Source organism: Diospyros lotus, chromosome 15, assembly GCF_014633365.1.
Source record: "Diospyros lotus cultivar Yz01 chromosome 15, ASM1463336v1, whole genome shotgun sequence".
NCBI lineage: Eukaryota > Viridiplantae > Streptophyta > Magnoliopsida > Ericales > Ebenaceae > Diospyros > Diospyros lotus.
The window spans coordinates 16,613,177-16,663,785 of record NC_068352.1 but is presented as its reverse complement, the minus strand read 5'-3'; the positions used below and the strand labels follow the sequence as shown (position 1 = coordinate 16,663,785).

At 38.8% G+C, this 50,609-nt stretch overlaps 2 protein-coding genes across 2 annotated transcripts; one reads left to right on the top strand and one right to left on the bottom strand.

The window, feature by feature from the left end:
- Positions 1-40,694: 40,694 nt before the first annotated feature.
- Positions 40,695-42,465, bottom strand: LOC127791410 (protodermal factor 1). The gene is made up of 3 exons (XM_052321277.1): positions 42,190-42,465; positions 41,365-41,794; positions 40,695-41,258 (listed from the first exon to the last, which is right to left on the bottom strand). The coding sequence occupies exons 1-3, from the start codon at positions 42,350-42,352 to the stop codon at positions 40,928-40,930; spliced, it is 924 nt and encodes a 307-aa protein (XP_052177237.1). The 5' UTR covers positions 42,353-42,465; the 3' UTR covers positions 40,695-40,927.
- Positions 42,466-46,187: 3,722 nt separating this feature from the next.
- LOC127791602 (uncharacterized) lies at positions 46,188-48,872 on the top strand. Its single transcript, XM_052321586.1, has 2 exons — positions 46,188-46,337; positions 47,928-48,872. The coding sequence occupies exons 1-2, from the start codon at positions 46,188-46,190 to the stop codon at positions 48,870-48,872; spliced, it is 1,095 nt and encodes a 364-aa protein (XP_052177546.1).
- The last annotated feature ends 1,737 nt before the right edge of the window (positions 48,873-50,609 follow it).

Here is a 50,609-nt window from a genome sequence, read left to right as displayed (position 1 = left end):
AATCCTTCCACTAACTAACATCGTGATCGAGTAAGAATTATGGACTAATTAAACTCGCGGGACTCAATAACTATGATAGATCCAACATGGTGTGTGATATAGGTAGCATGTCAGATCCAATTTGACATTAGAACTCTTTCCAATCTCATGCTTATCTTGGTAAGGAGATTCCCAATGGTCGCCCCTAACAAATGGAGGTCAATGGATCACATCAATGAACATCTGTCTCCATACACCACTGCACAGATAACATTCTCACCTCTTACACCAAACAGTTCCGCTTAACGAAAAATCCCTAACACCAGTGCATAAGACACTATGTCGCCTCTAGTTAAAGGACAAAATACACAATCGAGAGCTAGTGACTAATCATTAATCCCAAAGCCATGTGATCGTTGCAGGTGTCACATTCAATGAATGTTCTCCAACACCCACACAGATGTCTACTATATGCACTGATTAGCAATTAATTTTGCAAAATTTTGTTATAATTATAACCCCTGTTTTGATTTTAAATTGGGTTAATTGAATAGTTATCTATAATATATATAATATTACTTAATTGAATTCCATGCATGAAGCATATATATATAATATATAACATATAATATACTAATAACTTATTCTCCTGAATGTGTGCATGGAGTAGAGAAACACAATAGCAATTGGAAGCTTAGCAAATTAAAGCCAACCACATGTGCAATTAAATGCTAATTAAATTGGACCCAACCACTGATCTTTGAAGGCCCATTAAATTAGAATACCAACCCAGCCCACGGAACAGGTCCAAGGCAACTTCCGCACGCGGTCTCAGCCTTGTAATTAGATTGAAATTGAAGAGGCATTTCAGTTGGGGCATGAGATATATATATGGAAAATTCTATTCACAATCACGTTTTTACTCTTCGCAGTCATAAGTAAATTAAATTTAATAATTACTTTTCACAGCCATTGTTATTACTCTTCTGCAGCCATTTACATTCCAAAATTGCACTCTTCATATATCCCATCCCATACATCACGTAGCAACAACCCCATACACTCGCCGCCATCCCCTTTTCTATTGTCGTCCCTTTTCTACTCTGCGCCTAGTCTTAGAGTTACCTCATCTCACTCCTCATCTCACCAAGTAGTTTACAGGTAATTTGTTAATCATATTTTACTTTTGCCTCTAAGGTTTGAACTTAGCGGAGGCGGAGAGTACACCTCTGAGGCGGTGACCGCCTGGGTTCGAGGGTGGTGGCGGCTTTCGAACCCTAGGTTCGGATTGGTCACCACCACCGAACTTGGAGGCAGCATCTCGGTGGCGCTAACCGCCTTCGAACTAGAGTTTTGAGGCGTTAGTTGCCTCCAAAACCTAGGGTTTGGAAGAGCCCAGTGCCACCGAACCCTGGTGTTTGGTGGCGCTATTCGGAGGCGATGGCTCATGCCACGAAGCCTTGGGTCCAAAATGGGGTTCGAACCCTGGTTCGGTGGCAAAGTTTATGGGCCGTGGCGGAGACGTCCTGTTAATAATTTTCTTTAATTGTAATTATAGTGTTAATAATTTTCTTTAATTATAATTGTAGTGTTTTGTGTTATTTTATAGCTATGGTACATGCTAGAAGAGGTGAAGCTTCTTCATCTTGGCAACCTTCTTCATCTTGACAGCGTCCCATTGCATCGATGAGAAGAAGAAGGCTCAAGGGTGCTAATCAACCACCCATTTCAGAAGCAGTAGAGGCAGCCTCACCATCTAGTATTGTTCAGGAGCATCCTGACAGTGATCAACCATCTCATCACCCATCTACTTTTGAGCAGGATGATCTTTCTGAACCATTACCTGGGGGCCCTCAAGATCCATCCATTCTAAAAAGTTTTAAAAATCATGTTACTTTTGCAATATGGGCGGGAAACGTAAGTTATATTAATTTTTTTTTGTAAATTTATTTTTATAATTTAAATAATTACGTATTTTAATTTTTTAACAGGAAAGAGGTATATTAAAATGTAGAAGTCATGGCCTTAAAATTCCTGAATAGCCATTGGATAATCAGTCATGTGTTCGTGATATAGTTTTAGGGTCTAGTTTGGCACCCTTGATAGAGTGTACTTATCGATATACAAATCCTACTACAGTCTCAGCATTTACAGAGAGATAGCAGCCTAAGACTACTATATTTCATTTACCATTTGGAGAGATCAATATAACATTATATGATGTGGCTGCTATTTTGAAGATTCCAATAATTGGAAGGTCTGTATCTGTGCCTCATCATTTGATAGCTGGTGAAGCTAGTGACTTATTATGTAGGTTACTTGGGATTTCAGTAGATGCAGCAACATAACAGATTAGAGAAAATCGAGGACCATTAGTGAAATTAGATTGGTTGAAAAGAACATTTATGCATTTATCAAATTCAATTTAGAATGAAGAGATTAAACATATCAGTAGAGTGTATCTTTTATTTTTATTAGGTTATACCTTATTTATAGACAAGAGTGGTACATTAGTTCCAGTGGCATATTTGACATTATTTGATAATTTAAGTATGATTGGTAATTATGCATGGGGAGTTGCTTGTCTCATATATTTATATAGACAGCTTGGCATTGCGACTAGATGAGGGATGAAGGGCATTGCGACTAGATGAGGGATGAAGGGCATCGCTGGATATCTTTCATTATTTGAGGTAATTATTTTAATTTCATAATTTTATATCATATATTTATATATATTTAACATATATTAATAATTGTGTAAATCAAATGTACAAGCATGGGTATACGAACATTTTTCATTTACTAGAAATAGATGTAACTTGTTATATAATGGCAAGCAACCACGGGCTCTTCGTTGGATCCCTGTTCGTGACACTGATTTTTTACAATCTGTTCGGGAGCAAATTAATACTTTATCACCAGATGAGGTATTTATCCTATATACTATGATTTGCAAGTTAATTAATATAATCTAAAATTAAATTTTAAAATAAATAATATTTATAAGTGATTTGGACGTCGTACTAGAGGGTTCGTGCACATCACCCATTACCAGAGATTATATTTTTCTCAGGTTATCTGAAATGTGGAAGTGTTATAGAACCATATCATCCTGAGAGGGTTTTACGGCAGTTTGGGTATGTGTAGACTATTCCTCCACCCCCATTATCGCTTGTTGAAGTTAAGCAGGGTGCATGTACGACATCATATCGGGTAATTTATACTTTTATTGATAATATTTGAAATCTGTGGTATATTCATTTATTGCCACCACATCGACGTGGTAGACCTTCTGCATCTCCATGGCATTTTACACCTGATTATTTGACATGGTATGGACCTAGTACACATGCATTTGTACAAAATCCTATACATCGATTAAGATTTGATACAGGTGGAAAAGATATACTCAGTCTTGCTGAAACACTAAGTTTTTAAGTTATATTTAAGTTATTATTGAATTTAGTATATTTAAATTAAAAAAAGTTGATATAATTTTTTTTTTAGTGTAATCGACTAGCGTTATATACTCTCGACTAGACGATATCAAGTGCAGAACCTGTATCTGCTGATGCATGGAGAGAGATGTGTCTTGGGGTAAATACTATTCTATCTTCTCGGTATGGCTTCAATCTTGATAATGTTGGAGCGTCAACATTTGGTACATCTCCCCCAAGATAATTAAGTTCAAATTCACTTCGACATCAAGACTAGTTCTACCACTGAGTATCGATAATTGCTTATTGTTGTTGCTTTACTTGTTATTCGATGTATTCGTAAATTATAATTTTGGATTGTGTATAACTTGTAATAATATTTTATTTTAATATTTACTATTAAACTTTATTATGATCTATATAATTTTATTACGATTTACACTAAAATTAAAGAAATAAATTAATGAAACAAAGAAATATAGCTTTTGATTATGGAATGTTCTGGCTTTTAACAAAGAAATATTACAAACAAATAATGTAAAACATACACATTTATAAATTTTGATCATTCATCAGTTAAATCAAAAATATCTTTTGTAATAACATTTTTGTCAATAAGAGATAGAAAAGCTTGAATTCGAGTTATATATGGTATTTCCCATTCATGTGTAATATTATATCGATATCTATGCTAGTTACATGCAACGAGAGGAATTGGTGAGCCCGATCTAAAAAACACCTGACAAAATCATAAGGCAAAATTGTCAATAGCAAACTTATATTAACATAATTATATAAATATATAAATAAATTATTAAATAATAATACATGCACAAAATGACAATCATCCACAAAATCAATAGTAATAATCCTATGTTGTATCACCGAAGGGGCGACTGATCTCAATGGAAGGTAGGTAAGACACTGCATTCGAGATAAATGAACCAAGACAACATTATATTTTGAAGCAATCAAATGGCCCATGTCAGGTAAAGTCATCCAATGTTGGCGAGGTGCAACACACTCAAAGCAAGAAAGTGTGTGCATTAACTCATCTACACGCATAGCAGATTCGTATAACTCTATATACTCATCACGAAAAGTATGCAACTCTCCAATCAGATTCATACGAATATCCCTCTAGTTGTGCTCGCTCATTCCAAGTAACGCAGCAATAGCACGGAACCCACAATGTCCATTCGACTCCACATTAACAATATTGTGTATAAAATGTTGTATATTTGATGGGAATGAAGCATCATAACCTAGCAATTTGTATTTGACATTGGTATGATAAAGTTTACCTTCATTCGGTGTCTTAACTGAGCTTCGTGTTGTTGGAGATGTACCGTCATGAATAGATTGTACCATTTCAAAATATAATGGATCACATCGAGTGGATGTATCAACTTGAATTTTATTCTTTGATAATGGCTTTCCTTTTATCCTAACTTTCATGCTTGGTGGCATCAATGAAGTTGTAGCTGGATCTATTAATTCTCTCAACTTCTATTTCATTACGATTTTACCCGTTGCTGGTTTTAACTGAAATATATTATATATACTTTCTACCTCTAGATCAATAGTTAGCACATATGACAAATCATCAACAGTCTGCACCAAATTTAATTTTGTCCAATAAGGGTGCACAAATGATAAAAGAATTGGTCATCCTTGCATCATCAATTCTACAATTTCATGTGCACAAGGTAAACCAAGTGTGCTTCTTATCACACATCCACATGCAACCTTATCCACCCCAATTTTTTGAGCTATCTATGTTTACTTTAACACCATATTTATTGCATTTCTTGATATAATACTTCTCAATTCTCTAAAAATTTTTGACCTGAAATTATGCTGTACCAACATTAAACTCTTCTCAAAAGACCTTTGATCTCGGTATGATGCAACTCAATAAAAGAGTTGATAATTTTCCATGATGACTCAAAGTCACCTTGAGATGATCCCAGATATCTCTTCAGTTTCGCATGTGCACTCTCAGCCCTTGAACAAAAGCATATTGATGTATTAGATTAATTAGAGATATTACAATAAAAACAATAAGAATAACATTTGAGTTTACTAAAGAATACCTATCAGTAGTAACATTTCCAAAATGTAATACTTTATTTGTCTACGCTACAATAAATTTTTCTTTATAATCATTTAGCCATGTCTTTCTCACATAATCAAGTGCGTCCTCATATGCATGGTACTCAACCGTTAAGTCACAAAGCAAACGTTCATACTCAATCTTAGTGGAGGCAAAAACAAAAAGATTCCAACCTAACATAAACTTCTCCCATGTCTCATTTCTATCAAAAAATTTCTTACACTTAACAAGCACATTTTTTGATATATGCCACCTACATAATAAGGTGGTCGTAGTTTGAAATACTTTATGTATTGCATTCATCAATGCTAATTCTCTATCAGTGACAACTACTCCTGGAAATGTATTAGGTCCCATCAGATTCTTTAATCTCTCCATAGCCCATGTGTAGTTATCCTCGTATTCATGATTCATAAATGCAAATGCAACAAGAAAAGTTAACTTAGTGGATGTCACACCAACAATCTCAAGGAGTGGATACCTATACCTGTTAGTTTTGTATGTACATTCCATTATTAAGACATGTGGAAAGACTTTTAATAAATCTATAGACATCAGATAAGCCTAAAATAAGTCTGCAATACAATCTGTTGATCCATCGCTTCTATGCCACTCCACATAATTACATTCTCTTAATTTCTTCATCAACTGTTATATTTGTGATCTACCACCTTTCTTTATAAGTTTGTATCTTTGATGCACATTATATATAGTTTTGATAATAGTCGCGTTATCCTCATCCTCTGCCTTTAGGGTCATCAAAATATTTCTAGGTTTCACGAGATTTCCAGACATTGTTTTCAAAATTACTTTCTCTTTTTCTGTAAGCCTCCCTGCATATGAATGACCCTCCAGTTAAGCTGATGGTGCATGATTGTGCAGTCCACATACAACTTTTAACTCCCACTGCTCAAATTTCATACCAAGTAATTCAAATGGACAATCACACTTTTTTGAACCTGTGTACTTGCGTTTTAATTCTCCTATTGTTTCTTTTTTCTTTTTGGATGGTCTATACTTCCCACTACGTTCACAAGCAAGACGAATTATAGATTTTTTTTTAGGACTCCCACATTCTGAACTCTTGATCACAATCACAATTCAATTTTCTTAGCCCATCTAATGAGTGCTTCTTTAGTATCAAATAGCTAATACAAGAAAAAATATTTAGATATATTGTCTCTAATTAAAATAATTATTTCAAAAAAATTATTAAAAATCTATTATACCTGATTAGTACTAAACTGTTGAATAACATCAAATTGTTGAATTGCACAATTGGATTCCTATAAGAAAAAATTAATAAAATAAAACACCATGCGTCCCAATGGCGAGGGTTCGAGAAAAACCATGCTTCTCGAACTTGGAGATTCGGGAATCATGGTATTCCCGAATCGAATAGTTCGGGAAGCTTTCTTGAATCATGGGATTCGGGAAGCACCAGCTTTCCCGAACCTTAGCATTCGGGAAAGCTTGCCTTCCTCGAATCACACGATTCGGGAAAGCTGGTGCTTCCTGAATCCCAAGATTCAGGAAGGCTGGCCTTTCCCGAATCTTGAGATTCGGGGAAGGTAAGCTTTCCCGAATTGCAAGATTCGGGAAAGGCTAGGCTTCTCGAAGCTTCCCGAATCCTACGATTCGAGAATACCTCCATTTCCCGAAGTATGAGACTGGGGAAACCTAGACAATTCCAGTCTCAATCCCACAACACTGTTAAAAACACATATTTACTTACTTGTGCGTGATATTATTTTTCTGAATAGTTGTTCTGTTCTTCCTCAAACTCTTCCCAGTTTGTTGTTAACATTTGAGTGTAGTAATCCATAACTAACTTCGATCGATCGTAAAATGGCTGAGTCATTGATATTTTGAGAGAAAATGGATGAGTATGGGTGTAGGTGTGAAATAAGAGGGATGAGATATTTCAGGAGAAAATAACTTCTCTTGGGATATGAAATAATAAGTAATTGCTAATAAGTAATTGTGACGGCGGGTGAGAAGAAATTACAGACTTTCGTCGGTGGAAAATAGTGCGATGTCAGGTGGGTGGTTAAGTATTGAAGATGAAGGGTAAAATTGAATTTTTGTTCGAGGGAATTTTAGGTATATTGGAAAGTGGCTATAGAGAGTAAAAACGTGGCTGCGAATAGAATTTTCCTATATATATATATATATATATATGCGCTGCAATATAGAAACCTTAGGCCCCTACTCTCCATTTTCGAAACAACAATAAGGGGGAGAGCTCTCAGACAACACAGAGGGATACTGAGGCGCTGGATTTCTGGCCACAGTGAACGCAACAAGACTGGAGAAGAACAGGACAACAACTGGGATTCTCGCACAATGAAAGTGCACTGGAGCAAGGCTGTGCATTGGAGAAGAAATGGAAACAGTGGCTGGAGATTGGGACGCATAGTAATCTTTGTCCAATGCACAACCTTGCTCTAACACATTCTCACTGTACGAGAATCCCAACTGTCGTCTTCTCCAGCCTTGCTGGATTCACTATGGCCGAAAATCTAGCGCCTCAACATCCCTCTGTGTTGTCCGAGAGCTCTCCCCCTTATTGCTGTTTCGAAAATGGAGAATGGGGGCCTAGGGTTTATGTATTGCAGCGTATATTTATATATATCTCACGCCCCAAGTACTGAAATGCCCCTTCAATTTCAATCTAATTACAAGGCTGGGATCACGTGCGGAAGCTGCTGTGCACTTGTTCTGTGAGCTGGGCTAGTATTCCAATTTAATGGGCCCTTGAAGATCAGTAGCTGAGTCCAATTTAATTGGCATTTAATTGCATATGTGGCTGGCTTTAATTTGTTGGGCTTCCAATTGCTATTGTGCTTCCTTGCTTCACACATGGCCTTCAATTAAGTAATATGTTATATATTATATATATTACATATAACTATTCAATTAAACCAATTTAAAATCAAAATAGGGGTTATAATTATAACAAAATTTTACAAAATTGACCACTAATCATTCACCCCATGCAATATGACCTGTGACTCACCACCCATTCTCATTAGCATTCCATGCTAACAATGGTAATAGCTCATGTGTTAGTCCACTAATCGAGAAATCATAGTCCTCTTTTGATAAGTCTAAGAATTGGAAATAACATTAAGAAATCTTGAATTAGAGATCCATGTCACATAGTCTCAACACTTTGAGAGTAGGAACCCTACCAGGAAGTCTAGGGACTTATTCATAAAAGTGAGAGAAGGATATATGAATGAAGATATGACCTTATATTAATATCAAGAACAATCAATAATGTCATTCACATACATCCCTTGTAATGTAAATATACCATCTAGGGCACTATCACTAACAAACTCCCACTTACACTAATGCTAATTTACAATCAACAACTACCAAATCATTGCATGGTATCCAATGCCCACCTTCTGAAGATGGCGATCTAGTTGATCATGTGTTAAAGCCTTAGTTAGTGGGTCAGCAACATTCTCCAATGATACCACCTTCTACAATTGCACGACACTACGTGCTATAATCTCTCGGATCAGGTGGAAGTAGTGCTAAACGTGCTTTTATTTCTAGTGAGACCTAGGTTCCTTAACCTGTGCAATGGACCTGTTGTTGTCGCAATACAAAGGTATAGAAAACTCAACGGTTGGAACTACACCCAATTTAGAAATGAACTTCCTCATCCAAACAGCCTTCTTAGTTGCATCACACACTGCCACATACTCAGCTTACGTGGTGGAATCCACAGTTATATCTTGCTTGAAACATTTCCAACTAACTGCTCCATCATTCATGATAAAAACAAACCCAGATGAGAATTTCCTATCATCTAAGTCAGACTGAAAGTTTGAATCTGTGAACCCGTAAACACAGAGATCACCTTATCCATAGGCCCAAAACCATATCTTTAGTCCTTCATAGATACTTCATGATATGTTTCACGACCACCTAATGCTCCTCACCTGGGTCAAACTGATATCTACTGGTGACGCTCACCGCTTAAGCGATATCAGGCCTTATACATAGCATAGTGTGCATAAGGCTCCCCATCGCTGAAGCATAAAGGACTCTTTCCATGTGCTGCCTCTCTCCGGAGTCTATGGAGACATTCTCTTAGAGAGTGGAATTCCATGTTGAACAAGTATTAACCCTTTCTTGAAGTTCTCCACGCTAAACTTCTTTAGCATCTTGTCTTTGTAATAGCTTTAGGCAAGACCTATCAATCTCTATAGATGTGAATTCCCAGGATGAAGGTCACATATCCCAAATCTTTCACGGAGAATTTACTGGACAACCAAACCTTAGTCGACATCAACATGCCAATATCGTTCCCATAAGGAGAATGTTATCCACATACAAGATAAGATAGGCTCTCGTGCTCCTACTTATCTTGTTGTGTATATAAGGCTCATCTGGATTCTTTATGAAACCAAACTCTTTGATTTTAGAATCAAAATGAATATTCCAAGAGCGCGGTGCCTGCTTGAGACTATATATGGATCTCTTCAGCTAGAAAACTTGATTAGAATCAACTAACTAGAATCCCTATTGCTGTTCCATGAGTATATATTCCTCAAGATAACCATTCAAGAATGTCGTCTTAACATCCATATGCTAGATCTCTTAATCATAATGCGCGACAACAACTAGCATCACCCTGATGGACTTAAGCACAGCGACCAACGAGAAGGTATCTTCATAATCCATGCCTTAGTGCTGGCAATATCTTTTCACTACAAGTTGCGCTTTGAAGGTTTGCACCTTTCCATTAGTACTGATCTTCCTCTTATAGATCCACTTATAACCTATGCGAACAATTCCCTTAGAGGGATCCACCAAAGTCCAGACCTGATTGGAATACATAGATTCCATTTTCGACTGCATAGCCTCTAACCATCTCTTGGAATCGATATCACATATCGCTTCTTCATAGGTGGTAGGATCAACCACTAGATCATTCTCGCCATATAAGAACATATCCTGCATCACCTCTATACTAAATTCATATCATTTTGGAGGGAGAGGTACTCTACTAGACTTATGAAGTGCCTTGGGGATGACATTTCACGGATGGACCAACTCATCTTCTTGATTAGGTTCGATCTGTGCCCTAGAAAACTCTTCTTCCAAATCTACTTTCCTCCTGACGCCACCTTCTTGACGAAATTGATCCTCCAAGAATAACATCTCTATTAATTATAATTCTCTGATCACTCGAAAAATAGAATTCATATCCTTTATTGTGGAGCGGATACCCCACAAATGCAGCTCTGTTAGATATGGGCTCTAATTTGTTTATATTGAGCTTTTTAACAAAAGTAGGACAACCCCATATCTTAATATGCTTAAGAACAGATTGCCTCTCCATCCATATCTCTTATGGAGTGGTCTCAACAAATTTACTAGGTGCTTGATTCAGGAGATAAGCCGCAATCATAAGCACATAACCCATAAGAAAATAAGCAAATCTGTATAAGTAATTATCGAACGCACCATGTCCAACAAGGTACGATTTTTATGCTCATAAATCTCATTTAACTCTGTGTGGCAGGCGGTGTCAGCTGAGAAATTATACCACAAAACTTAAGGTAGTCATTAAACTCCATATTCAAGTATTCCCCACCCCATTCTGATCGGAGTATCTTAATACTCTTTCCATTTTGGCTCTCCACTTCAGCCTTAAACTCCCTAAACTTCTTAAAGACCTCAGACTTGTGTTTTAATAGATACACGTATCCGTTCCTCAAAAAGTCATCAATAAAAGTAATGAAGTAAGAGTAGCCACCTTTAGCCATTATCAAGAATGACCCACATACATTAGTATGAATTAGACCTAGCAAATTATCGACCTTCCACTTTGTCCAACAAATGGTTGCTTAGCCATTTTCCCAAGAAAGCAAGATTCGCAAGTTGGCTCCGATTTAGAACCTACTGGATCGATAAATCCTCTTGTGGCCAACTCACTAATCCTTCTCTCACTTATATGGTCTAGCCTAAGGTGCCACAAGTGCTTAAGATCCAAACTGATATTGCGAGAATGCTTCCCGCTGCTCGTGATTACAATATTAGCATTTCCATCTCTCATTGACTTGTGTATTCCCAAAACATAAAGACTATTAATTAATGTACCCATTCCAATACATACATTCATTTCCAAAATAAATATAACACATTGTTGGAAAACAGAAATTCATAATTTTCTTCTATAAGTTTAGGAATGAAAATAACATTTTGGATAGCTTCTGGTACATACAAACAGTCTTTAAGTTTTAATTCACACCTACTAGACAAAATAATTGAAGAAGTCCCTATAGCTAATGGCTTAATAGATGCTCCATTCCCTATTCTAAGGATAACTTCCCACTTCTGAAGTGGCCTACTTGCCTGCAGATCCTGCATGCAAACACACATGTGAAATGATACATCAGAATCTAAAATCTAGGTAACAAGAGATCAATCAATAGAATTGATCATTTCAATCACAAGCAAGGAAGAAAGAATTCATGCCCCTTGAGCTTCCCCACACTTACCCTTAGGGCCATGCTGAACCTCTGGGCAATTCCTCTTCCAATTCCTGACCTGTCGGCATAGGAAACATTTTCCCTTGGGTGCCTGCGTTTTGGACTTGCTCTTGGAGACAAAGCTCCTCCTTGAAGATCTAGAAGTCAAGGCAATGGCAAGAATACTCTTTTTGCCCTTCCTCTTCATCTAGGCATGAGTTGACCTCAACATGTTAAGTAGTTCTGAGAGCATGGTTTGGATTTTATTCATATTAAAGTTCATGATAAATCCGAAGTATGACTCAGGGAGCGATTTTAAGATCAAGTCAATCTACAGATCCATGTCCATGCTGAAATCAAGTGCATCCAACTAATTGATCAAATTAATCATGGACAACACATGATTCCTAACATTAGTGCCCTTCGACATTCGGGCCTGAAACAACTACTTTGAAACCTCATACCTAGCGGTCCTACTCTGAGTCTCATATAATTCCTTTAGATTTAATACCATGTTAGCAGCAATTTGCATATGCTCATGCTATCTTTAAACCTCATTGTTCATGGAGGTGAGTACGAAGTTCCTAACCTTAAATTCATTGTCACGCATCTCCTTAAAAACCACACTCCTCCTCACTAGACCCCTCAAGAAATTCCATAGGAATAGATTGATTCAAGACATACGTTATTTTCTCCATATTTAAAATAAGTTTTAAATTTCTAAGTGAGTCATTAATTTTGATTTGGCCATTTAAATATGTGTACATATTTAGATGAATAGAACATTAGATTATAAATATATCATTTATGTTTTATTGATTGATGAATAATAATAATAATTTTTTAAGATTTATAGGGATGCAGTTGAAATCACACTACAAACTGCAATAACAGTTAGTGTAAGTCCTCCTCACGAATAATCTAGTAGCATATCTATCTTTGTGAATATTTTTCTCCTCCTGTTTTCAATCCTCTCACTTAATACCCAACAACGGTACAAATAGTCAAGTCTCTTAATATTTGGTTATCTTTTGTTGAATCACTTCATTTGAATTCATCCATCTAAATGCAACCTAAGAGTTTGCTGGCAGGAAGATGCCTCTCTTTTATTACAACTTCCAGAATTATGGCATTATTCAAACGAAACAGAATTCAATACCTTCCCTCCTTGGGATGCCCTCCTCGGGCAAGGGAAGGGGGGTGTCGTTCGGTTCCATAATTTTTTGTAGGAAAGATATTTGAGTCTGATTTACAGTGATTGCTCAGATGCATTCGAACTTGAGTTGTCGTTCGGTCTCATAATTTTTGGTAGGAAAGGTAAATCTGAGTCTGATCTATAGTGATTGTGCAAGGAATGAATTCAAACCTGAAAATTCAGACTACCCACTACTCTTTAGTGACCACTGGGAGAATCACATGGGACTCAATACCCCCCCTTCTTGCAGCTCAGCATAGCGGAGTTAATGGACGGGAAACATCATAGCTATGCTATCTACTATCTTCGTCGTTTGTGTATACGCCGCGCACCCTACATTTTGTACGTTGTTTTGCTTTACTAGATTGCATTTCATCATACAACGAACTATATGCACGATGTGACCAGAGATGTAGGAAACCTATCAGACACGTACTCTTACGTATTTTGCACGTCAATGAATGGTGGTTGGATTTGATTAATGATGAGGGCTGGCTGATAAGGTGGCAGCCAATTTTCCCATTCACGCATGGTACCTCCTCCAGCTCTCACCTTTCAAATTTTTGAACCTAATCTTATGGTTTAAGTAAGCATTGCAACTGGTACACGAAAGGATAATCTCATTGCACCTAGTCTCTTGCCATTGCGGGGTCTAGGCAGGGTCTTATTTTCCCATCTACGAAGACATTATTTCCATTATCATGCCTATAATGGAGACTTTGATATTGTACAAAAGATCTTCTTCTCTCACATAAACCATATTTTGCAAGTAACAATTGATGAAACGTGATGATTTGCATTGCTGTAGCATTTCAAACAATTTAGAAATTGGCATCAACATCAGATCAGAACATGCTCGGGTCCTATGAACAGACATAAACTAATGAATCTCTCATTAGAATCCTTCAATTTGAATTACTGCATTATTTGTTGTTTCCACCTCTTTTAGAGCCATTTTGAACATTTCAATTACCCAGGCACTCAATTCCCTCTGGCCAAGCCTCTGACAACCTGCCATGGAATTTTATCTTGGATTCATGTAACGACCCGCTCCCACTTATGGGCGCCACCGGTAAATAATCGACCGGATTACTCACCAGACGAACCACAACTGAAGAGTTGGACTATGTTTCAACAGGAAACGCCCTAGGTGGGAACTAGGCTTCGTCATTCCCTTCGCTCTACTCAGGAATCGGTCCAAACTCAAACAAGAAAACTCAGCGGACCAAGACCCGAAACCCGAGTGAGCTTTACCTCTCTTCAGCTCGCCCTATAGCAAGCCAGAGGTGACCCAGGCACAAAGCTAGCATAATAAACATTTCGCTGAGTATTGGGGATTTATGAGAACATACCTCACTGGTCTTTACTCAGTCCGAACTTGGCTTCAACAATTCAAGCCACATATAAATCACGCAGACTCACAATCATCTATCCCACTGATGATTACAACAATTAGATACATCTACTCTCAATAACACATACATTCAATTACATGAATACATATAAAAATTACAGGAGATTACACAACAACACATCTCAGGCAACAAGCTAATTGCCACAACAGCCTCCCGGCACCATCCCTGCTTGTATCTGGACTTATATCATCTACACATGAGGTAAAACCTCATGAGTCATAAAGACTCAGTAAGGGTGCAATGCATGTAAATATGAATATAATCATATTTATGTATGACAAATGCATGCAAATGAGGCTAGGTCCACTCATCCTCACAACCCACTAAGATTGGAGACATCAACCTATCAGCCCCCACCACACTAGTCCTCCATATGGCCATCGGTCCACTAGGTCTTGCATCACACAAGATATAATCACTACATGCCAATGCAACATAAATACATTATCAAACACATTTACCAACATGCAAGGCCACCTCCACATGGGGCCGTCCCTTACATGGCTCGAAGCCTCATCTCTGCCTTGGCACGAATTCCAGCCCAAATCTCGAGCTCTTCTAGGGTCATCGCCTCCCCGGTCGAACCTAGATGCAACCACACATAAAATCCCAACTCCATTAACATCCGACATTCAACCAATACCCTCAACTACGCCGCACATCACCAAATCATCCATCAACAAAATTTTGAATAACCCCAACTCAGGGTTTAATCCAATGAGTAATTATTAACTCTCTGAATAAATTAATTCAAAGAAATTAACTCATTTACTTCAAACCATCTGGAGAAGAAAATCGGATAACCGCCCACATCGGCCATGCCTTCTCGACTGCCATCTTGCCCCAAAATCTCCATTTTCGAGCTTTCAACAAGCTCCTCGGGCTCCAAAATAATTCTCAGGATTATTCCAGAATTTTCTAGAATTTTTGGAGATTTTTCCTCTATTTCCTTCATTTTCCTTTTATTTTCTTTTCTATTTTTTCTTTTTTTTTCTTTCTTCCCTAGCTTTCTTCTTCCCGCGCGCGAGGGGCTCCTGTTCATCTTCCTCATCGCGCCTGCCTGCGCGCACCGCCAGCACTCGCTGCCAGGCCACCGCCGACCGCCGCTGTGGGCAGCCTCGCCACCGCCGGTCGCCTCTAGCATCGTCGCGCACCGCTGCCACCGACCGCCTCCCGCCGCGAGCCTCCAGCGCCCTCACGCACAGCAGCGTTGCAAACGCCATGGCCGCTGCATCCGGCTGTTCCAGCGCCTCCGGCCGTCGACGACATCGCCTCAGCTCACTGCAGCATCCCAGCCGCCTTCCCGAACTCCGTCGAACGCCACCACTGGTCCACCGCTGCGGCCTTCTTCTTCCATCATCGGCCATGGCAGCTGCTACCATGGCCGATCGGTCCCTCTTGCTCGATCCCTCAGCACTTTCACTCTCTCTCTCGATGCTCTCTCTCGATCTCACTCTCGCGATCTCTCTCTCAATCGCTCTCGGCTCCTTCTTCCCGAGCTCTCTGGTTCGGCCAAAATGCTTCATTCTCTGCCTCCCTCTCTGATTTTTGAAACAGCCGAGGCACACTTAGGAAGCTGAAGCTTCCTCACGCGCACTCACTCATATATATATATATAATGCACAAATTAATTTAATTCCCCAATTTCACATTAATCCCACTTATGCAATTTTAATTACACTTGGGGATTTCTATAATTGCATTTGGACCCTTTAAGTTTTAATTAATTATCATTAAAGCCTCACGATAACTTGATTTCTCTACAATTAATTACCGACACCTACTCGGGAATATCGATTTCGTCCCTGCGCCTGCGTGGGACCTCTATTCGACCCGAAACCACTTAAGGGTTGCCTTATTTAGAAAACCGAACCACCCCTAGGGTCCCTTCAGCTTCCAAGAAATCCCCTCCAACTATTCGATATTGACACCCACTCGGACTTATATAGAATTTATTCCAAAAATCATTCCCGATCGGACCGCCACCAGCGTCATTAGCCTCATCTCAAGACGTTCATCAATCTCTTGTCCTCTTCCCTGGACATCTAAGTCCCGAGACACTCCCTGCCGTCGACTCGACAAATTTTAATAATTAATTACTCAAAATTGACTCTTGAGCTTCCCAAACCACTCGAGATCTTGTTCAAAATAATCAAAATTATTTATTTTCAACACTATTTTCAACACCGGCAAGAAGTCCTCGTCGCCACTCAAAGAGCTTACTCCAGTCACTGTTAAAAGGTATTTTCTTTTCCTCTCTTTTTCTTTGGCTTTGGTTATGCATTAATTGCTTGGATAACTAAATTGCTTTAAATACAAAGCCCGCTGAAGAGAGGCAAGAGCCTAAAGTTAGGTCTGCTTAACTTTGAACAGGTTTGTTGCTCCTATTCCTACCTCCTTTGTAAAGGATAAAGACGTTTATTGCTTATTATTTGAAATTCAGGACTCTTCCAAATCTTATTCCTTATGGACCATTAAAATCAAACCTTATTCCTCTCAGATAATTTTCTGCCTAGCTGGTGAGTTAGAACTTGGAGATATAAAACCAAATGGGTCATGTAGTTATCCAGCAACTGTGGAATATTGGTAGGGAACTTTTTTTGATTTAAAGAAGACTTCCTCCCACTGATGTTATGAGATCAAACAAATCTAAACCGATCTTTGTCAGCATCTTTTTACAATGGCTAAAATTCACTAAACCACTTCAATTTTTATAACTTGGAACACTTAACCCTCTTGTAGTTTTATTTTTTATCAGGAACAACACCCTTTAACATTATTTTTCGACCAAAAGAAATAGATTTATATGCTGGGAAAAGAACATGACCACAATTCCCTGCTAATTAATCTTAAACAATTGCACACAATTATATTATTATAAATTAATTAAAAATAAAAATATCAAACTTACCATTAAGTGGAGGAAAATGGTGTCAATTGATTATTTGAGAGGTTAAAATAGAGAAAAGAGTGAAAAAATATAACCACTAATCCTAGTTAGTACCTAAATCCAAGCAAAATCTCTATTTATCTATAAAGAAGTGCAAAAGCCAATTAGTCCATAATCTAAATAAAATCCAACTAATCTTTGAATCACCGAAACAAATTAGTCTCCAATTTATTTTTGAAACACAGAAGCCAAAATAATTTCTACCTTTTGAAATTAGATGCACAAATATAGTTGCTTGAAAATCCAATCAAAAACCCTACTTAGTGAGGAAAAAACAATAAAATTTGAAGAATTTTGTGTTTGAAAATTTAAACAAAACCCATACTTGCTTAAAAAAAAAAAAAAAGCAAGAAATTTCAATCAAAATTTCAACTCTTTAGAGATTATTTTGCTTCCACAATTTAAAGATAAATTGGAGATTAATTTGGTTTTATGATTTAAAGATAAATTGGATTTCAAGTTTATGGATTATTTGCTGTTGCACTTTTTGGAGATTAATAAGGATTTTTGATTGGATTTTGAGGTTGATTAGGGTTAATGGTTACTTTTTTTTTCCTCTATGTTTCCCACTCAAATCATTAATTGGCACTACTTTCCTCCACTTTTGGGTAAGTTCGGTATTTTTTTAATTCATTTGTAATAATAGAATTGTGTGTAATTGTTTAAGATTAATTAGAGTTGTGTCCTTTTTCTAACATGTAAATATAGTTTTTCTTTTTTGCCAAAAAATGATGTTAAAAGGGGTTCTTGGTAAAAAATAAAACCAGAAAGGGGTTAAAGTCCCCAAATTGTAAGCTTTAAGAGGATTTAGTGGATTTTAGCCATTTATAATTGTAACGACCCAAAAATAGGGGTCGATATTAATAACTAACTCGGTATTAATTTGTGTCTCGCAAGTATAATTATTTGTTAAGTTAGCTTGGGATTCAACGTGGTGTGAACAAGTATGTATGTTAGTGTTTTGGGGGACTAAGGAAAATCATAATTGAGGTTTAAGAGTGATGGGTCGGGGAAATAACATTCGGATAGTTGGAGTTTAGAAGATAGGATTCGGATGAGAGAGCAAGCATCCAGATGAGAGCAAGGATATCTGGATGGTTGTTTTTGTGAGTGTCATTTGAATTGTAACACCCCGTCTCGCCAGGCGTGTCACTATAAGGGTATTCCCGGGATTTCTTTTTTTTTTTTTCTCTTTAAGTTACACAAGCGCGGTATTTCAAGAACAATCTTCACATGCAGAAAAAAAACCCCGCGAACCCCAGTCTTGCCCGTTTAACTATCAAGATCAATAACCTAAACGAGTCTTAATACAACGCAGCGGATACACTAATACCAAACACCATAGTTCTTACATTGTATTTCCATAGCAAAATACATAATACAGATCAAATGATAAAATTGCTATATACAACTACTCGTTTACAACCTGAAATGCATGTTAAATCCTCCAAACGTTACAACGACTTAACAAACTAAGCACCATTGGCCCTCAACCGGCCACATCCTTGCCTCCGCAGCAGTTCCTGGCTGGAACATTCAACGTTCCAGGGGCATAGCCCAAGTTAGATGATAAACATCTAAGTGACGGCATAAAACAGTTCATACAATGCATGAGAGACACACGAGCATGGCATACTCAGATAAACGTAAATATGCAAGACATGTCTAACTCGAGATATCACCTTGACATACTTAATCCCTCGAATGCCCCACTGTGGCACACGTTCACCTGGTCCAACGTTAATCCCTCGGGTGCACCGTCGTGACACCCGTTCACCTGGTTTAACATTATTCCCTCGAGTGCCCCCAGTGTGACACCCGTTCACCTGGATTAACATTGTCCCAATCTCAAGCAGACCCCATCCCGCCCCATACGGACCCAACGATGCAATTAAACTTGACCCCAAATGATATGAAGATTTACACGCCATGCACCAACATTTTAAAATAAACAGTTAATGCAATGTAGCAAATATCGACACAATGATCATAAGCAAAGCCTTGTAAAACAATTTATGTCCAGGAGGGTATAACCGCTCACTAGAACTCACCACAAGCACCTAAGAACACTTCCAAAACAAGGAAAAGTTGGAATCAAACCACTCACCTCGAATGTATTCAGATCGCCTCGATCCTCGTGCAACGCCTCGGTTTGCGTGCCAAATCCCAAATGCTTGAACTTATACTCAACCTCGAGCCACAGTACTTCCTAAACACCATATTTAATTAAGGAAGCGTTAAAATCCATTTTCCTCAATTTTCCATAATTTTCTCTATTTTCTCCCAATTTTCTCCTCGTTAATTCCAAAATAATTATTTCTTCAACTATTTTCCGAAATATTTCAACACAATAATTCCTAGAATAATTAAATAAAAATATTGGAATTAAAATTACCAAAATAGCCCTTCGCACGCGCTCTCACGCGCCCTGCGCGTGGCTGCGCGTGGAGCCACGCGCGTCGTCTTCTTCCTCAAGACCCGCCGGCGACGACCCCTCCGATGACTGCAAAACCGGTACCCCCTTGAAGCTCTTGAAGAATCGATCCCAATGGCACCAAAATCAGGCTGAAACAACATCGTTGAGGCCTTCAAAAATCGATTTACAGGTCCGGCTTGCGCGGTCCGCTTCTAACCCTCGGCCGATTTCGATTGGCCCTCAAACATGCACCAAAATGCTTCAAATCGAGCCCAAAGCGATCCTTGATGCCTCGCGACCAAAAGCCCCTTAATCACTCGCTCAAAATCATTCAAAAACTCAATCGATTTACGCTTCAAGAGCTCGAACTCGCGGCCTCTATTTATATCAAAAATCCGAGCTTTTTCCGACCAATCAACGGCCAAGCTTGGTCCCCAAGTGTTCTCCTGGCCGTATACAACCTTCCCCAAGCAAGCCTCGGCCGTCCCATCGCCGGAAACGGCCTCCACGTGCGGTGGCAGTGCGGTGGCCGAAATCCCTCCGCGTTCACACTATGCCATTTTCCATTTTTTGCATTTTGACCCCTGTTTTCTTCAAATGACAATTCTGCCCTTTTTACAACTCCCCTGATAAATCCAAATATACCTCTAAGTCCCACAAGTTTAGTACATCTCATTTGACCCTCAAGACTCCTGAAAGATTACCGTCTTGACCTCCCTCGGGCAAAATTAGAAAATTACACTTAGGCCCGATTGGTCAAATTGACCTTAAATCCATTTGATTCAACCCGAAATCGCTTAAGGGTTGTTCTACACATTAAATACTAGTCTTTGACGTGCTCCGTTCATCTTCTGGACGTTTCCTACGTCGATTCGGTTTTCTCAGCCCGGTCGGCAGCTGTACCGAAAACTGTTCCTGATCCCACTTCTTTCATTACTAAAAATCATAATTCGAATCACTTGTCGATACTGTATAATTTTCTTTAGCTATCTAAGGTCCGGGTTACTCCCTCTGACTGATTTAATCATCTAAGACTACGTTAGTGTGCCATATAGCCTTATTCTTTTGCTAATTCCAGTTATACCCTTCCTTAAAAATCATTTATACTCTGAATAACTTCCCGGGTATTACATGAATGCTACAGTGAGTCATCCGGATAAGGTGTGAGGCATTCAGATGGCCTATGTTTCTTGTGTGAGATTTTCCGTTTGTAGCCCAATTTTGACCATGATGTAGACCGAATCTCTCAAACCTCAAAACATGAAAGTTATAGATCTTTCTCTTTTCATTTCATAGCATCTTGAATCACCTCAATTGGAGCTTGGAAGAAAGAGTTATGCCCAGAATTCGAAGATATACCAAAATTGCCCAAAATCTGTTTTTAGTAAATTAAACCCTCATATTCAAATGACCTACTATAACATCCGAATGGCTCTCACTGTAACATCCCGCATCGAGCGATAGGAAGAACCGGAACAACTTACCCTGATGGGCCTACACGAACTTCCCAGGGGGGTCACCCATCCTTGGATTGCCCCAGGTCAAGCACGCTTAACTTGGGAGTTCTTTGCCAACATTCAGCCCAAAAGGTATCCAGCTGGTGTTGTTTCCTTTCTTACACTATCCTCGATATATTCTAACTTATCTGGGCTCTCGGGGTATTACATTCTCCCCCCCTTGAGCACATGACGTCCTCGTCATGCGACCTTACAACTGGTCCCAGACCTTCTCCCCTTGGGGGCTGCCATCCTAGAAGCCTGCCAGAAGCCGCTCCTTGTACAGGCCCTCAAGCCCCGGCGCCACTCCCCGCCCTCATCGGACCGCTTTCGCCAAGGGTCGGCTCTGATACCACCTGTAACATCCCGCATCGAGCGATAGGAAGAACCGGAACAACTTACCCTGATGGGCCTACACGAACTTCCCAGGGGGGTCACCCATCCTTGGATTGCCCCAGGTCAAGCACGCTTAACTTGGGAGTTCTTTGCCAACATTCAGCCCAAAAGGTATCCAGCTGGTGTTGTTTCCTTTCTTACACTATCCTCGATATATTCTAACTTATCTGGGCTCTCGGGGTATTACACTCACATTCCTTGAATATCACATCTGAATGTCTCTCACACACTGCAAATACGTGTATATATAGATATATATCATCCGAACTACCATTGACTCGGGAAACATATAGAAGATTCTGGATTGGGAAATAAGAAAGGAATTTAGGAAAATAAATGAATGGATAAACATGACTTATGAAGAAAATATAAAAGAAAGAGTTTGTGGGGAAAATATCACTCAAATAGAGCACTCTCTCTTGTAAGTCTCTATATTTCTTCAAATCCTCTTCTTCTCTCCAACATCAAGCCAAACCCTAATCCGAAGAGTCTTTAGCTGCTGTTAAGTGTTGAAGAAGGCTTAAGAAGGTAAGTTTCCTTCTACTCTTCTGTTTTCTTAGAATATTTCTTACTCTTGGAGATGGGCTTGAGGGCTTGGCTGGGGTTTTGTTGGTTGAGTTTGGGGATGTTCCTATTAGCCAGGTGGGGTTTGTTCTCCCCTATTATTCCTAAGGAGTAGTGTATTGATTGGAATTTTTCATGGGAGGCTTGTCTTTTCTCTATGCCCTGTTATCATTTCGTATGCCCTAAAATACCTCATCGTGATCTTGAGGCTTAGATAAGAAATCCATGTTTTAGTGCTATTTGTTAGCTGTGTTGATCATGTTCATAAACTAAAAATAACTTTAAATTGAATAAATTACTCACTATCATGGCATGTCTTGAGATTGTGATAATGGTGCATCATGTAATACCCCATATTTTGTGGTGTTAACTAAGTTCATGGAACTAGAAATCAATTTGGGAATTTAGTTAAGTAATTGTCGAATCGATGGAAAGGAGTACCCCGAAACGTAAATATCTAAGGAAAAAGATATGTCATTGACGAGTGTCTTGAGATAGAATTTATGACACTGAAAGTAATCAAAACATAGACAATTTTTGTACAGCTAATTTTAGCTTGGAAAAATGAATGATCATAAAGGATGTAATACTCAAGATTTTTAGATTCAGATACTTGAGGAAATAAGATATTTCAAGGGATTGTGGAAGTCTGGAGACAAAAATTCAATTTTTGAGCCAGGGGAAAAATCAAAATTATTGAGATTCGAGTAAAAGTGTAATTTACCTAAAAATTAGGGATATTAGCATAATTAATCCTTTCCCCATGGACTAAAATGCAATTAAAAATTAACCCAGGACCAAGTTGAAAAGGGTTTAAATGCAATTACCTGAAAGGTTTGGGCCAAAGTGTAATTCTTGAAACTTTGTGACTGGATCATTAGGGTAACGAATTGGGCCAACTATAACCATTATAAGTCATGATGAGGCACACAAATCAAAGCATGAGATGGTAGGGAAAATGTGTAAATATCTAAGAAGGTGCGTACGTGAGTTTACATTTTAATCCAGCTTTAGATTTCAAACATCATTAAATCCACCTTTGAATCACTTTGGAGTCCAAGACTTAGCCTTCAATTTTGCTTAGTCTTCAACCTAGGGACATGTGGCAAGCACTCATGATAATGCATAATAACTCCCTTGAGGTGGCAGATAAGACTCATGATGACCTCACAAGGTGACAATGCGTGATTGGCTATAAAAGTTTGCTTAGCCTTTAAATCTCCAAAATCTTACCCTTAAGGATACGTGGCAGGAAACTATTCGATTTCTTGGAAGCTAAGTTAAGGCCTCATAATGATGCATAATGACTCCCTTGAGGTGGCAACATGTGGTTGGTTAGAGACGTCTATACATAGGGGCCTAAGTTGATCACAAACCATTCCAAAACATCTTTGAGTATAATCTCTCCCAAATTGAGGGAAACAAAAGGAATGGTCTTGTTGTTGAGAAAGAGGGAAGAATTCTGCAAAAAGAACTTGAGGATTTGCATGGAAATTGAGGCATTCTGAGTACATTCAAGTTGAGTGGTTTGATCCAACAGTTGGTTTTAGCATATTACAAATGTTTTGACTTGTGAGTGTTCCTCACTACATAAAACTTGGTTTTGGTTCTTCCTAAACTTAATTTAGTTCATGCAAACAGTTTGATTGCATGTGAACGGTTTAACTTGTTATGGTTGTTTTCATATAGGAGGTTCATCCCAAAATGTTTATTCTTGTGCATTGAATTTTGTGTGATAAATTATATACATGAAATGTTGATTTATATGATGCATCGATTCATGGTATGTGGCATTGGCATGTTTTTTTGTTGTTCATGTGAGATGTGAGATGTTAACTTATGATGTGGCACTTGAGTGATAGCACTAGGGAAGCATACCAAGTATTAATGCCCACTTATGACGGGGGCTAAGAGTGGATACCACCCTTGTGAGTTGACAAATGGCGGGGCTGAGAATGTACACCACCCCGGATCGGCTTAAGTGACGGGGCTGCGAGTGGACACCACCCTAGGGCCTTTGAGCAGTAGCATTGTTTTCAAGGTGGACGTGGATTCTCAGGGATAGTGTTGATCATCATGTGGCCAGGATTTGTGTTGACATGGTCTGGAATGCTTCTAAGTGGGAACGTAATGATGATGGGGTGATTCCCAGGTTCATGCATTAATATTGCCTCTTTTAAGCTAGGACGGTGTTATGCCAATGTATAGATGTGGTTGTATTTCCTTTAGAGAGGTTGTATTTTCCCCAGTTAGGGTTAAGTGTTGTGTGGGATTCTCTTGGGCTAGGACATGTCAGGGGATATGTCAGTTTCGTTTCATGTCTTGCATTCATTCATGAAAATATTTTGAACTCACACTTAGATGATTCAGCATCTAATTTTGGACATTATCCCTGAAATATTCAAACGTTCTAGGTGAAAGTAGCGGTGCGAAAGGAAAAGGGATTGCTGAGTAGTGACGAAGATTAGTAAGTGGTTCATAGCATGTCTTTTGATTATGATGTATATCTTGATGATGTCATGTTTAACGATAGTACGATTTTCATGTTATGAATAAAATGGTTCGGTTATGTACCGTTTGAGGTTTCAATCTAACTTCCGCATTTATGATGATTTACCTGTCTTAGCTTAAATCTTACTTTGGTATGCTGAAAAGGTATAACAGGATTTTTTGGGGAACGATTTGTTTGGAGTTTATGTTGGAAAAAAATATATATCCCCAAAATCTTACGATATCTAACGCCCTAGAAAAAGTGGGGCGTTACATATCATGAGCATGACATGGCTTGTTCTTTCTATCACATCCCATGAATGAGCACAGGCATACATTGATATTATTGTTTCACTTGCATTTGGTATGTGGCCACCCTATGTGTAATACCCGGGAAATCATTGAGGTTATAAACGGTATTTGATGAAGGGTATAAGTGAAATTTTTGAAAGAAATAAGTTGTAGGGTATACTATCACATTTTTAACTGATCGAATCGACCGAAGGGAGTACCCCGGACCTTAAATGATCAAGGAAAATGTAAAGGTATTGAGAGTAATAGGAGTTATGACGGGTTGTGTTGGTTTATTTCATGCTGGTGTGCATGTCAAGATAGCCGCCTTGGTTTTCATGCTGGGCCGTTTGGTCAGGGAAGTTACACTAGGATGACTAGGTGGACCATATGGGTTTGAGTTGGGATTGTGTAGTGGTTCTTAGATGCTTAGAGCGGGAACGTAATCTCCGACGTAGATGTGGTGAGCTGGGTTCTTGCGTCCTGGGCCGGGAATTGATAACGATTGTTCCCGAGATGTTGGGGAGATGCGTTGACCTTGCCCCTCTTAAGCTAGAACCGTGTCATGTCGATATGTCGGTATGGTGGCATGACCTTTAGAGAGATTGCTCTTTCCCCGTGGTATGGTTAAGCGCTGTGGGATTCTCTTAGGTTAGGGCTTACCGGGTTGTGTTGGTTTATTTCATGCCTTGCATTCATTCATGAAAACGTGTTTTGAACTCTCACTTAGATGATTCATCATCTAATATGGACTTTGTCCTTGGAATATTCAAACGTTTTAAGTGAAGGCAATGGTGCGAAGGGAAAAGGGATTGCCGAGGAGTGACGATGATTAGTGGATAGTTTATAATATGTTGTTTTCAATTATGTTGTTTATTTTGATGATGTCACGTAAAATGATGGTTTGGCTTTATGATATGAATAAAGTGATTTCGGTTATGTTCTATTGAGGTTTCGATCTAGCTTCCGCATTTGAGGCGATGTACATGTCTTAGTTTATTAATGGTTCATAGCTGATATGCTGAGAAGGTGTAACGTGATCTTCGAGGTACGATTTTGTGTTGAGTATCCGTTGGAAGGAAATATACATCCCCTGAATCTTACGTTACCTAACGCCCTGGGAGAGCGAGGTGTTTCACTATGTGTTGCATATGCATTGGGAAGATCGAAGATGATTATGCGCACTACGGTTATGTACTGCCGGGATATATCCCCTAAAACTAGTAGGCACTAGCCTGACTGGGTTTACACTTCTACAGTGACAAATGAGGGGCGCACCTAAAGGGGACGACCATGGGTGAGATTATATATATATATATATGGCTATAGCCCTGTATATGAAATATAACCTATGATCCATATGTTATCACAGTTTCTCTGGTTGCAAGTATTAGCCACAGGATAGTATGTGTTAGATGCATTTTATATTGTGATGTGAGGCCACTGGCCAGTTATGTGCTTATCGATTTTGTGTTATGCATGACATTATCATCATGGGTGGGTGTGTGGAATTATTAAAAACCCATAACAAAATTATTGAAGAAATGAACCGGTGGAACGGGCCATTGGAAGTCATGATGAGGCACACAAAAATGAGCATGAAGTGGCAGGGACAAGTGGTGATGTAATGATTATCGCGCTAGGTGGTGGGACACTTGGTGAAAGGCGATTGGCTGAAAAAGTCTATAAATAGGGCCTTGGGGGTGAAAAACAAAGCGTCGGGTTGGAATTTGGGCTAGATTTCCACCCATTTGAGAGGGTTTGAGGTAAGAAATCTATTCTTGAGAGAAGGGAAGATTTTGAAAAAAAGAAGAAGCGGAATTGGTGGAGAAACGATGGAGAAATGAGCGTCACCAGAGATTTCAAAGCTTTGCCTAAATCTGGGCCCAAACTATTGGAAAATAATGACGTAAGTTCCGTGTAAGCATATTCTTGTAGAGAGGGAAGAAAGGGAGCCGTAGGTTCGAAGGGAGGTCGAATCGTTGACTTCAGAAAAGAAGGCGACGCATGTAGTGCACGCGTCGGAGTAGGCTGCTCATGGCAATGCGTGGGCCTTCTTTCGGAGGCTCGTGAGAACGCATCCCAGCTCTTTTTTCCCTACCGTTTTACACAAAAATAAGTTCGATCATTTACAACAATCTTATGTAAAAATATTTGATATTTGGATTTCAGGAACTGGTGTTTTCTGCAAAAGAACCATCGAATCCTCTATTAAGAGGCAAGCTCCCACTCCCTTATTTCTTGTATGCATGTTCCTAACCCTCTTACAGATTCTAAGTATTTCTTCTTTCGGTTTCGGTTGTAAGCTCTTCTTGCACTATCCTTTTCGATATTGAATAATCTGATTTGGTTTATTTATTTGGCCCGTAATGTTAAATCCGGTTGAGCCATGCTTGTAGTCTCAATAAGGGTCTCAAATCACCCTCAGGTTTCTAAGTAATGATGCATTATTGTTAGGGTCAAATGATGCAGGGATTTGTGTCTCCTTGCGAAAGGAATGTCATGTGTGAGTTGTGGGTGTTTAAGGGTGTGGGGTGCAAAGCTATTGGTTGTCGACCGGTGGGTCATGACAGTCGATCATTGGATGTATGGGGGCCAACTATTGGTCATTGTTACAAGCCTCAAACAAGCCAAGAAAGCTAGTATTGCTAGTCACCCACATTTGTTATTGTGCATATCATGATGTGCGACACATGGGGTTGGGTTGCATTCATTGGGGGGACATGCTCTGTGTGTGTGGGGAAGTGTGCGCATTAGCATGACCCAGTTGCCTGAGTGTTGACTTGGGTATGATACATAAGCATATGCATTTAGAGCACTTTGCCTGTGTGAGTGCTTATGTGGGCATAGCATGGCCTGATACTTAGTTTATGGGAGCCTTGTCATCAAGTTTATGCTACATGAGCCATTACATTTCTTAAATGTTACATTGCATGATAAGTAAGAGTGGCTATGAGGGATAAGAAAGGCGCATAAGACCGTGGGGATGAGACCCACGATAGCTATATGTTATGGTGATGTGTTATGTATGATGGTAAGAGATGTTAAATGATGTGATAAAGAGCATGTTAAGAATAATGATTTGGTAGCCTATGCTTAGTTGCTAACAGGTTTGTATGTGGGATTTGGGCGCCAGTGTATGCATCTTATGTGGGCTCCAATGACCGTATATGTGTAATTTACTTTATCTTTATGCATTTAGGGGCTAAAGCATGTATTGTACATGGCATGGTATGTTGCTGCATTGGCATGAAATGCATGTGGTATGGGGAAAGTTATATCCTTATCCTGTTACCTTTATTCTATTATACTTGTTGAGCCTTGCGGCTCACGTTTGCTTACGTCATTCCAAGTAAGAGTAGGGTACCGAATGAGGGTGAGCTAGGCGGTGCTTGAGGCGGGGGTTTAAACGTGTACAGAGTGGTCCTGACCATAAGGTCCTGGTGGTGTCATCTCACTGCAAATATTGTAATAGGGTAACATGTTAGCTTTAGTGTCGCTTAATGTAACTGACCTTGATTAATACTTAAGAATGTAATAGATGATGTATGTAGTGGTAATTAAGCTCTGTTATCATAAATGGGTGTGCCAGCTGTGATGTTTTCATTAAGATTCTGGTAGGTACCAATCATTCTGATGCTTCCCCTTGAATTCCTTGACCTAGGTTTCCAAGAAAAAGGTTGCCATGAGTTTTTGGCAACCGTGCTAGCGTCGCGTCCCCTGGAAAAAATATATAAATATTAATCATAAAAATGGGGACGTTACAATTTTTGACATAATTACATATTCTAGAAATTTTGAACTCCCCCTCAATTTTATAGAGAAACTCCCCCTTTCAAGAATACTGACGGCATACATCAAAGAAAAATATTATGCCTTACAAGCATGAAAAAATATCAAGAGTCAAAAACTAGAAAAGCCAGAAACAATAGTGAGCAATTAGTAAGCGTGCAACAATGATAATCATAAAAGTAGCTCATGCAATTCTTAAACTCATAGAATACATTGAATTGCCATACTGCCATATTTCTCCCCTCTTTTTTTTGTTAAAATCAAAACAACGTTAGTGGAGACTATAAGGAAACAAAAGGAACCATATAAGTAAGCATGATTAAAAAAAATATAGAGTTTAAGATATACATCATCATGATGAGAAACTGTAATGAAAGATAAACTTAGGCATCCTGATACAAAAGATAAACATAATCATCCCTAGGTGGTGCAGGAAACCACACTGGAGTATCATCTGACTGATCTGATCGTCGAGGTAGACGGCTATCAATGACACGAAATAAATCACAGAACATAGTTGTCATCTTGTCCTCCAATGCAGTAACTGAGTACTGGACGTGAAGCTCGTTATGGATAGCTTCATGATTAGTGAAAAGGTGCTCCAAGCGTTCCTGAAGAATAAAAAGAGAAAAGGGAGGTGGAACAGAGGATGGACCAACTGTGTCTGAAGGTTGATCAGGATGGACAGGAGTACAAGCAGGGTCATCTTCGGTTAGTGGTTCGATTGAGGTTGTAGTGATGATAGAAGGATGTGTGATTTGTGTATTTGTAATGCATTCGAGGCACAATGGCTTCATTTATGGTGTGATAGATAGAGGGTGGCTCAAATTCTTCATCTCCAAGATCTATTTGGAGGTGATTGAAAATATGAGTAAGAAGGTGACCATATGGGAGAGGAGAACTTTTATGGCTCGCGGCATTTTGGATATGCTCGGGAATGAGAGACATGATACCTATGGGACGATTATTCATGAGAGCCCATAATAGACGTGCATTAGTAGGAGTGAAACTACTATGGGTCCCTTGTGAGCCAATCAAAGGTCGAGTGATTTAAGATAGGTAATCGAATAATTATTTTGGGGAATGAGATTACGATTATCGATTATGTTAAGAATTATTGTTTCCCATGGGACATTAGTGAATGGAATCTCAGATTCTTCAATAATAAGGGGAATGTTAAAACATTTGATAAGAATTCCCGGGTCACAATGATATCTACTCCTTTGACGTATGTGTGATAAAGATTATCTAGGTTGCTATAGAAAGTACGAACCAAAAATGGGTACACACAACATTGATTAAGAAGAACTATCCAGGGGCAGTTTTCAAAAAACTATGCACAAAAGTTTAATTGACGGGCATCGAAGAATTCGCAAAAGATTCTTGCCATGAAGAATAGTTCGGGCATGAAATACTTTATAAAAGTATGCCTCTAGGTTTGAGTTCGGGAAGTACAAAGATTGGATTACTTGTTGTGGAGGAGGTGACGAGCGTCACAATGAGATGGAGGTTCGGGAACGTTTGCGACAGGCTGACATGACTATAATGGGTTGAGTCGAAAAGACAATAGACTACTATTTCAACTAGAATAGGCAAAACAGACTCAATAAACAATATAAAACCAAAAGCAACAAAACCAACAAAAAAAATAAAAACACATGAATCAACAAGCATTCACATGTAAATGAAAAATTAATAAAATCACTATGGCGTAATGAAATTTTGGACAGAGGTATAAACTTACCGAAGATATGGTTGCATAGCATGTTGGTGAGAAATGAATATGACTGAAATGTTGGATGTCAAAAGAGTGTCAAGGTGGAAAGATAGAAATGAGACAGCAAACACCAAAACAAACAAAATTAAAAAAAAAAAAAATTGGATTACTTGAGACCGAAGAGGAAACATCGTAGGGAAGGCAGAGTTGATAATAGGGGCAGCAAGCGGCGATGAGAACACCGGCGAAGAGAGGTTACAAGAGAGTGAGAGAGAGAGGGTATTCAGGTGAGAAATGAGAAGAGTTTTGAAAGAAAGAGAGGAAGTGGGTTTTGAAGTAAGGGGAGGGAAGGTCGAGGGTCGTTTGAATGGGCGTCTTGCGTCTCAGGATAGTTGACTATTTTAAATCTTTAGTCGACTTACTGTGAGTCGACTTTTTTTAATTGGGAGTCGACTAATTATTGCGAGTTAACTATAAATAGACTTTAGTTGACTTATCGTTAGTTGACTTTAATTTCTAACAAGTCGACTATTTTTGTTGTTCTAAAACAAAATGAACCACACCACATGATAGCTAATTTCCTCTATCAGAAAGGGTTTATTATCCCTAATTCCCTTCGAATATAATTAAATCAATCCTCCGAAAGGGGTTTTGTAAAAATATCGACTAATTGCAAGTCAATTGGAACAAATTCAAGCACTATCTCTTGGTTTTTGACACGATCTCTAATGAAATGGTGCCTGACTTCTGTGTGTTTTGTGCGTGAATGCAACACGAGGTTCTTTGATATACTAATGGCACTCATGTTATCACACTTAATCGAGGTTTGTTTAAATACTACTCCAAAATCTGTTAATTCTTAGCGAATCCATAAAACTTGCGCACAACAACTACCAATAACGATATATTCAACTTTGGTTGTAGATAACGTCACCGAATTTTGTTTCTTTGAGAACCATGATATTAGTTTATTTCTTAACAGCTAACAAGTGCCAAAGGTGATTTTTCAGTCTACTTTACAACCAACAAAGTCCGTATCGGAATATCCTATTATTTCGAAATCATCCTCGTTTGGATACCATAATCCTACATATTGGATTCCTATTAAATATTTGAAGATTCTTTTGACAGCCAATACATGAGATTCTTTAGGATTTGACTAAAATCAGGCGCATAGACATACATTGAACATGATGTCGGGCCTACTCGTCCTTAGGTAGAGTAAAGATCCTATCATACTCGTATATAATTTTTAATCCATATTTTTGCCTTGTTCATCTTTATCTAGCTTAGTAGAGGTACTCATTGGGGTGCCTATTGCTTTAACATTTTGCATACCAAATTTTTTTAGCATTTCTCTTAGGTATTTAGATTGATGTACAAATATATCATCTTTTGATTGTTTCACTTGGAGTCTTAGAAAATACGTTAATTCTCTCACGAGGCTCATCTCAAATTCGCTTGTCATTAGATTTGCAAACTCCTTACATAATTTGTCGCTCGTTCCTCCAAACACAATGTCATCTGCATATACTTGAATAATTAAAATGTTTGAACCTTTATTTTTTATGAAAAAGGTTGTATCAATTTTCCCTCTAGAAAATTCCTTCTCAATGAGGAATTTGCTTAACCTATCATACCAAGCTCTAGGAGCTTGTTTGAGGCCATAAAGAGCTTTTCTAAGCTTATACACATGATCTTCTAAGTACGGGTCCTCAAAACCTAGAGGTTGACTTACATAAACCTCTTCGTTGATGTAGCCATTTAGAAATGCACTCTTCACATCCATTTGATATAGCACAAAGTTCTTATGAGAGGCAAAGGCTAAGAACATATCCTTATTGCTTTTAATCTAGCTACTAGAGCAAATGATTCTTCAAAGTCAATGCCTTCCTCTTGACAATATCTTTTTGTTATTGGTCTTGCTTTATTTCAAACTATGTTTCCACTCTCATCAAGCTTATTTTTAAACACCCATTTGGTTCATATGATTGATTTTTCCTTTAGTCTAGGAACTAACTCCCAAACTTCATTTCTCTTGAATTGGTTTAGTTCTTCTTGCATAGCCTTGATTCAATATTCATCTTCTAAAGCTTGGTCTACACAAGTTGGCTCAACCTTTGATATAAATGCTACATTATTACAATATTGTTGAAAAGACGCCCTAGTCATCACTCCTTGGTTTGGATTCCCTATGATTTGATCTATAAGATGACTTAATGCATGTTTGAAACTCTTAGGAAGCCTATCTAGGTCTTTATTTTCTAAGGATTGATCTTGGGATTGAGATTGAGAGCTTGAGGGCACATCTTTATGGACTTCTTTGATATCTACCTTTTAAAATTCTTTGGATAGATCAATTGACATTTCTTCTTCAATATCATTTCTTTCTTTTGTTTCAGGGTGCTCATTGAATTTTATATGGATTGATTCTTCTAAAGAGTTTGTCCTAATGTTGTATACCCTATAGGTTTTACTAGTGTTTGACTGCCCAAGAAATATGCCTTAGTCACTTTTAGCCTGAAATTTTTCCACATTATCCTTTGTGTTTATAATGAAACATTTACATCCAAAGGCTCTAAAATAGGATACATTAGGCTTTTTGCCAAAATATAGCTCAAACAAAGTTTTCTCGATACCTTGTCTTAGATTAAATCTATTTAGGATATGGCAAGCGGTATTTATCGCTTTCGCCCAAAAGTAAGTTGGAAAGCATGGTTCTAGCCATTTCTTAGAGAGTCCTATTTCTCCTTTCAACAGTACCATTTTGTTGAGGAGTTTTAGGTGTGGAGAATTGATAAAGGATGATATTCTCTTCGCAAAACTCCATAAAGTGCCTATTTTCAAATTCCCAACCGTGATCGCTTCTAATAGACGATTTCATTTTCTTGCTTTCTTTGGATTCTTTTAGCTAGTTTAACAAAATTTTGGAATGCCTCATCCTTTGAGGCCAAGAACATAACCCAAGTGAATCTAGAATAGTCATCTACTACAACATATGCATAAAATTTTTCACCCATACTTCTAGTTTGAGTGGGTCCAAAAAGGTCCATGTGCAAAAGTTGCAAAAGCCAATTGGTTGATATTTCATTTTTAGACTTAAAAGAAGCTCTCATTTGCTTTCCTCGGGAACAAATATCACAAGAGATCTCTTCATTAAACTTTATCTTAGGGAGGCCTATTACTAAGTCTTTGTTAGCTATTTTTCTAATTAAATTTGGATTGACATGACCTAATCTTCTATGCCATAAGAAAAATTCTTCATTTTCACCATTAGGCATTTTACATTAATTTGCTCAATGTCAGCTATATAAACATTTCCTTGTCTACTAGCACATGTAATAGTAACATTATCACTATCAATGACAAGATAGTAATTTTGACGAAATATAACTTCATACCCATCGTCACAAAATTGACTAATGCTAAGTAAGTTATGCTTTAAACCATCTACTAAAAGAACATTTTTTATAGTGGTGAAATGAGGTTTACTGATCGTGCCAATTCCAACTACTTTACCTTTGGCATTGTCACCAAACGTGACAAATCCCCATCTTTGTGAGTGAGATCCAGGAATAGGACTAGCTTACCGGTCATGTGTCGTGAGCATCCACTATCCATATACCATTTGTTGCCCATTGTGGTCCTCACGCACATCTATACATAAAAAATCACCTCTTAGTTTTGGGCACCCATCTAGTGACAGGTCCCTTGTATCTTACTTCATTATGATCAAATGATTGAGTGTCTTTGGATGTGCTTACATATGACACATTAGCAATTTTGAACGTTTCATTTTCTAAGTCTCTCATGGTTTGGACTACCCCTTTGGCTAGTGAATTTTCAATGGCATTCTTTTCAATCATTAATTTGTTGTTTTGTACCTTTAGTTCTCTAATTTCTTCTTGAAGCTTAATTGATTCATCATCATTCTTGGTTTCATTTTCTCTTTTTAATTCCATTGTCCTCTCTTCTAAAATATTTATTTCATTTTTCAAACTCTCATTTTCTTCCTTATGGATTTTCTTAGAATTTTTTAATTCCTTCTTAATAACTTGATATTCCTTATACAATTTTTCGTATACTTCTTGAAGTTTTTCTAATTTAATGTCATTTTCTTCTTTGTCTTCCATGCCCATAAGACATACATGTGCTTCTTCTTCTTCGAATTGAGACGACTCACTTGAGGTATCTACATCCCATGCCGAAAAGGCATGCTTCTTTGATTTTTTAAATATTTTCTTTTATATTTTCTTATCCCTTTTTTTTCTTTTCCGTCTTTTCTCTTTTTTGGGACAGTTGAATTGCATATGTCCCACCTTTTTATAGTTGTAGCACATAAGAGGCACTCTTTTGCGCCCTTTTTCTTTCTTTCTCATTAGTTTAGCAAATGTTCTAGTAAGGAGAGCTATATCATCATCATCTTCTTCTTAGCTAGACTCAGTTTCTTCATTTTCCTTTAAAACTAGTGTTTTCTTTCCTTTCAAGCTATCTTCATTTGATTTATTCAGAATCAACTCATGAGTTAAGAGTGTACCTATTAGCTCTTCCATTCTTAGAACTTTTAGATTTTTGGCTTGAGATATTGCAATCACCAATGGTTGTCATTCTAGAGATAATGACCTAAGAATTTTCTTAACTTAATCCTCTTTAGAGATTATTTTTCCTACCATTTTGAGGTTGGTTATAATCTTTTGGAACCTACCGTTCATGTCACTTATATGTTCATTTTGCTGCAATTTAAACTCTTCGTATTGAGTCATTAAGAGATTAATCTTAGTATCTTTGACTTGATCAGTTCCTTCATATATCACTTCTAATTTTCTCCGTATTTCATGAGATGTAGAACAAGCAGATAATTTCTCATATTCGCTAGGAAGTATTGAATAGAAAATTATATATTTAACCCTATGGTCCATTTGGTGTTCTCTAATGTCTTCTTCATTCCATTCTTTCTCTTCAAGATTAGATGTAACAAAAGACATCTCTAACAATTTTCCACAGTTGATAATCTATAGAAAACAAGTAAGATTCCATTCGCATCTTCCAATAGGTAAAATTTGTGCCATCAAAGAATGGTGGTTTAAAAGGTGAGGGTCTTTCAAGAATGGTTTCATCTAGATCTCTTCTAGGTTAAACTAAAACAAAAGAATTCCACTCTGATACTAATTGTTTGTTCCTTAGGTAATGGACACTCGAGAGGGGAGATGAATTGAGTGATTAAAAAACTTTTTGCTTATTTAATTCAAACTTTTTGCTTATATTGTATCTAAGTTACTACAAACAACAATACAAATATGAAAGCAATAAAGAACGAATAATGAACACGGCGATGTATAGTGGTTCGGTATGTCACAAACACCTAACCCACTCTCCCAATATCTCAATCACTCTTGTGGTTCCACTAAACCAATCAATGCCAAGGTTTTCCCTTAACTTACCTTGGAAACTACACACAAATACCTAGATTTTCACCGGATCTAGGAAACTGAAACAAAGCACACAATAGTTTAATGATTACAGAGATCGTGCTCACAGGGACACAAGTAAACCACAAAATCAAAATATTACAAGACAATGATAAAACAATAATCAATTATACCCTCAGTTGATGGAGATGAAAACGAATCTCTTTTCAGCGCTTCGACCTCCGACTGCCTTGGGCTCAACGTTGATTGAGCAATAGGGTACAAAAGCCTTGCAGATCTTGAATGAAACAATAAGGACTTTGAGAACTCTTTTTAACGGCTCTTGGAATGTTCAAAATGTGATTAGAGAACCTTCAATCCATGCTTAAGGCGTATATATACTCATTAGGGCGACTTGCTTTCCTTTTAATTTTTTCTACCCGTCAGACTCAAGTAGCTGACTAAGCTGAACCTTTAGTCGACTAATGTTGAATCTTTAGTCGACTAATATAAATCAATAGTCGACTTACTTGGACCTTTAGTCGACTTACTTGAATCTGGAGTCGACTTATGGGGAGGTTTAGTCAACTAATAGAAAAACACTTCTCAGCTAAGTCGACTAATGCTGCAAAAGAAAGAACACTTATGTAGAGATGATCTCTACTCAGTCAACTAATGCCATAGGCTTAGTCGACTAATGATACAATTATTCAGAAAATGAATGTGCACCATTAAAACATATTTGAAAAATGGTTTTAGTAAATAAAAATACTTTACTAGAATTAAAGCCATAAAGAATATTAAAAAATAAAATTTGGGGGTTGACGATTTGTACATAATTCAAAATTGATTTTTTTTGTTAATTATCAAAATTTCAAAATAAATTAAATATGTCAAGTTGGCTCAACATATACTGGGTAATGCATTGGATTAGTGATTCCCTACTATCATGTGTTTTCAATCATCATTAAGAGTTAATGATGATGATGCATGTGTTATTAAGAGTTAACAAATGGATTAACAATCTGTTAAGAGTTAACAAATGGATCAACAATCTGTTAAGAGTTAACAAAAGGAGACTATTAAGAGTTAACAGGGGGTCATAGTTCTATTAAGAGTTAGTGGAATGACCATTAAGAGTTAATAGCAAACCTAGAGGCAATTTGGTGAAACTTTAAAAGAAGGGCACAAAACAGTTGATAGTTGTTTTTGGAATTATCGACAGCTTGTCTTGAACAGTTGATAGTTTTGTTTAGTAGGACTAGATTCCGTGTGTTTTTCTTGCGTAGTTTCAATCAACGGAGCATTTAATCATGCATCTCAGAGGCATAAATCAAAGAGGGAGAGAGAAAGAATAAATTGAAAAAGAAAAAGAAAAGAAATAGGGGGGAGGAGCAGCGTATACCTCCACCATTTTTCTCCTCTTTTTTGTTTGTTTTTGGAAAAAAGAAGAAGAGGCATGCCAAGCCACTATTCGTCTTCTTCTTCCCTCTGCTCCATCCCTTTCCTCTTTCTTGCACCCGATTTTGTGTTGGTCCAAAGGTTGTGAGATGATCGGGTCATCCGAGGAGAACCTAGATCAGCTCCTACCTTTGTTCTAACTTGTCTAGCACACAAGTGAGACGAAGGGTTTCGACGCAGCCTAGGTGTGGACCAACTTGGTCCCTTGCATTTGTGGGGGTGGCTTGGTCAGCCAAGGAAGCAAGTGAATGAGTTCGGGCCCAAGAGGTAACCGATGGCAACATCTCAATGAAATGAGGTAAAAGTTACATTCGTATTTCATTTTAATGCGTATGTATTTGCATATGGCTACCTATACCTAGTTTTGCAAAGGTTATTTTGTATCATTTTCGTTGCATGTGTGTGTGTGAAAAAGTTTTAAAAACCACAATGTCTCCCTTGCATGATACACTAAGTGTTGGTGCATTCTTTTGAGTTAAAAGGATCAAGTCCAAGGGCAATTAATAAGGTCAGTAGCAATATTCCTTACAAGAAAGAGATACTTTGTTAGTTCTTATTTTATTCCCTTCCTACCTGTGGTGAAACTTGGGGTTCGTTAGAGAGTAACCCTGCACAAAGTGCTGGAAATAATTATTATTACTTCCCAAAATTTTAACAAGTTAGAGATTATTTATAATAACTCTGACACAACTAATTAGAAAGTTCTAGCTTATTAAGGAAATAAACTAGGGAAGAATCAACTAAATACAAAGTTCAAACTTATTAAAGAAATAAACTAAATAAAGAAGAATCAATTAAAAAAGGAAACTAGCTAGCCCTTTTAGTTTTAGGACGCCTCCATACACATGGGTGATTTGCTGCTTTGCTTGCTTTACTCCTGTAAGGCTCATAACAGGAAGATTGCCATTATAAGTGACCCAGCATCCTTATTTTAAGTTAAAGTTATATTTCCGTGGAGATATGCCCCATTAAGAATGGTAGACAATTAAATGTTCGTTAACACAATATGAAGACGTTAGACGTATGCTTATATAAGAACTTCGTCAGTATCATATTTGTTACAGCTTTATACGTCTAGTGTCTTGTGAATTTCTTGTAACTTACACTACTTAAATGTAGCCAGAAGTTTGATCCTGTTACTGGCCACCTTATTGATCTTTTTTTACTTTTGGTTGAGTAGAATTGGTTGCATTTTACTCCAACACAATAGGGAACCTTTAAGGGACACTAGCTGCCAGCAGAAACATGATAATTGTTTAAATTTTATATCAGAATGATGTGCATCCCCAGTGCTACATGGAGTTGTTTGGATCCGCTTGAATCTACAACAGCATTATGCTTCTGAATGGCATGCGCAATAAATCTATAAATTAGATTGATTGCAGAGATATCTCTGCTTTTTCTCTAGGCCTCTCAGTGTGCATTAATCTGCTTTTCCTGATGTCCAAATTCTAAAATTCCAACAGTGGTATCAGAGCATTCAATGATCTTAAGGGGCCTGTGAGAGAGAACCCATCAACGCGTTCTTTATTTCTATGGCTTCCACCAACACATCATCTCTTTCACCACCAGTTTTTGATAGAGAAAATTATCAAGTATGGGCTGTCAAAATGAAAGCTCATTTGAGAGGTCTCAGTTTATGGTAGTGGGTCGAAAGTGAAAGGGAGATACCTCCGCTTGGCAACAATCCTACGCTCAATCAAATCAGAGCTCATGAAGAAGCAGAAGCTAAAGCACCGAGGGCTTTATCTCAAATACACGCTGCTGTCTCCGAATCAATTTTCTCATGAATCATGGCATGTGAAACGGCTAAGGAAGCATAGGATGTATTGAAAGAGCTATATCAAGGGAATGCTAGAACGAAGAGAATACAAGTGTTGAATCTCAAAAGAAATTTTGAGATCCTTAGAATGAATGAAAAGGATACAATCCAAGAGTTCTCTGAAAAACTAATGACGGTGGTAAATAAAATCAGACTTATGGGAGAAGAGTTACCTGACAGCAGGATCGTAGAGAAAGTCTTGATAAGTCTACCTGGGAGGTTTGAGGCAATAATCTCCTCCCTTGAAGATTCAAGGGATATTAGCCAAATTACATTGGCAGAATTAATCGGAGCCTTGCAAGCTCAGGAGCAAAGAAGGATTATGAGAAATGAAGAAAGTGAAAAGACGGTGGAAGGAGCTTATCTTGCCAAGAGTTCATCGTCAAAGAAGAAAGGAAAAATTTCAGAATGTGACCATTGCAAAAAACTTGGTCATGAAGAGAAAGATTGTTGGCACAAGGGGAAGCCTCAATGCTTCCAGTGTAAAAGATTTGGGCATTTGAAAAAGGATTGCAGATTTAACTTGAAAGAACAAACAAGTACAGTGAAGGCGATTAAAGGGGCAATTGAAGAGGAAACGCTCTTTTAGTTGGTGAGAAGTGCACCAAGAAGAATTTTTTGGAGAGAAGTGCTCCATGAAATTGAATTATTTTTTTTTTTTTTAACATTTGAATGAAGTATTGATTATGATGAGAATTGCATCCAGAAGTGAAGAGAAGTGCTGCACAATTGGAAAGAAATTTGGAGAGAAGTGCTCCATACAAAGTTGAAGTTTTGCAACTTTGAATCAAGGAGGAATGTTGAATATTGATTCAAAATTGCTAATTTAGTGGGTTGATTGGGTCAAAATTTTGTTTACTGATTTAGTGGATTGATTGAGTCAAAATTCTATTTACTGATTTAGTGAATTGATTGAGTCAAAATTCTATTTACTGATTTAGTGGGTTGAGATAATTTTGTTTTTTAAATTTAAATCCAGCAATAAATCATATTTTCTTGTTATTCAATTGACATGTATTACCTATTTAAAGGCATGATGATATTAATAAAATAATAAGATTACAATCTTTCACATTCATGTTTTTTTTCAACTTTTTTTCATTAACTTCATAACTACCAATGTCTCTAAAATTCCAACACAAATATCTCTTAGCTCGTTCATTCTTCAACTCCTTGGCAGCAGGGTGTCATTTATTAGAACGAAGGATGAAGTAATGGAGTAGCCACAACTTTGTGTAGATTATATATCTATGTCTGATTATGTGGCATTGTTTTATGTAGGATAAACCAAACCAATAATCTTATTAATAACTGGCAACTGAAACGTAAACTTGACATCCATCACTCTCTGTAACATCCTAGGTAACTAAAAAAGCACAAAATCCCATACTTGGTAAAGAAAACACCATATAAGAAAATACATCACAAATCAAACTGAGAATTACTAGATGCTGAGAGATAACTAAGAAAAGTTTAATTTTTTCAGGCCCTGGGCTTCAGTCTGCCCTCATTGGCAAGCTTGAAGAGACGGGCCTGAGCTGTTGCAGCTTTGTTTGAGCTGATTGCTCTGATGAAATTCTCTCTGATTTGCTTGCTTGTGAAAGGGAACCTGTTATCGACCATGGAGTTCAACAAAGAAGCGGTCCCTTCTCGGTAAAGTGCCTCATACCCTTCAGTATGAGCATTTGAAAGTGCTTGTTGCAGGCTGAGGTTTGTCCCAATACCTGGAAGGCTAGTCACACCGAATGTTCCGCCAACAGTGCCAAACCAGCCCAACAGGCCCCATACGAGGCCCGGGTGAGTCCTCCAGTAACTGCAGTTACCAAACATGAAACGTTTTTTAGCATGGAACATTATGGTTCATTGTGCACTCGAATTATTAGTGACAGTTCATGCTCATGCAACGGATTGGAACTTACTTGCAAGAAAAAGGTGGTGAATTTGGATCGAATGAAAATGGTGGTGAGGGAATGGAGATGCCGGGAATTGATGGGGTGCCTGGATCAATTGGAGTGGTTGGTGGGGTCAAGGTGACTGGCGGAGTTCCAATGACTGGTGTAAACGGGACACCACCACCAGTAGGAGGAGCTGGAGTAGGGTTGTAACCACCGCCAGTAGGAGGAGCTGGAGTAGGGTTGTAACCACCGCCAGTAGGAGGAGCTGGAGTAGGGTTGTAGTAACCCCCGCCAGTAGGAGGAGCTGGAGTAGGGTCATGGTGTCCACTTGGTGGATTTCCACAGTTGGAAGGTGGCGAACCGCCATGGCTACCACCATGTGATGGGGTTCCATGATAGGGCGGTGAACCACCATAGCTACCTCCTGAGTGATGTGGTGGACTTCCGTGTGAACCTGCAACCAGAAAACCCATGAGGGGCCAAATAGTGTTGCTTGAATGACTTTTTGTCTTTTTCATGTTTTAACCTGCGAGGTCTTTTTACAAACAAAATGAGCATATAACAACCTCTACTCTTTTCTTTTCTTTCATTCTATTTTCTAGTGGGCATCATCATAAAATAGCCATATTCACATCTATGTTTAGCCGTATATATATATATATCGTGTGAGCTCTAGATTTAGCAATCTTCTTGTCTCTCGATCTTCTGGTCCTATTAATTCAATGGCTCCGATACGGTCATATTTTGTTTCAAACATTCTAGTATAGTTAAAAAGGAACTAATAATGCCTTCTCCGTCTAAAAGAAACTGAAAATACTACATTTACTGAAAAGAGGGATAAATTTAAACCTGTTGGCGGGCTTCCTGCATTCGGGTCTGGAGTGTAATAGTTCTTTTGATCTTGTAAACTTGTGATGGACATGACAGGAATCAGCAAGCTCTGAGACAGCAAGCCAGCAATCAAACTCCAAAAGAGTGGAGAGGTCTGCTTGTTCCTCTTCTCCCTTGCCATCTCTGTCTGCTTCAAGTCACCAACAACAAAGAGAAAAGAACGAAGAAAGGAGAACTCTTGAGAGATGAAGGTGCTTCAGAAGGTGCTGCTGAATATAAGGAGAGGGCAGGAGGGAAGTAAATATGAGCAGGTGAAAGAGTATGTGGGTTAGTTGATGCACAGCAGGTGCATTTAAAGGTACATTGATGGCTTTTGCAGTAATTCTGATCACTTTGAATTTTCATAGTATCCAATAACATTTTCAAGCATTTTCTAGGCTCCCATCCAGGGATTCGGCTGTCTGTGTCGCACGGTTAGTCTAATGTCAGTAGCAGATGGACCTGATATGTATTTTTGAGATTTCTCCTTCTTTCATAATATATGCCCATACTGCTAGGACTAGTGATGGGGCTTGCACAAAATTAATGTCACCGTTCCCCTTCTATGTGACCTATTGGGATAACAGTCTCATTGAGCTGGTAGTCAGAATACATCCAACCTTAGAGCTTGATCAAGCAATGGTCACATATGGTTACCTTTGTGAATGACCCGATGAGGCTAAACAAATAATTAATCATATAAACTCTAAAACTGGTTATCTCCATGGTATTGCCCGTTTAGGCTTTAGGAATATGGATGGCAATTCCTCAAAACTCCAGCCCCTTTTGTATCCGTCACATGGTATGAGGTATGTAATGGGAATGGTTACTTGAAATGAAGATTAAATTCGAATTTTCAGCTCTTGTCTAGTTAAAGAGTGTGCGGTATATATTAAAGTTTTCATAATCTTATTCGTTTACTTCATTATTCAACAGAGGTGTTAAATTTTCATAAGCTCTTTGTGCACTGAAAATGTCTTTTTTCTTTAACTTGATGTAGGTATATATTAAACTTTTCACAATCCTATTCATTGACTTCATTACTCAACTGAACTGTCAAATTTTCGTAAGCTCCTCGTGTACTCAAAATGTCTTTTTCTTTTTTATATTTTGAACTCAATTCAGGTATTAGTTGATGTCAACAGAAGAGGCCAAGATATGCAAAATTGCGCCATATAACTATTTCTCATCTCTAGTGTTTGTGAATTAGTAATTACCTGGTCAGAATGACTCTCCATGTCTCTAGTTTTTGGGCATCCCTAGTATTGGGAGGAAGATATGACATACGAGAGATCATTGTGGATAGGGCTTTTTCAAACTGAATTGGTACTGCTTTTTTTTTTAAAAAAAAGCTAAGTTATTGGCGCTGCCTTTTATTAATTAATTTGCTTTGACCTTATTCTGAGACGTTGATCCAAGCTGTGTAAGGTTCATCAACGGCCAGGATGGAAGGAGGACGCCTGACACAGCCATTGGAGATATGGGACCAGATGCCGGAATCATAGGTCTTTGGTGTCTGCTGCTTGTCAATTTAATGGGAGCGACAGAGAAGTAGGTGGGAGGAACACTGCTGACAGGCTTCTTCTTAAGAGAGGTCAGTGCATAGCTCTAGTAATTAACTCTGCCAATTGCTTGGTTATCCTTTTAGTTATTGCCATAATTATTCTGAGCTGCTGTGTGTGTGTGTGTGAGAGAGAGAGAGAGAGAGAGAGAGAGAGCATCTGACAGTAGGGTTTCCTGAGGCTGCAACTCCACTGGTAGGATGAGTGTGCATGCTGAAAATGTATGAGCTGTTGTGCGGTGTCGACTGGCAAAGAAGGGTAGACCAACCAATATACGAAAATTTATTTTACTACAGGCGTCAAATAATATAAAATTTATTTAATTAGACAAATTGAGAGACACGTAAATCTCATGGGGGGTGAAATTCACACAACCACCCCTTATAACTCGTCGGACGAGAGTATTTGTCCGACACCTGAACTAATATAATACAATTGTTTGGTCATAGTTTTATTTATTTATTTATTTTTTACAAAATTTAGAATTTGTATATTTCAAGAAAATAATTTTTATTTTTTATGTTTATTTTTGTATTAAATAATTGAGTTTTTATTACAAATATAAAATTCAATTTTCTATTTTCTTTAATTTTATACTATGAACCATGAAATATCAATTTTTTGCGTTTTTAATTTTCTTAAATAATATCATTATTTCTTAAAACATAAAATATAAATATATTTTTAATTATAAAATTAGAATAAAAAATTAAGATATTTTTTTAAAATCGAACGAGGCCTTATGTCATCGACTGAGTAGTGTTATGGCTATTTACTGTATATTTACTTATAGAAAATATTTATTTTATTTTCAAATAAAACAAAATTCATACTTTTTATTTTTAATAAAAAATTAAATAATTATCAAAAAATAAATTGCTGCCACTACTACAGCTATAAAGACAACCCAATATAATATAATTTATCCATAATGAATATTTTCTCAATGCTAAGACAAAAATATCTTAAAGTTCAAAACTAATGAAGGTTGCAGCCGACAGAGGAGATAGTTTTTTTTTTTTTTTTTTTGAAATATTTAACATAAATATTTTTATTTTTTTTAAAAAAAATGTTGATAGGTTAACATCAATTTATTTAAAGTGTATTAATTAATAGAGTCGCCTTTTGTCATCCATTCAGACGAGCTGTCATTCAATGAGCCCAGTGAGGGCCAGTTAGATGACGCGTGGCCCTCTCTTTAGAACCCCTCTCCCTTGTAGTTGAGAACGTTGCCTGCTGCACATTCCTGGCTGCCAGCCCAACACAAAAGCTTTCACTTTTCTAATTTTGTTCACACCTACGACTATTAATTCCAAATTTCCAAATTTTAGAAATTGCAGCCCCAATTTCATTCCTTTTTATGATTTTAGGTGTCCTTGCCACGGGTTTTGATATGGATTTATATTGGCCAGTTTGAATTTGATGACCTCATTTTAGTGAAAAAAAAAATTTATTACAGTAATAATATTATTGTTGTTGTCGTCGAAATACAATAATAAATTTATTTGATTGAAAACATTATCTTCAATTCACCAAACCCTACAAGGAAAGAAAATAGTTAGAGGACGAGAGAAAGTTCTAGTGCAAACACTTCGATACTTAAATCAGATAGTACTGAAGATAATGAAAACCGTATTAAAATCAATATTAGAGACGTATTTTTTTTAGAATAAGTATCTGCTTATTTATAGAGAGATATTAAATAATTTTAAATAGTACAGAATTGTAATTTTTATTAATAACGTTTATCTTGATATTTTGAAATCTATTATGATTAAAATTCAAACAGATAACGTTTATATTGACATTTTGGCACTTGTTAATATTAGGATTCTCACAAACAATGTCTATATTAATATTTTGAAACCCATTAAGATTAGAATTCTCACAGATAACGTTTATCTTAACATTTTAGAATCCAATTGGTAATATTCATCCCAATTGGTAAAGGGATATTTTACTGAAGGCAAAATTACTATACTACCCTCGGAGACTACCAACCTGGTGCCGCCACGTGTCTATCTCAGGAAGCGCCACGTGTCATCTAGATCTTCATCCCATATTTGATTTTGAACGAGGCTGACTCGGTCAACCGAGATTATCTCCAACGTCTTATTCAAATGTTATCTTATCTCTTCAGAGTATGCTCTACGCCATCTTTAAATAGAGGTCAACTTATACAGGTATGGATGATCTGACTATTGTGTGACTTTCCATTTTCGGGTATTTTCTTCTACTGATTTGAGCGTCGGAGTTCTCCCGGGGGATTAAAGGCTCAGCCCTTGCAGGTACTTGCTTCGAGGCAGACCTCGGTGATCAGTCCAGTATCATCATTTGGCGCCTACCATAGGGCTGGTTGCTATATTCTGCTCTTGTTTTTCGAGTACCTTAGATGAGTTCAAGTTTTCCCCCGTTATGGCGACAAGAAGAAATCCACCACGAGCTGCTAGTACCCAACCTGTCCCAGATCAGAGTCAACACCAACCATCGGAGAGTGGACCCATAGGGGGTCATCCCCTAGATCCCTCGCCATCACAAGATCGTGTCGCCCAGTTAGAAGGACAGGTCCAATGCTTAACGGAGTGACTCAACACCTTTTTAACCCAACAGTAGCCTCCAGATATGAGGTAAGGAGAGCACTCCAACCACGATAGTCGGCACCAGGGAGACCGCCGCTTTAGATTCCAAGGTGGTGGATCCCCTCGTGTTGAAAGGAAGTCCCATTGAGATGAGAGATGGAGCAGACCCTTCAAGCGTGACGAGTATGGGAGGCCGAGCTCAGAGTATAGGTGTCAAAAGTGCCGGCCCAGCCCGGCCTAGCCCGGTCCGGCCCAAGTCAGCCCACGAGCTTTTTAAAAGGGTCGGGCCCTTTTACCATGGATAGGGCCTGGCCCGGCCCACGACCCCCCTACAAAGGGGCCGGACCGGGCCGGGCCAGGCACTTAGCCCACGAGGCCTAGCGGGTCGGGCCTGGTGGGCCCGGCCCTTTTTTTTCTTTTTTTTTTAAATAATTTTTTTTAAAATAATACATATAATATATACATATATAAATATCAAAATGATACATATATAAAAATTAATTTTATTCTTTTTAAAATATTTTCTATCTTAATTCTTAAGTTTTAAATATTATTTCATTATTTTATATTTCAAAATTCTATATGCCTTATAAGTTTTCTTGTGAATTGATATGAAAAATAATGTACATATAAAAAGGATAATGTTTATTTATAATTTAAATATATACAAATTTTAACTTAAAAATTTTAAATAAATTGATGGTTATTATTTATATATATTGCGAAATTAAATTTTTTAGTATCCAATATCAATAATTACTAAAAAATAACAAAATTAAAAAGAAAAAATGAATAAGGGCCTTACTAGCCCATAAGGGCCTTATGGGCCCGGCCCATAAGGGCCCAACGGGCCACGGGCCGGGCCGTGGGCCTAATTTCTTTGGCCCAGCCCGACCCCCCAATGGGGGCCGGGCTCGGCCCAGCCCGTTTGAACAATAACGGGCCGGGCTAAAGCCCAGCCTGTCACGGGCTAGGCCGGGCGGCCCACGGGCCGCCCGGCCCTTTTGACACCTCTAGCTCAGAGGAAGAAGAGTCCTCTGGTCCCGATTATGCCCGAGCTGGAGGGGCTCAACGAGAAAGGCGTTTGCGGCATTTGGAGAGGGAGGTTGCAGAGTTGAGGCAGATGGAGGAAGAGCCACATGATATTGTTTACAATCAGCCATTAAGTCAGGAGATCATGGCAATTATTCCATCCGAGCGCCTCTGAATCCCTGCCATCAAGCCATATGGAGGCACAACCGACCCTGCTGACCACTTGAATCTCTTCGCCGCTCACATGATGGTCCAGGCGGCACCTAATGCTATGTGGTGTAGAGTTTTCCCCGCCACTTTGGAAGGACATGCACGAGCCTGGTATTCAAGCCTGGCACACCGGTCGATTGCTAATTTCAGACAGCTTCGGAACAAGTTCTTAGCGCATTTCGCTCCCCTCCGAAGGCACCGAAGGTCAACCATGACCCTTGTGAATCTCAAGCAGAACCAAAGGGAGTCATTAACAGATTTTGTGGCTAGATTTAATATGGCGGCATTGAGCATTGAGAATCTTGATCAAAGTATTGCCATGGTGGCCTTTTAGAATGCCTTAAGGGCTGGCCCTTTTACCCAGTCACTGGCAAAGAGGCCTCTCCAGACGTTCACGGAGATCCTGAGCAGAGCCACCAAGTACATTAATGCCGAGGAGGTAATGCAGGCCAAGAGAATCGAATACTCGGATAAGAAAGAGAAGAAAAGTCAGAATAGGGAGCAGAAGCCGAAAGATAAATCAGGTTGTCAGGGGGAAAGGTCGGGCCCCCGATGGAGTCCGGTCAAGTTCACCTTGCTTAATACTCCTCGGGTAGAGATCCTGGCTACAATTGAGAATAAGGATTACTTGAAAAAATTGAGACCTATGAAGGCCCCAACTAACAAAAGGAGTAAAGACAAGTATTGTCGATTTCATCGAGATCATGGACATGACACGAAGGAGTGCCATCAGCTGAAAGAAGAGATTCAGAAGCTCATCAATCGGGGTTTCCTAAGGAGGTTCGTAGCTAAGGATACTGAGCCACAAATGGGCGAACGTCGGAGATCGAGGAGCCCTCCCCGTAGACGTGGTAGATCCCAGGAAAGGCGTAGGACTAGGACTTCGCCTAGGAGAGAGAGTCGCCAGGGGGAGGGGAGTCCCCCACGACATTTAATTTTTCACACTTTGGCGACTGGGATGGTGCCAAGCAAGAAGTCGAGAGAAAGCTTAGATCTGCATCGAAGCGGTGGAGTTAAGAGGGCTCGACCAGGGGATGTTATCTCCTTTACAGACGACAACTTGCCCGGGTATCCGATTTCTAATGATCCGCTGGTTATCACGGCAAAGTTAAGGAAATGGGAGCCTCGACGAATCCTCGTGGACCCGGGGAGCTCCTCGGAGGTTTTGTATCGACAAGCTTTTTTGGGCATGGGATACAAGATGGAACAATTGAAGACAGCTCGGGTCCCTTTGATTGGATTCGACGGGGAAGTGGTGTATGCGGACGGTATCTTTTAGCTCTTGTTGACTCTTGGAAAGGGTTCTCGGTCTGCCCAGGTCATGTTAGACATTTTGGTAGCAGAGGTTCCATCGGCCTACAATATGATCCTAGGAAGATCGGGGTTAAATGCTCTACGGGCCGTGTCGAGTACTTACCACATGGTGCTTAAGTTCCCTACTGTTGCAGGGGTTAGCAAGGTCAGAAGAGACCTAAGGTCCGCCCGGGAGTGTTACATGGCATCCATCAACACAGCTAAGGGTATCATGCAAGAACAGTCAGGACCCCAAGAAGATTCAGGACGAGGACAGGGCCCCAAGGGGAGGGAGGTCGGAATCTCCCCTCCCGCCACTATCAGTTTTTTGTTGGAGGGTCCAAAGGACCCAAAGACTGTTGAGCCGATGGATGAGCTCATAGAGGTACCATTGGACCCGGACCGACTCGATAGATGCGTGAGGGTGAGCGCCCAATTGAAAGACCCTCTTCGAGCCCGGATTGTATCCCTTCTTCGCCAATATGCAGATATTTTCTCATGGTCAGTCCACGACATTCCTGGCATAGACTCGGAGGTGATGACGCATCGTTTGGGAGTAAAGCTAGGGTACTGACCTGTCATACAGAAGAAGAGGAATTTCGCCCCAGATAAGGCAAGGGCTATAGAGGCTGAGATGGAAAAACTAATGGCAACACGATATATTCGGGAGGTCGATTATCCAGAGTGGCTCGCCAATGTGGTTCTGGTCCTCAAGGGGAAAGGTAAGTGGAGGTTATGTATTGATTTCACTGACCTTAATAAGGCCTGCCCAAAAGATAGTTACCCACGTCCCTGGATCGATGCCCTCATCGTGGGGTCGAGGTGAATTCTGAGAAGATTAAAGCGATACTAGAAATGCCGACCCCAAGAAGCATTAAGGAGGTCCAATAGCTCACGGGAAGGATAGCGACTCTAGGGAGATTCCTCTCCCAGTCGGTAGAAAAAGGCCTCCCTTTCTTCAAAGCCCTATCCAGCACCAAGGAATTTGTCTGGGATGACAAGTGCCAGGAGGCCTTCAATGAGCTCAAGGCATGTCTGGCCTCACCACCAGTCCTCACCAAGCCACGGACAGGCGAGCCGCTCTACCTCTACTTAGCCATAGCAGAAAAGGCAGTAAGCTCAGTACTGGTGCACAAAGAGAATAAGAGGCAGAGGCCAGTATACTACACGAGCAAACGATTATCTGTGGCAAAGGCTCGGTATTCCCCCATGGAGAAATTAATGTTTGCCCTGTTCGTTTAAGCGAGGAAGTTGCGACCCTACTTCCAGGTGCACTCTATCATCGTCCTTACTAACCAGCCTCTAAGGCAGGTTCTGGGGAAGTCGGAGCTCTCAGGGAGAATGCTTAAGTGGTCGATGGAGCTAACGGCATTCGACATAGAGTACAAGCCCCGTTCAGCTATTAAGGCCCAGGCCTTAGCAGACTTCATCGCTAAAGGATTTGCGCTCAGCGGATCTCCAGAAGACAGCCTAGGATCATGGATGTTGGCAGTGGATGGCAACTCAAACCCTGGGGGTGAAGGAGCTGGGCTGATGATTAAGAGCCCTAAGGGCCAATCTTGGTTATACGCTCTGCATTTTGAGTTCCGGGTGTCTAACAATGAGGCAGAATACGAGACCCTCATAGCGGGGTTGAGGCTCGCTGCACAGCTTGAGGCGAGGCATCTCAACGTACAGTCTGATTCTAATCTTGTGGTTCAACAAGTGAAGAGAGAATACGAGG

Excerpts from the sequence above, each read along its gene's own strand:
- LOC127791410 (XM_052321277.1), bottom strand. The coding sequence starts at position 42,352 with ATGGCAAGGGAGAAGAGGAACAAGCAGACCTCTCCACTCTTTTGGAGT. Across the intron at positions 41,795-42,189 it reads TGCAGGAAGCCCGCCAACAG|GTTCACACGGAAGTCCACCA; the intron begins GTTTAAATTTAT and ends TTCTGGTTGCAG. Across the intron at positions 41,259-41,364 it reads TCACCACCTTTTTCTTGCAA|TTACTGGAGGACTCACCCGG; the intron begins GTAAGTTCCAAT and ends TGGTAACTGCAG.
- LOC127791602 (XM_052321586.1), top strand. The coding sequence starts at position 46,188 with ATGGCGACAAGAAGAAATCCACCACGAGCTGCTAGTACCCAACCTGTC. Across the intron at positions 46,338-47,927 it reads TCGCCCAGTTAGAAGGACAG|AATGCCTTAAGGGCTGGCCC; the intron begins GTCCAATGCTTA and ends GTGGCCTTTTAG.